This window comes from Dipodomys merriami, unplaced genomic scaffold, assembly GCF_024711535.1.
Source record: "Dipodomys merriami isolate MVZ:Mamm:240054 unplaced genomic scaffold, mDipMer1.0.p SCAF_13, whole genome shotgun sequence".
Lineage (NCBI taxonomy): Eukaryota > Metazoa > Chordata > Mammalia > Rodentia > Heteromyidae > Dipodomys > Dipodomys merriami.
Window position 1 is genome coordinate 38,575,234 of NW_027202604.1, and position 70,882 is coordinate 38,646,115.

General features: G+C 48.8%; 1 protein-coding gene across 4 annotated transcripts; it reads right to left on the reverse strand.

The window, feature by feature from the left end:
* Positions 1 to 3,664: 3,664 nt before the first annotated feature.
* LOC138824816 (phosphatidate cytidylyltransferase, mitochondrial) lies at positions 3,665 to 45,709 on the reverse strand. 4 transcript variants are annotated; one of them, XM_070019141.1, is made up of 8 exons: positions 45,473 to 45,709; positions 43,622 to 43,804; positions 42,057 to 42,149; positions 33,794 to 33,944; positions 19,939 to 20,084; positions 15,707 to 15,812; positions 14,438 to 14,500; positions 3,665 to 3,801 (listed from the first exon to the last, which is right to left on the reverse strand). In XM_070019141.1, the coding sequence occupies exons 1-8, from the start codon at positions 45,605 to 45,607 to the stop codon at positions 3,725 to 3,727; spliced, it is 954 nt and encodes a 317-aa protein (XP_069875242.1). In that variant the 5' UTR covers positions 45,608 to 45,709; the 3' UTR covers positions 3,665 to 3,724. The 4 variants fall into 4 exon arrangements, with proteins under 4 accessions (XP_069875242.1, XP_069875241.1, XP_069875243.1 ...); XM_070019140.1 differs by having other exon boundaries at positions 15,707 to 15,872; positions 45,473 to 45,707; XM_070019142.1 differs by lacking the exon at positions 19,939 to 20,084 and having other exon boundaries at positions 15,707 to 15,868.
* Between the last annotated feature and the right edge of the window lie 25,173 nt (positions 45,710 to 70,882).

A 70,882-nucleotide genomic window follows, 5' to 3' on the forward strand; every position in this document is an offset into this window, starting at 1 on the left:
GTAAGTCTTATTTGTTCTTAAAGCAATAGGCTAGGCTAAAAGCTGGTGATTCATACCTATAATCCTAGCCGCTCAGGAGGCTGAGATCTAAGTTGAGTTGAAAGTCCATGAGATTCCTATTTCCAACTAAGCCCCAGGACTGGTACAAAAAAAAAAAAAAAAAGTAACAGGCTAGACTGCACTTGTTCCTTCTCTTCTAAGCGGGTCCAAGCATTTAGCCAAGCGGTAAGAGAAAGTGCTCTGGAACTGGACGGCCCAGTTCTGAAGCCTAGCTGCCAGGCACCACCTGTGACACTGTATGTAAGACATTACTTCTCTGAGCCTTTGTTGCATCATGCATGAAGCAGAGATCAAAAGTCCCCATTGCATAAGGCTGTGGCGGGGATGGAATAACAAACAGACAGAAGGTCCTCAGAGCGGGACCTGGCACATGGGAATGGTTAGAGCACTGTATGCCATTACTTTGATGTAGCTCCACAGCACCCTGTAATTACCCCTGTAATTTAGTACTTATAGGAAAATATAATCCACAATTTACCTACCTGGCTTCTTGTCTGCACTGAGATCACCAGAGTTGGGACAATTTTCCAGAGCTCCGGTTGCTGACATGTTGTAAGCATTTATTAATTTTTGTGAAATAGTTAATAAATGGATGAGCTGGATTGCTCATCTTGCCTTAGAACATAAGAGTAGATTTTGTCCTCCTTACTTTTTTCTTTGTGTTGGCATTGGACCTTGAATTCAGGACTCATACTCTTGAACTCTAGGCCTAGGTGCTGTCCTTGTGCTCTTCAGCTTAAGGCGAGTGCTCTACCGCTTGAGCCACAGCGCCACTTCTGGTTTTCTGGTGGTTTATTGGAGATAAGAGTCTCATGATGTTCCTGCCTGGGCTGGCTTTGAACCGAGATCCTCAGATCTCAGCCTCCTGAGTAACTAGGATTACAGGTGTGAGCCACCAGCGCCTGGCAACACATCTATTCTTTTGTTTGCCGAGTAACAGCATCTGCTTTTCTGCAGAGGACAGTCACGCGTGGCGTGAGGCAGAAGCAGGCAGGTTGTGTGGAGGAGTCAGTTTAAGCCTCTGCAGTGCTGGGGGCTGAAGTCTGCAAGCTCCACTCCTCCATGCTGCCCACTGGAGGGCACATGGTATTAGCTCAGAAGCTGGAAGAGGGCTAAAGGAGGCTCCAACGGCAGAGCACCTGCTTAGTGGGCACAAGGCCCTGAGTTCAAACTCTGCTACTGCCCAAAACAGAAGGGGAACAGGGAGAAGAGCCAATTCTGACTCCTAAGCAGTAGCAATGACAATAGTTGGCGAGTGTACCCTGGTGGGGGTGGGGGTGGGGAGGCACTCCTAGGTACTCAATGCTGCATACAGTCTCTCCTCAACTGACTGACTTCAAGCAATCACATTCATTTCTAAAATTCTCTTTTAGACGATGGGGTGGAGGCTACATGGGCCAGGCAGCTCCTGCTGGGGTCTCTGCTGTTTCCGGGACTGGGACCACTGCCCTGACAAAGGCTTGCCTTGTGGCCACCTGCAGGGCTTACATGGGTCTCTCCCAGTGGCGCCAGCTCCCTCAACCTGAACTACACGCTAAGAAGGATGCTAAGTGCTTTACATACAGAGTCACAGTTAATTCTGACCCCAATCACAATGGGATACACACAGGTCTTCATTATGGACATAGAATCAGAACTCTGGGGGTTGAGTAACTTGCCTAGGGTGTAGCTGCAGAGGCAGAGCTGGGCTCTGACTCCATGGCCCACTCCATGGTACATTTGTTCCTCAGTCTCTGGACCGAGAAGTGGAGTTCCACTTCCTCCAGGAAGTCTCACCTTCAGCCTTCTCTGCTCCTGCTTGATGAATCCCAACTTAGGCATGTGTCTCCCTTCCAAAATGGGCTGAGGAAGAGAAGAGAAAGGCAAGAACACCCAGAAGAGGAACACCAAGGCTCGGTGTGCTCACCATTTGTGCGAGCTGCAGGGTGGGGTGTTTGGAAAAAGGCATGAGACACAGGTTTGGAGGTGTGAGTTCAAGTCTCAGCTGTTACTTACTTGTGTCATGGCCTCTGGCGATCATTTTTCTCTCCAGAGCCCTCAGTTTCCCCATCTGGAAAATGAACATGATGTTCTCTGCTCTACCAAGTAGCCACTTTGCAAAGTGTCTACTGTGGGGATATAAATAGTTATGTAAGACACAGGGAGCAGAAGGGTAAATCACAGGTAAAATAAAGCCCAGTGACAAAGGGTATTGATTGGGCTGACCAGAGATTTTGACCCATATGCCTTGGGGAATGATTTTAGCCCCCTGAGAAAGAAAACGGTAACAAAATCACACTGCTAATGGTCAATGGAAATGACCACCACTGAATGAACGTAACACACAAAGCACTGCCCTGCTATAAACATGTACTCACGGGCTGGGAAGGTGGCTCAGTGTAGAGCGCTTGCCTTGCATGCAAAAGACCCTGAGTTCAATTCCTCAGCACCACATAAGCAGAAAAAGAAAAAAAAAAAAAAGCCAGAAGTGGCGCTATGGCTCAAGTGGTAGAGCACTAGCCTTGAGCTGAAGAGCTCAGGGACAGCGCCCAGGTCCAGAGTTCAGGCCCACGACCGGACCAAAAAAATAAAACAAAAACATGCACTCACAACATACCACAACTCCAGGGACTTTGTCATTACCAGCTCACTTTTCATACTAAATAACAGTGAGCTCAGAGTTGCACAGCAATGAGTCTGCGCTCAACCCAGCCTGATGGAACACTATGTCTGCACTCTGAGGCTTTGATCTGGATTGCAATGGGTTGAGCCCAAAGGTAGGAAACAATCTGTCAAAGAGTGCTGAGACAATGTACAGCAGGAGCTGGATGGACACAGGCTGAACCTGAGGCTCAATGCTGGTATGAGGTGAGGTGCGTGAGCTGCTCCCGGCACCTACCCCTCCCCAGTTCCCATCTGAGTGCCTCTTCCTACCCTCCAGCACAAGCCTGGCTGGCCCTGGGATTGGGGCAAGTGGCTCGGGCTGAGCTAATGGGCAAGTTTCTATCTCTTGGCTGTGATGAGGGTGTCAGACAATTAGGGCTTGCTTGGGGGCTGTTTGGAAGCCTTCTTTTCTAGGAGAGCTTGTAAACAAACATAGACAGGGTTGAGCGAAAGCCCCGGCCGTCTCCTAATTATGAGGAAAGCAGAGTAAGTAGGAGGCCGACACTCCAAAGGCACAGAAGAGAGATGGAAAGAAAAAGTGCGTGTGCAGTTACCTCAGGAGAGCTGTGAAGAGCTCTCCTCCCGCCCCCCCCTGCATGCCTTGTGGAAAACAAAAGAACATAAAAAGCCTAATTCTGAGACCTGTTTGATACTTGGGAGCCCTGGATAGCAAAACCCAACAGAGCACAGGGGAGGCTGGTGAGGGAAACAGCCTGGCTGGCACATTCCCAGCCTCCAAGCTCAGGGGCATGCGCAGTGCGGACACACCTCCCACCGTGGTGCCCCAGGGTGCAGACCTCAGGGCTCTGTTCAGACAGGATCCTCCCCTTGCCATGTAGCCCCTTTCACATATTTGGGCCCCACTTGGATAAATGCCAATGAAAATGTTCTTTAAAAAAATCAAGTATTACACACACTCTAGCCTCTTCAAATTCATGTAGTAGGTCAAGGTAACAAACTGTTATGTCAAAAAGGACCGAACTTTATTCACTATATATAACATACACAAAAACAAGCAAAATCAGGGTGCTTTCCTCATCCATCCTTTCCACATTTTGTGCAGCTTTAGTGAGCTGTAAATCACTGACTTCTTCATGCCTGAAAGAGAAAGAAGAGCAGGTGACAAAGCTGAGGAGTGTGGAGTGGGCCCAAGGGCTCTGCACCAGACCAGTCTGGAGCAGGTAGGGCAGGGATGGGATGTGGGGACTCCGGAGACCAAGGAGCTGAAGGTGGTAAAGATCACCACAGCCTATGTAGGCATAGGGTATGTATGTGTGTGTTGATCCTGGTGCTTGAACTCAGGGCCTGGGCACTGTCCTGGAGTTTTTTTGCTCAGGTCTAGTCCTCTCTCACTTGAGCCACAGCTCCACTTCCAGCATTCTGGTAGTTAATTGGAGCCAGGTGTCTCATGGACTCTCCTGCCTGGACTAGCTTTGAACTGCAATCCTTAGCTCTCAGCATCCCGAGTAGTGAGGATTATAAGCATGAGTGACCGGCGCCAGCCAACATTTGTTTTCTTTTTTATTAGCATTTGTTATATAGGAGGGGGTTTCATTGTGACATTCCACTCATGCATGAGATGTATCCTGATCAACCTTACCTCCTCTACTGTTCGCTCTTTCCCCCTAACGCAGAGCGATTCTGATTCTGACTGGGCCTCTGCCGAGCAGGGGTATGGACCCCTAGTACCTGAGATCTTTTTTTTTTTTTTTTTTTTTTGGGTCTGGTTGTGGGGTCTGAACTCTGGGCCTGGGCGCTGTCCCTGAGCTCTTCAGCTCAAGGCTAGCGCTCTACCACCTGAGCCACAGCGCCACTTCCAGCTTTTTTCTTTTTTGCTTATGTGGTGCTGAGGAATCGAACCCAGGGCCTCATGCATGCAAGGCAAGCGCTCTACCACTGAGCCACCTTCCCAGCCCCAGTACAATCTTTTGAGTAGCAAGCATGTCATACCAACCTGTGAACTTCATGGTTCTTTTTTTATTTTTGGCCAGTCCTAGGGCTTAAACTCGGCCTGGGCGCTGTCCCTGGGCTTCATCTGCTGGAGGCTGGCGCTCTACCACCTGAGCCACAGCGCCACTTCCGGCTTTTTCTGTTTATGTGGTGGTGAGGAATCGAACCCAGGGCTTCATGCATGCTAGGCAAGCACTCGACCACTAGGTCACATTCCCAGCCCCCTTCATGGCTCTTTTATTTGTTTTTATTTTATTTTTTGTCGGTCATGGGGCCTTAACTCTGGGCCTGGGTGCTGTCCCTCAGCTCTTCAGCTCAAGGCTAGCACTCTACCACTTGAGCCACAGTGCCACTTCCAGCTTTTTTTTCTTTTTGCTTATATGGTGCTAAGGAATCGAACCCAGGGCCTCATGCATGCAAGGCAAACGCTCTACCACTGAGCTACCTTCCCAGCCCCCTTCATGGCTCTTTTAAACAGGAGATAGCACACCAAAGACTGTATGCCCTCCACAGCGTGAGGCTTCCTGCTTCTGTGTCCACCATGCTGCCACCATCTCTCACGCAGTGCTCCCTTCCTGCCCTCTGCAGTGCCTGTCAGCAGACTCACCTGTCTGTGCCTTCAACAAGAGCTCCTGGGTATGGAGCTGCCTCCCCATCACCTGTTACGGCTGAGTATCATGCACATGCTTTTGAAATGTGAGAGCCAACATGCCTTACCTGAACCGCTGGTCCCCTAGTTGTCCACCCGACCACATGCTCCACTGACTGCACCCCACTGCCTGACCACTGTCTAACTTCACCTTCTGCCTGACCACACCGCCAACTAACCACACTAACTTCACCTTCTGGTGGTCTGCCTGACCATGCTGTCCTCTCACCACACTGTCCACCTAACCACAAATATGTAGAAAACCAGAAGAGGCTCTCTGAGGGATCACGGGGAAGGATAAAATGGGAAAAAAACAGACGAGCCAGTAATTGTCTGTGGGATTTGACAGGACCCTAGCATGGACAGGAGGACAGACGTGACTTCCTGTTGAGGGCGGTCGCTCAGCCGGTGTCCTGTGCGCTGTGTGTGGGAATCTGTGGGGCAGGTCCTACAACCCCCTTGGTCAGTGCACTCTGTCAGCATGCTGGGGAGGTGGCTGCATTTGCTGGAGATGCTGGTGCTGGGGTATGAGTGGTCTCTTGGCTTCCCTAAGCTGCCACGAGGAAGGAGCCACTACAGGCAAGGGCAGCAGAACAGCAGGGCACAGGGAAAGTCATTCGTGTGCACACTGGATCTCTGGCCAGGGTTGTCTACCAGCTGACAAACCAGTCTGGCCTAGTGAGGATCTCTGAGCTCTGCCTACAATGCTTTCAATTTTCTTTCTGGGGCAACCACTTGGGCAAGCCTCACCCGCTTGAACATGGAGGCTGAGAACTTATTACGTTAAGGTGCTTTTTAAAATTCCAGCAGAACCAATCAGATTGAGCAGGATGCAGGCAGTTGCACATGGTAAGATGGAAGGCAGCAACCCCAGGGCACTGAGTCATGGCTGTTGGCAGATGTACAGACTGTGACCACCCCCAGCCGCCTTCAGAAAACTTAGGCCCAGACTCCCTGGAGCTTGAGCGTTTAATGAGAACACAGCTGGCATCCCTGGGAGTCATACGCACCGCAGGTGGACGGTGATTTTCCTCGACTCAGACACTCCCGATTCAGCCCTCTGCACTCTTAGAAAGATGACAGCAAGAAGCTGTGCCAGAAAGAACACTGGACAGGAGTTAAGAGACCTGGGTTCAGCTCGCAGTTGGGTCTTGATTTCCTCACCCATCTACCCAGGGCCCAGAGACAGGCTGGATGTCAGTCTGAACTCCCTGAGGCTGCAGGAGGACCTGCAGTGCAGGCATGAATGTATACTTCTGGCAGACTCCAGAGGTTTAGATATCTTTTCATAAATCTTGGGTTTGCAAAAGATGAAGAGCCAGCAGACTAGAAAAAAGGGTCCTTTCTTTAAAAAACAAAAACGAAAAAACAAACTACTGGAGTTGGAACTTAGGGCCTTGTACTTGCTAGTCAAATACTCTACTCCCAGGCCTTTTTGCTTGGATTATTTTTCAGTTAAGGTCTGCCTGTCTATTTCTCCCTTTGCCAGGAGTCAACCTCAGTCTGTGAACTTCCTACCTACACTTCCCAAGTAGCTGGGATTATAGATGTAAACCGTCACACCCAACTTACTATGTGAGGTTTTGGTAGCTTCTTTGGCTCAGGCTTGTCCTGAACTCTATTCTCCCAATCTCTGCCTTCCAAGTAGCTAGGATCACAGGCGTGTGTCACTATCACCACAGCCAGCCCCTCCACACTTCAATTTCAACCAATGTGGAGGACTTTAAAACTCCATAAAACAAGCAAAAATTTCCTAAGCAGAACATAAAAGTGCTAAATAAGAGGAACAAACTGGGTAAAGCACTATGTAAAATTAAAAACTGTGCAGTATAAGACACTATTAAGACGTGAGAGCAGGACACCCTCCAGACTGGGAGATGTTTACATATATACCCAACAAAGGACTCAGTGGAGAACACACACTTGGCAAGCACAAAGGCCTGGGTCTAATCCCAGCTCCAACACAAACAGATGCGTAAGCAAATGACTTTTATGCAGACTGTGAGGAGAATCATGAGAAAGCATGTCAGCACACACCACGTGCAGAGCTGAGAGGCCTCCCTCACCAGGATTCCCAGTCCAGATCTGGGGTGGGGCAGGGGGTGCAGGGGGGGGACGGAGGGGTTGGTGCCCCCAAAGACTCTTGCAATTGGTTTCAACCACAGCGAGGCATGTCTACAAAGAAAGCTCCACTCAAGGTACAAGTACAACTTACTTCAACAATTCCGAGGCTTGGCTGGGCTTGTGGGGGAAGGCCTGTTCTTATTTAAATATGAAGGCGGTAAAAAAAAAAAATGGCTAAGAGACTCTCAGGAGAAGAAGGGGAAGAAGAAAAGAGAAAGAATAATTATGAAATAACATGGCACACATCTAAAAAGCAGCATAAAGAACTTCAATGAAAGCTGTTGATCAATAGTGAGCTGGGGGTGGGCTCTGTGTGTGGGGTGCTCTGGCAAAGGATGATGAAAGAGGATGATTACAGTCCAAGTATACTGTTGACAACTATGAACAATTAAACCAGTTGAAACTGTTTTGGGAGGGGGAGGGGGAGAGGAACAGGGAGTGAGTGACGGGAATACACTGTAATATGTAGAAATGTCACAATGGACTCTTCTCCTATAACTAAAATCAGAACAGGGAAACTAAGAGCCACTCCACTGTGCTTCAGCAAAAGGCTAGAGGGACCCATGGCACGCCAACATCACTTTCCTAACAAGACTAAACCTGTCCTGTTAATTCAGGCGAATCTTTTGAAGTCAGAGAGGCAAACAGGTATCTATCTTCCCCCAGTTAGTTCCTGTTGACCAGCAAGTCAGGTGGGGAAAAATGAAGAAAGATTTCAAAATGGAGCCTCCTCCTCCCCTCAGGGAGTGGCACAAGGCTTCTCCAGGAGGCAGCCCAGCCGTCCCACAGTCCTGCTAGAACCTCTTCCATCTGCGTGGCTGCCATGGCCCGTGCCCAGTTTGCCAGCCCCTTGGCTGGCTGCTGCACGCCTAGCTAGCCCCCTCCCCACTCCACCTGAGTTGTTACAGACTTCCCACAATACTCTAGGGGCTTTTCTCCTGCCCTCAAAGAGACTTCACACTCCTCTCTCTGCCTGGCCTCTGCCTACCCGTCTGGTCACGGAATCTCCATTTCTCCTTTCCTGTTTCCATGCCCAGCATCCTCAAACAGTTCCAATGGTCTCCCATCAGCAGGCTGGGACATGATAATGCCAGCTATTTCCACATGAGGTGGAGAGGTGGGGAAGGATACTACTTTCTTCGTGGCTCCTGGCTGGTGGGCTTCTGCTCATGGGAATCGTGCTGTTGTCATTAACTCTATCTAAGAGAGGCTGCTACTGTTTTCTAATTGAGAAACTCTAGGAAAAGAACAACTGTTTGACGTTGGCAGCATCTCTGTGCCCACGTTCAAGCGTGGGTGTATCTGATGACCAGGATTTCCAAGGAAGTAATGAGAGAATGTCAGACTGCATGAGAACATGCTGCCACGGATTCAAAGCTAGAATGTTAGCTTCACTGTGCACGGAGCTGGGTAGCTGCCTGGATCCCATGTCTTCTAGGCAGAGAGAGATCTGAAGGGGATGCATTCAGGCCAAAGAGTACCCGCTGGGCAACGGCAGATATACTGGTCACCTGCTGAGGCCACAGAGCCTCGTCCTGTGAGTGGAGTGGTGACATCTCCAGCTCTACACATGCTGAAGGAATGACTGACCAGGCCTCTAAGTCATGTCTTCTCACCCCGAGCTTGGCTTCTTCTGTCAGCTACCTGCCTGAGTGTAACTGAGTTTACTTCCAAAGGCATCTGCTGGCGAAGAGGCCTATCTTCCCCGCTACTTGTTCTGGGGAGCCACAGCAGAAGCAACACAAAACCCAGTATAGTGGGGTTTTCTCACCCTGCAGATTAAGAGAAGTCAGCCTGCCGCAAAACCAAACCCAGCCAAGCCGGGCGCTGGTGGCTCTCGCCTGTAATCCTAGCTACTCAGGAGGCTGAGATCTGAGGATCGCGGTTCAAAGCCAGCCCGGGCAGGAGAGACCGTGAGACTCCTATCTCCAATAAACCACCAGAAAACCGGAAGTGGCGCTGTAGTTCAAGTGGTAGAGCGCTCGCCTTGAGCTGAAGAGCTGAAGGACAGCGCCCAGGCCCAGAGTTCAAGCCCCACGACCGACAAAAAAAAACAACAAAAAAACAACAACAACAACAACAACAACAAAAAACAAACCAAACCCAGCCAAGACTTGGGGGATTCCGGGAGGAAGACCAGGCAAAACTGAGGCATTGAGAACTAGGGGCAGGAAGTCAGAGGGGAGGCAAATGGGCCACTGGTGCCCAGCATGGCTGGAGACCCGGGGAGACCTCAGGGGTGAGGGCTACATGAACATTTAAAGATAGCTTAAGTGACTGCCAGGTAATGACGCCTGAGGAAAGAGCAGCCACAGTGCTAGGTGCTTGCTTCAACCTAGAGGGACAGACATAATTATTCTCAGAACTCAGAGCAACCAGGGGACAGGCCAAGCCTCGGTGGTTATAATTTGAACTCCAGTCTCTGGGATCCTAAGCCCCTGCCCTTGGCATGATGCCAGACAGCTTTCCTTACAGCCCTGCTCTTCACAGACAGAATGCCCACAGATCTGGTCTCTGCGGCCGTGGTGCCTGTCGCCCTGGCCTGGGCCTGGCACAGAGCTGCGAGGCACTGCCCCCTGCTGGCAAAGGGAAGAGGGCCAACGGTCCATTTCAGGTACGGGTACAGAGAGGATGAGTGGGTTTTAGAGAAAAACTCAAGCTTATTAAAGAAAAAAAGACAGGAATCCCAGTACTGGAGAGAATGAGGCAGGAGGCCGGAAGATCTTTAATTTGAGGCAAGCCTGTGATACAGTGTAAGACTGTCTCAAAACAAACAAAAACAAACCCAAAACAAACCCCGGCTAGAACAACAGGATCTACCCAGTGTGTCTGTACCCCGTGCGGACCCCATGGACACACAAACGATCAGGTGTCCCGAAGCTCTCTACCACTTCTCCTCCATTTATTTCAAAGCAAATCCCAGACACTGTATCACTTTTCCTGTAATATTTTAGTATGTATCTCCGGAAGAAAAGGATTTTTTGACCCCCTTATCACCACTATAGTAACTAACAATGTATTAATAATTCTATTAATTCCTTCCAGCACGGGTAGCCAGAAATCAGGAAAACCAATCATCAAGCCTCATCAAGAAGAGCAGAGCAAGGGTGTGGCACACAGCTTGAATCAAAATGCACACACCCACAGTCTCAGCAGGATAAACCAGTAGGAGCAGACAGTAAATGCTTATGTTAATCAGAAATGCAAAGCTATGCACCCTCTTCCCCCAAAGGTGGGAAGATCTCTCAGCAGATTTGGCCTAACTCTTGTAGAATCCCCTCCTCCCCCTCCCAATTCTTCAAGAGGGTAACACCAGGTCTTAGGGTCAAGTTGAAGGATAGACCTCTAAGTAGCTAGATTGTAGGACACTAACAGATGTGGCCACACAAGCTCCACGGAAAGCTCACACCTGTGTGTGTGTGTGTGTGTGTGTGTGTGTATGCATGCGCACACACCCGTAGAGTATGGTACCTTGGAGGGCCTCATACCATCTTAAGAAATCAGGATGGTGGGGCTAGGAAGGTGGCTCAGTGGTAGAGTGTTTGCCTTGCATGCATGAATGAGGCCCTGGGTTTGATTCCTCAGCACCACATAAGCAGAAAAAGCCAGAAGTGGTGCTGTGGCTCAAGTGGTAGAGCGCTAGCCTTGAGCTGAAGAGCTGAAGGACAGCGCCCAGGCCCAGAGTTCAGACCCCATGACCGACAAAAAAAAAAAAAAAAAACCAGAAAAAAAAAAAGAAATCAGGGTGGTGCTGTACTCACTTCTGCAACTGAGCACCTCAATGGTTGGCACAGGGAGGAGGCCTGGTCTAGGCAAGCCTTCCTCCCACCTGATGCTGACGAATGCTGGAGAGATGGAAAAGAGCATGCTCACACAGAATCAACACTGACATTTTGGAGGGTAGTAACGGCAATGTGTAAAGACATCCATGTGCTTAAGACTATAAAAGAACTAGGTACAATAAAGGAACATTTAGGTACCAACAAGAAGAAAAGAGCTAGTCATGGAAGTGGCGCTGTGGCTCAAGTGGTAGAGCACTAGCCTTGAGCTGAAGAGCTCAGGGACAGCATTTAGGACCAGAGTTCAAGGCCCATTACTGACAAAAAAAAAAAAAAAAAAAAAAAAAGAGCTAGTCACTTAAAAATAGCAGGAGAAATCAGCACAAGGCTCTAGGTTTGAGCTCCAAGAGGCCGAGATAGGAGGATTGTGGTTCAAAGCCAGACCAGGTGGAAAAGTTCATGAGACTCTTATTAACCATCAGAAGACTGGAAGTAGAGCTATGACTCAAAGTGGTAGAGTGCTAGCCTGGGACAGTGCCCAGGCCCTGAATTCCATGACAAAAACAAACAAACAAATAAACAAAGCAGGGCAGTTATAATCCTGGTTTTACTCGGGAGCCAGAGATCTGGAAGACTATAATGGCGATGAGTTTGTGAGTAAAAGCCCCCATCCTCTCACCCAATAGCTGAGTGTAGTGGTGTTTACCTCTCACCCCAGATATTTAAGAGGATTGTAGTTCCTAGGTAGCCCAAGCAAAAGAGTTTAGGAGACAACATTTCAACCGAAGAAGTTGGGTATGGTGACATGGGGACTGTCCTCCCAGCTACAGCAGAAGTGTACAGAGAAGGATCAGTCCTGGCCAGCCTAAGAAGAGACTCTATCACAAAAATATCTAGCACACATAGGGCTGGAAGCATGGCTCAAGTGTGAGATTACCTGCCCAGCAAGCCTAAGACCCTGAGTCCAAATCCCAGTACCACAAAAAAACCCCAATTAATTAAAAAAAGAAATAGTCGGGCGCCAATGGCTCATGCCTATAATCCTAGCTACTTAGGATGCTGAGATCTGACGTTCAAAGCCAGCCTGGGGAGGAATGTCTGTGAGACTCTAACTCCAGTAAGCCACCAGAAAACTGGAAGTGGCGCTGTGGCTCAAGTGGTAGAGCACTAGCCTTGAGCTTCCTAAAGAGCTGAGGAACAGTGCCCAGGCCTATAGTTCAGGCCCCACAACCTACCAAAAAAAAATAAATAAATAAATAAAAGAAAAGAAAAAAACAGAAAGGAACACTAAAACTGAGTAAAATCTCCCAGAAAGCAGAGCAAAAAGACAAGAAGGTTAACAACTAGGAGACAAAGGAAAGACAAGCCAGGGACTAGTAGGGCTACCTTAGGCGGTCCAACATCTGAATAAAAGAAGTTCCACAAAGAGAATAGAGAAAACAGACTGGAGGAAATCAAAGCTTATGCTGAGTCTCCAAACTGAAAGCACAGTGAGCACCCAGTAAAACAGACCAAAGGGACACAACCAGGAGGCTGCCGAGCCTAGTAAAGTGGAAGGCTCAACAAGCTTCCAGAAAAACGCATGTGAAGGCTAAGAAGGGGATGGCTTTGGATTTTCACAGCGGTCCTCAAGGTGAGAAGTATTTGCAGCAATGATCCCCAAACCCTAGTGGAAAATGGTTCCTACTCTGTCCCCAGCCTAAGCATCAATCATGGGAGCAGAGACTGTCAGACATGCAACCTGGTCTTACAATTTGCATTCCAAATGAGTGGGTCATGTGCTTCACCAAAATGACAACTGTGGCCAAGCAAGTAAAAGAATGAAAAGAATGAAACCATGAAACCAATGTAGGCTGTGAGAACAAGAGCATCACAGGAGAGGAAAGGACTCTGTGCCACAACCGCGGACATTTACCTGAGGAGTGGCAGTGGTGATGGTGGAGCTGGAGAGCCGAATTCTAATCTCCCTTGGGGACATGCTTTAGATGGTTGCCTAAGCTTGAACATCTTAGAAGGATTTTTTTTTTTGGTCAGTCATGGGGTCTGAACTCTGGGCCTGGGCACTGTCCCTCAGCTCTTCAGCTCAAGGCTAGCACTCTACCACTTGAACCATAGTGCCACTTCTGGCTTCTTCTGCTCATGTGGTGCTGAGGAATAGAACCCAGGGCCTCATGCATGCAAGGCAAACACTCTTCCACTGAGCCACCTTCCCAGACCTTGGAAGCATTAAAAAACAACAACAAACTGCAGTAAAGCTAGGTGTTGGCAGTTCAAGCCTAAAATCCTAGATATTTAGGAGGCTGAGATCTAAGGGGCGTGGTTCTAAGCTAGCCTGGCAGGAAAATCTGTAATAATCTTACCTCTAATTAATTAAAAAAAAAAGCTGGAAGTGGAGCTATGGTTCAAGTGGTAGAGTGCTAGCCTTGAGCACAAAAGCTCAGGGACAATGCTCAGGCCCTGAGTTCCAGCCCCAGGACCAGCACACATGAAAGAAAGAAAGAAAGAAAGAAAGAAAGAGAGAGAAAGAGAGAGAGAGAGAAAGAGAGAAAGAAACAAAGAGAGAGAGAAAGAAAGGAGAGAGAGAGAGAGAAAGAAAGGAGAGAGAGAGAGAGAGAAAGAAAGAAAGGAGAGAGAGAGAGAGAAAGAGATGGCAAAATTCCTCACGAGGAGAGACAGAAGTAGTTATCTGCATGGGGGAAGGGAAAGGGAGGGGGTCGGGGGCTGGTGAGCGGGTACAAGGCTCAGTGACATGTGTAACTGGGGCAGCATCAAGGCATGGCAGGGAGGAGCGACTTAAGAATTAAGAGCAGCAGCAAAACCTCCAGCAGCATGCATTGTTCTGATTTTTTAAGCAACCAGGTTTCTGCAGCCATGACGGTTTGTACAGAGCTGCAGTACCCAGCGTATGGCCTCATAGAGAGCACTGCACTGACTTAGTGCTATCTTAAACAAGAACACGGAAGCCTCTCAGTCCAGGGGTCCAACACCAAGCAACTTTTTTTTTTTTTTGGGTCCGGTCGTGGGGCCTGAACTCTGGGCCTGGGCGCTGTCCCTCAGCAATTCAGCTCAAGGCTAGCGCTCTACCACTTGAGCCACAGCACCACTTCCAGCTTTTTTCTTTTTGCTTATGTGGTGCTAAGGAATTGAACCCAGGGCCTCAGGCATGCAAGGCAAGCGCTCTACCACTGAGCCACCTTCCCAGCCCCACTACGCAACTTCTTAAAGTTCTCACCAGCAGTAAAAATGCCTTTGGTGCTCTGTCTGATACTTGAAGGCCTCACAATTGCTGAAAGCCCTAGAGGAAAAAAGAAAAAAGGAAACTAAGAACACAAAAAACAGATGTTAGAAAACCTCATAGCTTTAAAACCTCAACTTACATATTCCTTCCAGTTACCAACAAAACCAATAAATAGAGTTTTGCCCAGTGGTAAGTGACAGTGAGCACGGTGGGCCCGAGCTCCAGGAACCTGGGAAGGTGGCCTACCCCCCACCCACAACAACTCCTCTGTGGCGCTCGCTGGTCAGGACACATTGTAAAGGCGTGCAAACGCAACAATGACATCCCCCTCTGCATAACTAACTTAACAAAGGTCATTTTAGTGATGTAAACCTGCTCGAGGCTTCTGGTTCTCAGTTACAAGATGTAAAAAGATTAAAAATCAAATGTTTTTTTTTTTTTTGGGTCCAGTCGTGGGGCCTGAACTCTGGGCCTGGGCGCTGTCCCTCAGCTCTTCAGCTCAAGGCTAGCACTCTACTACTTGAGCCACAGCGCCACTTCTGGCTTTTTTCTTATGTGGTGCTGAGGAATCGAACCCAGGGCCTCAGGCATGCAAGGCAAGCGCTCTACCACTGAGCCACCTTCCCAGCCTTAGGGTTGACACAATAAAACAAAGGAGGGAGAGAGGATGGGGGGAGAGAGAGAGGGAAGGAGGGAAAAAAGGAGAGAGCAAAGAAAGGAGAAAGGGAAAGAGGAGAGAGAAGGAGGGAGATGGAGAGGAAGAAAGGAGGGAGGGAGAGATTGGGTCTCCATTTCCTTCCTGGAGTCAGGTAGGTCTCTGAAGTCACAAACAGTAGTTAGGCCCTGGGAAACACTGTGGAACCTGGTCAGGTCAGACACTGCTGAGTGGTCTGGGACATGGTGAGGGAGCCGCCCAGAGAAAGCTGTGTCCCTGTGTCACAGGAGCACTGAAGTGCCACCAGCCTCTGCTCTGACCAGAGCACAGGCAGCGCAGCCTTTAAACAGCTTCTAGCAGCTCTGCTCCGAGAATGGAAGCAGATATGAAACCCAGGAATTTGAAAGAATGACCATCCCCGTCACCTTGCTTCTAACCAGTGCACGTTATATTGTCACAGCTTTCTTTTCCAGAGGCAATCTTTCTCCATCTCACCAGGCAAGAGGAGAAGGAAGAAATAACATGTCTCAGTCACAAACAAAGGCTGCTTCTACCCCCTCCTGCCACCTGCAGCCAACACTTCCTCAGTGCCAAGTCCAAGGACATACCTAGCCGGACCACATGGCCGCAGTCGGGGTCATGAGCAAGCTGGAGTAAGGTTTCTTCCACATCTCTGTTTTTCCCAGGAGGGTCCATAATGTGATTTATTCGTTGCTGTAAGGTTTTGGGCAATGTCATTAGCTGAGTGAATTGTCCTTCTGGGCTTTTATCTATCTAAGGAAAAAAAGAGATGGCATTTATGGAAGTGTTTTGAGTTCCATATATATATTCAAGGACATAAGGCTTCTATTTAAAATGACACAAGTAGGGATCTCACATTATGTACAATTCCTAAGCACATGTTTATAATTAAATAGGAGTTTAAAAAAAATTAAATGGATGGGCTGGGAAGGTGGAAGCCTTGCATGCCTGAGGCCCTGGGTTCGATTCCTCAGCACCACATAAGCAGAAAAAAAAGCCGGAAGTGGCCTGTGGCTCAAGTGGTAGAGCGCTAGCCTTGAGCTGAAGAGCTGAGGGACAGCGCCCAGGCCCAGTGTTCAGGCCCCGCAACTGGACCCCCCCAAAAAATTAAATGTAATCACACGAACACCAGCGCCGTGCCTAGGTTAGGTGGAAAGCTAATGTCTGAGTGTTCAGGATCCCAAATTCCTTAGAGAAGTCAATTCTTATCTTTCAGACCTCTTTCTACCTGAGAAAACAAGAGCTGCCTACTTGGAGGAGTAATTTCTCACTGACAGTATAAAATTCTCTATTATCCAGTTGGAGGAGGTGGAGCTGTAGCTACCAAGTACCCTCAAGCCCCTCCAGGCTGGGACACTCAGATCAATGCAGGAATGCTGAGACGCACACCACCTAGTGTGGATCTGGATCTGCCCGTAGGCCCATTTACAAACTGCTGTGCTGCACGAACTGGAGGACATATAGATGACAAAGACAAGTCTCACTATCAATCCCTAGCAAGAAGTAGGCCCCCAATGAGAGAATAGAAACGGAACCTTTGTAGCTTAGGTGTCATTAGTTGTCAGATAGGAGTGATCTATGTGAGAAGTTCTGTTCCCACTGTATCCTAAAGATACTAAATTGTTGAAAGACAAATAAAAAGATAAAACTACTGAACTTTATCCAGAAACCACTGAATTAAAAGTTAGCTCCAGACCTAAGACCAGATTAGCTTACCTAACACAGTATATTTTATTTCATGAATTATTATTACTACTATTATTATTATTGAGACAGGGTCTCACTATCTAGTCCAGGCTAGCCTCAAATCCATGGTCCTCCTATGCCAGCCTCCCCAATGCTGAGATTACAGATGTGTGCCCAGTGGAAACAGGGCAGCCCTCACAGCTTGTCACAGAACTTTCCATGGAAGGACTGCTTTTGCACTCTTTTATCAAATGCTTAAGTTTGAGCTTCAATTAAAAGAGTGATTAAAAATAAAGGGACAGATATATTTAGTTTTAGATTCAGATTTTTCAGACATGGGAAACCTTATTAATAATCATAATTCATCCACTCTACCTATATACCCATGCCTAGATTTTCTAGCTTTGTCTACAACCTAAGCAAAGAAGCAGCAAACTTGGTGGCTTTGTCAAAGGCGGTGGGGCTCACGTAAGCACATGGCACTCATCCCCAGGGGGCTCTCATACCGCACCAAAGCTGTCAGCTCCGAAGAGGACTGACTCTGAAAAGGACCATTTCTGCCTCCCGCAACACAGGATTGAAATGTCAACAGGCTACTGATGCAAAGCTCTGTGACACAGCTCTCTGGAACAGCCAAGGCACCAGCTTAGTGGTGGCACCCTGCAAGGACTCAGGTAAAGGCCATTCCACAGTCCTACATGCCCTGTTGACAGCAGAAGTGAGCTTGCATGACCCTGATGACCCAAAAGGAGGCCAGGTGCTGCCCATTTCCACACCCCCGAGTCTGAAGGTGGACTGCAGCTCCCAGGACCAGGTAAACATTTGGCAGTAGGGAAATGCATTGTCCTCTACCTTGGCTGGAGCAACTGACCCTCAACAGCAGGACACACATCTTAGTACCCCTTGTTAACTCTGATCCAAGTGGGATGGCTTTGTAGGCCACTGGGAAGAGTTTAGATTATGTTTATCTTCATGTTTAAGAAAATTCCCATTCCTTTCCCTTTGCTGAATTTCTAAAAAAGTTGGCAGAGATGGCTACCTCCTTCCCTGTCTCTTAGGCAGGATAAATTCTACAGCTGCCCCTGCCCTCCAATGACAAGTCCTCTAATCACAAAAGATCCTGGTCTGTTTTAATGCCTTGCTTAAAAAAAAAAAAAAAAAAAAAAAAAAAAAGACAGAAAGCCAGATGTTTGAGGAAGAGCTCTAATGTAACAGACAGGAATGAATCGACAAGAGGACAGGAACTTAGAGACAAATGAAGGCAGCAGGAATTTCAAAAAGAATAAATTAAGAAAATACCCACTCAAAATATTAGAAGAAAAATTTCTAAAATTGAAGTTCATCTGTTTCCAGTTGAAAAGGCTAGAGATTTGGAACCCAGATATACACAAAGAAAACTGCAAATCACCACACAATCCAGAGTGCCTGGTCTCAAAAACTTATCGACTTCACAACCAATGTTAGAAAGAGAGTAAAGCACAACCAGAAAACCCAAGACTAACAGAAGAGACAGAGGAGATGTCAGGGAGATGGTAAGAGGAAGTCTGAGCAGCAGGGCTGTGCACGGATTCTAGAAAACAAGCAGCCTGGAAAGGTGCATGCCAGGCACCTCCGGGAAGAACAAAAAACAGAAAACACCCTATGTATTGTCTGAAATGGAAGAATTTTATAGATGGGTCAGGATCTGAGGATGAATTACAAGTAAGTACACAGAAAACCAAGCAAGTGAATAAACCTGAGGACCTGTTAACTTCAGAAAAAACAAAGTTGCACAGGAAAGCAAACGGCCAGGCTGGGAATGTGGCTTAGTGGTAGAGTGCTTGCCTAGAATGCATGAAGCCCTGGGTTCGATTCCTCAGTACCACATAAACAGAAAACGCAGGAAGTGGTGTTGTAGCTCAAGTGGTAGAGCAAAAGAAGCTTGGGGACAGTGCCCAGGCCTTGAGTTCAAGCCCTAGGGCTGGCAAAAAAAAAAAAAAAAAAAAGGAAAGCAAACTGCATAATACTATATGTCAGCAATAAACAAAAGTTGTCATAGGGCTAGGTTATTTATTACTCAGTGGCAAGGACCTAGGTCATAACAAAGTAAATAATGAATGTTAAGTAATATTTACAAAATAATTGCAAGTGGAGCATGAGAAGTCAGAGGGGGAAAGTGAGGGAGAGAAAGGGAGAGGAAGTGTGCACGCATGTAGGGTAAAGGAGTGGTAACAAACTCATTTCCACCGGAGGATTATGAGGTATAGAACAGAATCAAGAAATAACAGGCGAATCTTACTACTTAGACTCCAGAGATGAGTATCACAGGAATCAGCTATAGTGGGACCACACCAGGCTGCCTACAGGAAGTAGGGGAGAAAGCAAGGAAGAGTGGTGCAGGCACCTGTTCTACTTTGAAAACTTGAGGTACCACCTGGCTTCCAAACCACGTGTGGGCATTACTCTGATAGAAGTAAAAGCTAACCTTCCCACCCCACACCTGAAGTGCACGGGTAAACTGTGGGACTGAGGCTGCGCATCTCTTCTCAGGTCTGGGAATCCCACTGTGCTGAGCTCAGCACAGTGCTGGCCGCCCCAGGACCTGGCTGCAGAACATACATCAGAAAAGAACTAAAACACCGCATTCAGAGATCCTCAGGTCTCAGCCTCCTGAGTAGTTAGGATTACAGGCGTGAGCCACTGACACCCCCCACTGGATTTTATTTTGAATAATTTAAATATTTTTTCAAATACCTCAATAAGAAAGCGTCATAAAAGTTCCAGACAGAGTTAACACAGCAAGTGGGGAAACAGTTCAGCATGGTGCATGTGTGAGCACATTTCTGTAAGACACAGTCCTCTTCATACCATGTTATGTTCAGACACAAAGGAGTGTGCACACACATGGAAGAAAGTCCCCGAGGGCTGAGCACACCACTGCTAGGGAAGCAGAGGGCAAACTCAGAGTTGACCTTCACTCCTTTGACAGGTGGCAGAAAAGACGCCTAGTGTCCCTCTGGCTGTGGCTGGCTCTCTTCTCCAGAGGCACCCTTTCCCTGTTACCCCACACAGAGGCACAACTGAATTTTCAAATACAAATGTGATGGTGCTGCTCACTGTCCTCACGGCTCTGGCTGTTTTCCACAGCATTTACCTCTAGTCTGCCTTGCTGGGTTTTATACACCACTTGGGGGTTGTCCTGCAGTATGCTGCCGTAGAGCTCACGGAAGTGGGCCACGTTGGGCTTCACAATATTAAATATTTTTGACTTTTCCTCTCCGACTACCATCCGAAAGTCACCTAGTTGAAACAAACAGAACAATTAATCTTCTGTTAAGCATACAGGCTCTGCTCTATGAACAACAGTGTCTCCCCCCACCCCCCAAGTATGCTGGCTCACGCCAGCAGGATTCCTCCAGATGAACAGGTTATGCAGGGAATTCAAGTGCCTCTCAAAGTGCAGGGCCAGTAAGCCAGATAGAGCAGTTACTTAATCACAGTAGGCAGCTCAGTTCTGTTTTTTCCAGTACAGAAGCTTCCATACTGATAAAACCTTATCTTATGGAGGAAACTGTGCTCCAGGCAGTAGTTGATGAGAGCTATGCACAGTATTTTAAACCTCACCCTCCTCTGGCTTGGCCCAGGCCTACACAAGGCTAAACAGTTTCAGGAAGGCTTTTATAGTGTGTACAAACAGAATTAACCTTGTTAAACAATTGACAAGGGCAAGAACAGGGATGCTCAAAGTCTCAGTAAGAAAAGGATTACACCTATGACAAGACAGAAAGCAGACGTTTAAAAACTGCGAGTGGTGAAAAATGCCTGCACAAGCCAGAGCTGCAGAACTAGAATTTCTGAAGGACCAAGAGCGGCTTTGCGACAAATAAAGTGTCTACCTCCACCACATGGAGGTAAGACATGGAAGAAAGTGGTAAAACTAGACAGCTCGTGGGCTGGTAGGGAGAGATTCAGTGGTTGAACACTTCCTACCATGCATGAGGCCCTGAGTTCCACCTCACTACTGCAAGGATTAAAAAAAAAAAAAAAAGTTTAGACACATACAGGGAACTACAGGTTATGCATGTGCCAGCCATGTTGCTTTGCTGGGCAGACAGCAAGCTGCCAGAGGAGTCCGGAGGTGGCAAGTGCAGGCACAGGCTTCAGCTTCTTAGGAAACCATCACACTCGTATTTGACAATTTATCCTCCAAACTATCCATGCTAGAGGGTGAAGAGAGCACGACGGTGATTCACAGCAGGACAGCAACATGAAACCTGGAGAGTCCAGGGCACATGTGACACTTGCCAGTCTTTTCCTATGGAGGAGGAAGACATCGGAAGAGGTCACTGCCTGCCAAAATGAATTTCCCTGGAGCACACTGTCTTGCTTTGGAAAAAGTAAAAGTACAAAGAGATCTGTGCTGATCTGAGTATGATTTGCTCTCTGCAGTGAGGTACTAAGAGGGAGGAGTAACCTGACTATGGAGCTTAGTGGGGCCTTAGGGAGGTGACCATGGCTAGGTAAGATCATCTACGTGTAGCCCCAAGACACTGAGAAGACAGATGCACACTTGTCTACCACCATGTGATATCCTGTGTTACCTTAGGACTCAGCAGGAAGCCAAAAATGTAGGTCCTCCACCTCAAGCCAGAACTGAACCAAAATAATCTTCATTCTTTGTAACTACCCAGTCTATGGTACTGTGTAATCTGCAACAGCAGACAGACTAAGACCACATCTAAGAGTATGCACTTCAGTAAGGAATATAGTATCCTGGCTTTTTTAAGCATCAAAAGACAAATTTAGATAGTGGCAGAATGCATCCTGAGATTGATTACTCCTGAATGGTCTTGGACCAAGGTAGAGATGAGGTCTGTGTTGAGGTGGGTGAGCAGCAGGAAGATCCAGTCCTGACATGATCTGTAAAAGTACCAAATGATCTTGTTTTTGCTCTACTAATTTTACTCAGAGTCACATGGTTCAAATGAAGACTCACTGCGAATGAAGCTGTGAAGAAGTTGATCCTTTTACTTATTGTTGTTGATACCATAAGCTGCTAAAACCCTTCTTGAAAGCAGTGACTTAAGAAGCCCCATCCCTGGAGAACAAGCAAGGCAGAGACCAGGAGGCAATGTCTACTGAGTGTCTGGGGAGCGCCAGGCACTGCTCCGAGGGCTGTCATGTAGTCCACATGGCCATCTTCTCAGCCAGTGGTCAGTTCTTGTTTGCCATGTGTGGCAACGAGGACACAGTGATGAAATAACTTGCCTAAGATTTCCCAGGAAGTAAGCTAACAAATTACATATAAAATCTGTTCATCAGGCTGAGGATATAGCTCAGTGACCATATGCTTGCCTAGCATGTGCTACCATGTGGATCATATGTGGTCATCTTACCGCCCCTCCCTCCCAACCCCCGCTGGTGGTGGCTGGATCACCAGGGTGCCAGCTTCATCCATGGGCAATCTACTGATAGTTCATAGTTGAATTCGGAGGTAGGGCCAGCTGGGGGAAGTGGGCCACTGGAGGTGTGCTGTTCATGGGTATGTCTTGTATGTCTTTTCTCCAGATCCTCCTCTTTTCCTCTCTCTGCTTCCTGACTACTTTTATCTATCATGACCCTCTACAATGATGTTTCTGCCTCACCACAGGCCTAAAAGCAATGAAGTCAGTTGGCCATAAACTGAAGCCCCTGAAGCTGTGAGGCCCTGTAAGAGACTCTTTTTAAGTTCATTTTATCACAGCAGGGAAAAGTCTAGCCCACCTGTGTCTGTTCCACCCCATCCTCAACTGTTTATCCGGAAGCGGCTCAAATGTCCAAGAGGAAAATGGAACAGCTGAGAGGGTGTCGACATATCCTATTACGGAGTAGGGGGCCACTGAAAATTACAGTCACCAAACACAGCAAGATGGGAAACAATTATACAGAAAGGAGTAGGCAACAGAGCAAAAAACCTTATGAAAATATGGAAAATGAGACAAAGGGATTATATGTAAAAAGAAATTTGGAGGTGTGGTGGGTAGTACCATGGGTAAGGCCCAGCGTTCAATCCTCAATCCTCAGAAACACACACACACACACACACACCACACACACACACACACACACACACACACACACACACACACACACACACACACACACACACACACACACACACACACACACACACACACACACAATTTTATTTTTATTTTTTGCTAGTCCTGGGGCTTGAACTCAAGGCCTGGGCACTGTCCCTGAGCTTCTTTTGCTCAAGGGCTAGCACCCTACCATTGAATCACAGGGCCACTTCCAGCTTTTTCTGTTTATGTGGTAGTGAGAAATTGAACCCAGGGCTTCATGCATGCTAGGCAAGCACTCTACCACTGAGCCACATTCCCAGCCCGACACAGATTATTATTATTTTTTTTAATTTTTGGGTCCGGTCGTGGGGCCTGAACTCTGGGCCTGGGTGCTGTCCCTCAGCTCTTCAGCTCAAGGCTAGCACTCTACCACTTGAGCCACAGCACCACTTCCAGCTTTTTTCTTTTTGCTTATGTGGTGCTGAGGAATCGAACCCAGGGCCTCATGCATGCAAGGCAAGCGCTCTACCACTGAGCTACCTACCCAGCCCCCAGATTATTTTTGATCTAATAGGATATGCAGATGTTGGAGGTCTGTGTGTGTGCTTAACATTTGCTCTTTTAGTCCTGGAAAAGCTCCATAAGGAAGGCTTTTTTTTTTTTTTTTTTTTTTTTTTTTTTTTTTTTTTAAGGAAGGCACTATTATTCCAAGATTAGGATGCAGAGATAATTGACGCAAGGTCCATCTGCCTCTTCGTATCAGGGCAGTGGCACATAAGCAATCATTTGACTCTGTTTTTAAAATTTCCCCCACCTCTTATGTCTAACGACTTCAGATGAATTTATACAAAGCCTGGATGTGATCACTTGACAAGTGTGGAGGGAGGTAGCTAACTTGCAATTGTGCAAATAACTTGCTTTTATCAAGATGTTATAAATGCACTGTTTATCTTGGAAGAGATGAAGGGTTGGCCCTGAAGTGGAAGATCAGTGGACTTGTGGATATTTGTGTCATTCCTTCCCTTTCTATACTCCCTGAAAACAAAGAGTTCTACTGTTCTAGATGGAACTTTCTGAGAAGAGGTCTGTGTTTAGCCAAAATGTAAAAAGAAATTGATGCAAATCCTCCTAGCTGCTCACAAAGGACCCAGAAAACATGTGAAACTCTAAAAACAAGACCTGGGCCTGCTGGGCCCAAGACCCTCAGTTCTTTGTGGGGCCCTGGACACTCAGTTCTCATGCACGGACAGGCACAGGGAAGGCATACCAATAAACGTCTGTTGAATTAAATTTCTGCAACCAGTGGGCAGCAGAAGTAGCTCAGCCACAGGGAACAGTAGAGAATTGGTAGTTACTCATTTCTTCAGAACAAAGGGAATAAAATCATGGGCACAGCATGAACCAGCATCTCGTCAAAAGAATCCATTTTTCTCACCTTCGGAGATCTATTTGCAACAAAGCTCAGTGACTGAAATTGATTGCTGCTTTTATTTTGTATCCCTCCTGATGGTTTTATTCTTGACTGCACTACCCAGAGAACTAACTACCAGGTAATGCAATGGGTAATTGATTTCTCTTGGACTCTGACATGGGACAAACTCAGAGGTTTGAAAGCCACCTGTAATTGGCTTGCAATCAATGGCCAGAACTTTGTTGTAAATGTGGGCATGGGAGGGCTGCAAAACCTACTGGAAAGCTCTGGTGTTCAAGACTGGCAATGTGTCAGGGCAATGTGAGTCAAGTTACTTAACCTTTCTGAGATGGGATGATCTGGAGTCACAGGCCAGCATGGGTTACATAGTATGCATAGCACACACGCACTCCCGAACACACCACCTCCAGCTGAGTCAGTCAGTCTTTTCTTTTGCAAAGGGTTTAACAACCGCACTAATCTCACAATCTTTTTTTTTTTTTTTGTCCATCATGGGGCTTGAACTCTGGGCCTGGGCGCTGTCCCTCAGCTCTTCAGCTCAAGGCGAGTGCTCTACCACTTGAGCTACAGCACCACTTCCGGTTTTCTAGTGGTTTATTGGAGATAGGAGTCTCACGGTCTTTCCTGCCCAGGCTGGCTTTGAACCGTGATTCTCAGATCTCAGCCTCCTGAGTAGCTAGGATTACAGGCGTGAGCCACCAGCGCCCGGCTAATCTCACAATCTGATAGTTGCTTTTGGACTTAAATGAGTTAAAGGATTAGATAATGTTAAGTTCATGGAATGGCAGAGGACAGCCAGAGCCCGGAGCTTAAGCCACTGCTAACTTTTCCCTTTTAAAACAAGTCACACAGCCGGGGATGTGACTTAGTGGTAGTGCTTGTCTAGCATGCATGAAGCCCTGGGTTCAATTCCTCAGTACCCCATACACAGAAAAAGCCAGAAGTGGTGCTGCAGCTCAAGTGGTAGAGTGCTAGCCTTGAGCACAAAGAAGCTCAGTGACAGTGCCCAGGCCCTGAGCTCAAACCACAGGACTGGCAAAAAACAAAACAAAAAAACAGGGGCTAGGAAGGTGGCTCAGTGGTAGAGTGCTTGCCTCACATTCATGAGGCCCTGGGTTCGATTCCTCAGTACCAGTACCACATAAGCAGAAAAAGCCAGAAGTGGGGCTGTGGCTCAAGTGGTACAGTGCTACCCTTGAGATGAAGAGCTGAGGGACAGCGCCCAGGCCCAGAGTTCAAAACACAGAAAAACCAAAACAAGTCACACATTGCTATTATTTCAGTTCTGTTCTGTGCCTCCTTAGGTGCTTTATACTAAACACCAGCAACTACACTAGACCCTAGAATATAGATGTAGGCCTATGTGAGGTTATGAGACAGAGCATTTCAGAGCAGTTCTCATGGGGCAGTATATAAAGTCTGCAGCTCAAACTAGATACCGATCGCAAGGTAAAATAACCCACGCCAGTTCACAAACCACACCATTCACCCACCTAGAACAGGGAAAAAGCTCAGCATCCCTGCCTTAATTTTGTTTGAGTCTTTGCTCTCGGCCACTCTCTCAGTGGTCACCTTGCAATCACCTTGGAAGCCAGGACCCATAAGACTTCTTGATAGGGGGTGTTTACTAGGAGGGATGGAAAAAATTCCCCCAAGGAAGAAAAAGTGGGAGACCCACAGGACCACCAGAATTCCTCTCCACGCAAAGACTAGGACAGTAATCCACCGAAGAAAACACTGACGTACACTTCCCTGCCGCCTCCTCTCCTAGTCTATTCCACATTCTGAAGATGGCTGTTTACTTCTCCTCCCACAGGCATGTTTGCTGCCGTCTAATAAACCTTTGCCATCACTATTGTTTTATATGTGGCACAATGGAGTGGCCTGACCTGACACTAGTTTAGGTCTAGCGCCTAAGACTGATTTTATGTACAGAGTAGAACCGCCACACCTACCCAAGATGTACATGCTGGCCTGCCCACGGAAACCCTGCACCGGCTGGGGGCCACTCACCGTCTCCCGGCCTCCACAGGTCCTAGGCAAAGGCTCCCACACTTACTGTCTCTTCTGGACATTATTTATTTACTGCCTTTCTTTTCTTTGCCCTTTGAGACTTTTCCTTTGAGACAGGTCTCACATTGTAGCCCAGACTGGCCTTCTACTTTGATCCTTCTGTGTCTCAGTCCCGTAAGTGGCAGGAAGTCAGGTGTGTTCTACTTCAGTGGACCTTCTCCCCCCAGAGCCTCATGCTCACTAGGCAAGCACTCTATGACTGAGCTACACCTTAGGCCTAGGATATTTGATGAAAATGTAATCATAAAATATGTGGGTCTTTAGGGGCTGGGAAGGTGGCTCGATGGAAGAGTGCTTGCCTTGCATGCATCAGGACTGTCCTGCCTGAGCTGGCTTTGAACTATGATCCTCAGAGCTCAGCCTCCTGAGTAGCTGGGATTACAGGTATGAGCCACCGGCGCCTGGCTTACATTTAACTCTTACAGCCACCATCCATTTGGATTACATTTTGTGTATGGCATGAGCTAGGAAGTTAGTTTCATTCTTTTAAGTAGGTAAAATCCTGTGCATTTTAATGAAAGTGACCAAGGCAGCATCTGTAGGAGGTAGCTTGAGCTACTATCCAGATGCATTCTTAAAAGTATCTCCTGGGAAATGGAAAGACCTCCCATGCTCTTGGATAGGCCAACTTAATATAGTAAAGATGGTAATACTTCCAAAACTAATATACAAATTCAATGCAATTCCTATTAAAATCCCAATGATGTACATCATTGAAATACAGAAAACAGTCCAAAGATTCATATGGAACAACAAAAGACCTAGAATAGCCAAAGCAATTCTAGGGGATAAAGACAATATGGGAGGGCTATCCATGCCGAACTTCAAACTCTACTACAGAGCTATAATAACAAAGACAGCATGGTACTGGCACAAAAACAGACCCGAAGACCAATGGAACAGAAGATCCAGAAATAAATCCACAGGCCTACAGCCAGCTGATATTCGACAAAGGAGCCAAAGACATACAATGGAAGAAACACAGCCTCTTCAACCGCTGGTGCTGGGAAAACTGGGCAGCCACATGCAGAAAACTAAAAGTGGACCCCAGCCTATCACCATGCACCAACATCAACTCAAAATGGATTAAAGACCTTAACATTAAACCTGAATCTCTGAAACTACTGCAGGACAGAGTAGGAGAGACACTTGAACTAATAGGCACAGGAAGGAACTTCCTGAACAGAGTCCCAGGGTCACAACAAATTGGAGAGAGACTCGACAAATGGGACTACCTTAAAATAAAAAGCTTCTGTACAGCTAAATCTATCGCAACCAAGCTAGAAAGACAACCAACTAAATGGGAAAAAATATTTACCAGCAATATATCAGACAAGGGGTTAACATCCTGTATATACAGGGAACTCAAGAAACTAATCCCTCCCAAACCAATTACTAAATGGGCAAGGGAACTAAAGAGGGACTTCTCAAATGAAGAAATAAAAATGGCAAAGAAACACATGAGGAAATGTTCATCATCCCTGGTGGTGAAGGAAATGCAAATAAAGACAACCCTGAGATACCACCTTACTCCAGTCAGAATGTCCCACATCCACAAATCAGCCAACGACAAAGGGGATGTGGAGAAAGAGGAACCCTATTACACTGCTGGTGGGAATGTACACTTATACAACCACTTTGGAAAGCAGTCTGGAGGGTCCTTAGAAAGCTAAAGATTGACCTCCCTTACGACCCAGTCATACCACTTCTAGGCATCTACCCTGAACAACAGGAACCAATATACAAGGACACGTGCACCTCCATGTTTATTGCAGCACTGTTCACAATAGCTAGGATATGGAAACAACCCAGATGCCCCACCACAGATGAATGGATCCAAAAATTGTGGTATCTATACACAATGGAATATTATGCAGCCATTAGAAATGACAAAATAATGGCATTTGCAGGGAAATGGATGGAGCCAGAAGGAATCATGTTGAGCAAGGTAAGCCAAGAGCAAAGAGACAAATGGTACATGGTCTCCCTGATAAGTGGATGCTAAATCCAAAATGTTAGGTGATACGACAAAACTAACAGGACTTAAGAAACAAAGAACTCCCACTCATCTGGTCGAACCACTACTAAATATCCCCATGCTGCTGATCACATGTATGGTGTATAACATGTGTACACTGTTATATGTTATAGACTGTGATAGACAATTTGCTCCAGGAAAGTTAGAATGAACTTGTGACTTTAAATGAGCATCATTATTCCACAATACTGTGAAATTCGGGAAATTATGTAATCACTTAATCACAATAAAAAAAAAAAAAGAACCTCGGGGAAGGTAGGGAGGGAAGGGATGGTAGGGGGAAAACAATGGAGGGGGTAACAATGCTCAATAGGAAGTGTACTCATTACCTTATTCATGTAACTGTAACCCTCTGTATAGTATCTTTACAATTAAAAAAAAAAAAAGTATCTCCTGGGCTGGGAAGGTGGCTCAGTGGTAGAGTGCTTGCCTTGCATGCATGAGGCCCTGGGTTCGATTCCTCAGCACCACATAAGCAGAAAAAAGCTCAAAGTGGTGCTGTGGCTCAAGTGGTAGAGCACTAGCCTTGAGCTGAAGAGCTGAGGGACAGCGCCCAGGCCCAGAGTCCAGCCCCCACGACCAACCAAAAAAAAAAAAAAAAAAAAAGAATCTCCTTAGCTGCATAAAGACAGTACACTGATTACCTCCCATGCAGGAAAAAAGAGAATGAACCATCTAGGTGACGGTGACACAGCCTGAGCCCGTCCCCCGTTTCCACACTTGAGAAGAGCTTATGAGGCATAAGGAAGAGGCAGGCACAGCAAACTGGCCCAGGAAGAAGCCCGCATAATCACCATCAATCCAATGATCTAATATTAACTGAGCACCTAGTAAACAGGTGTCAGACATGGTTTGTATGCATAGGTGGAGTGAGCCAAACAAAAAATGTTGGCCAGGGCTGTAGCTCACTGGTAGAGCACATGCTCAGAATGCACAAGGTCTTGGGTTCAATCCTGAGCATACGTGCCTACTCCCACACAGACGATGAAAACACCCCAAAATTCTTTCTTCCGTATTCTAGTGTTGTGAGGAAGACCAAGAAAATCATCAATGTGCCAGTGATGGACTATAAGGGAGGGAAAACAACAGCCAGGGAAGGCTGTGACAGCCAGGCAGGAGCAGGGTGCAGTTGGGGGAAGAGGAATGCTGTGGGGACAGGGGGAAGCAGCATGTCTCTAGGATGACAACCACCACCAAGAACCCCTGAAGGCCTCCAGGACCCCTCACTAAGACACACAGTGAGAAACCCTGTACACGAGACATTATTCATAATGAATCCATCGGGAGTGCTGTTCTCAGAAATCAGCAAGCAACTGTCAAGAACACAGAGCTCCAGCTGTGTCTTCAGCGGCAGCTCAGCAGAGAGTAGGTAGAGGTTTTCAAATTCCTCAGTATGCACACCACCAATAAACACTGCTTCAAGGCTTCTGATGGCATGGCTATCACTAAGAAAGCTGAGCTTTCATTCCAGAGAAGTGCCCATCCTGGGTTTCCCAGAAAGCAGGTGTGGTGATGCCTCTTCACATGGGAGAGCTGGCACCCACAGCCCGTTTCCGTCCCACACTCACTCACTGCACGCCACTGGCCACTTCCCCTTGCTTTGTTTGATTCCTAGAATTAGCTCTGCCTGGGTTCAGACAACCTGGCATTACACAAGGGAACCTGGATGTTTTGTTCTTCTTCTTCTTCTTCTTCTTCTTTTTGGTCAGTTGTGGGCCTTGACTCAGGGCCTGAGAGCCATGCCTAAGCCTCCTTTGTGCTCAAGGCTAGCTCTGTACCACTTGAGCCACAGCGACACTTCCAGTTTTTGAGTAGCTTACTGGAGATAAAAGTCTCCTGGGGACTTTTCTGTCCAGGCTGGCTTTAAACTGTGACCCTTAGATCTCAGCCTCCTGAGTAGCTAGGCGTGAGCCACTGGCACCCAGACTTATTTTTAAAGGGACAGATGAGCGGACACTCATCAATCCACCCAATTTACATATTCCGCCAATCTGACAAGCATTTTTTTGTTGATTTGTATAAATTGTCTTTTTTTCTTTTAATTGGGGGGGGGTGAACTTAGGACCCCGCTTGTTAGACAGATGGTCTGCTACTTGAGCCTTTTCTGCTTTAGTGTTTTCAGATAGTGATTCCTATTTATGCCTAGGCCTACCTGGACAGTGAACCTTCTGTTTACATGTCCCACAAAGGTAGAATGCTAGGAATGCACCACCACACCCAGGTTTTTTTAATTGGTTGAGATGAGCCTCACTAACTTGTTGCCTAGGGTGGCCTGGAACCATGAGAACTATTAGCCTACAAGACTCTTACCTCCAATTAAATAGCAAAAAGCCAAAGTAGAGATGTAACTCAGGTGGCAGAATGTTGGCCTTGAGCCCTAGTACTGTATATATCAAGTATGTATATATAAAATCTCATTGGAAACATCCATGTTAGATATCTAATTCCATTTTTTGGGGGGAGGGGTGTCACTCATGGGGCTTGAACTCAGGGCTGCCCTTGAGCTCTTTTTGCTCAAGGCTACTGCTCTACAACTTTAAGCCATAGTGCCACTTCCATTTTTGAGTGGCTAATTGGAGATAAGAATCTCACAGGGACTTTTCTGCCATGGCTGGCTTTGAACTGTGATTCTTAGATCTCAGACTCTTGAGTAGTTAGGATTACAGGAGTGACCCACCAGTACCCAGCCTTAATTCTGTATAAATAAGAAAACTGAGGACTTGGAGGGAGTCAAGCACCTTAGAAAGTTGAACAGGCTTCAGTATGCTTATTTGCAAAAGGGTGCCATAATATAGCTCCCAAGGGAAAAAGATATCGTTACGTAAGTTACCACACTTTCTGTAAGTATGGAGAGATTCCTGGCACTTAATAAGAAATGGTATTTTCTCCTGCCATAAGCCATTCACTTCAGTCATAACAGTGTACTGCTTTTAGGGCCAGGTGGGTCATGCCTGTAATCCCAGCTATTTGGGAAGATCACAGTTTGAGTATAGCTCAGGCAAAAGCTGTGAAACCCTAAAAAAAAAAAGGGGGGGAGGGGGGAGAGGCGGACAAAAGGCATAGCTCAGGTGTAAAGGGCCTGCCTAGAAAGTGCTGGCCCCTGAGTTCAAATCCCAGTACAATAAAAATGAAAAAACAGATGGGAACCAGTGGCTCACGCCTGTAATCCTAGTCATCAGGTGGCTGGGAGCTAAAGATCACAGTTCATAGCCAGCTCCAGGCAGGGAAGTCTGTGAGACTCTCATCTCCAATTAACCACCAAAAAAGCCAGAAGTGGAGCTGTGGCTCAAGTGGTGGAGCCCTAGCCTGAGCAAAAAAACTCAGGGACAGTGCCCAGACCCTGAGTTCACATCCTAGGACCAGCACAAAAACAAAAATCAAGACCACCATAGCTGCTGCTTCCCTAAACAACTCCTAGTGCTTTCCACATGTGTTATTTTGAGTACACCTCTGACTCACTGTAACTGTGCAGGCTCTCCACAGTGATGCCCCTCACAGAAGGAAGTCTAGCTTCAACGCTGTAGCAGATGGGATGCTGATTCATTTGATGAATGTTAAGCCAGGATCATTACCTAAACTTAGTCATGTGAATAGTATATACTCATACTTACATAACAAGTTCAGGGTCACTCCCAACAATTTATTAGTGTTCCCTTTCAGCTTATTTACATCCTGACTTCTAAGAGTAACTGGAGAGCTGTCTCCTCCTCCCCAGCTTTGCAAGACTCTCACCTTCCCCCCCAAGTCCTTTCTTTCTTGATAACAATGTTGCTATCAATATGAGGCCCCAGGGCAAAGGGGTCCTGAGCACCACACTGTGAAGTTACCTGGTAGTCAGAACTGATAGTCTCACAGCAAGGAGGAAGTACTGGCAGGAATTTGCCCGAGGATGAGGAAAGATCCTTTTCCTCCCCTTTCCATGTCCTATCCTCACTGGCCCTCACTGGAGAAACAGAGGTTAGGGATCATATAATTGTGTTAAAGCTGTAACTAAAAATGAGGTTGTAACTTAAATGTTGCAATATTCAAGGGCTAAATTTGCTCAATTCAAGGATACTGGGTTCTAAGAAGCCTAGGAAAGTCAGGAGGACTTTCAACCCATTACCTGCAGGAGACAGAGATCTAGATCTTCCTCTGCTGTTCCAGTGAAAATCAGCTAAAGGTCATGTAAGGCGAGGCTGAAGAAGTGCTCTAGATTAAAATGTCTGAGGGCTGGGAAGGTGGCTCAGTGCTTGCCCCTCATGCATGAGGCCCTGGGTTCGATTCCTCAGTACCACATAAACAGAAAAAGCGGGAAGTGGGAGCTGTGGCTCAAGTGGTAGCTCAGGGACAGTGCCTAGGCCCAGAGTTCAAGCCTCACAACCAACCAAAAAAAATTCAACCAAAAAAACAAACAAACCCCTAAAATGTCTGAGAGCTTAGAGAGCACCAGGCCCAGGTTCAATCTCCAACACCAAAATAACTAAATCATTGGTAAAAATAAGAGTCATAATAACTAAATACACAATTAGTCCTTAACTGGTCATGTACTTGAGGAGAAAAGCCCCAAAAAGCATACAACGGGAATGTCAGATGTCTGGAATGTGTATTGTCAGTCTGATCTGAACAATGTGCCAGTGTGTTAAATGTCCTCTATTTGACAACTGCACTGTGAATATGTGAGAACATCTTTATTCTTAGGAAACACAAACAGAAGTGCGTGTCCTAAAGGAGACATGGCATGTGCAACCCTCAAAGAGTCCAGAAAGTGAAAGAGTAAAAGAGCAAAAATAACTCTAGCAAAAACAACTCCATCTCACTCAGGTGACACTCAGGCGACGTTTTATGATTAACTTTTTACTTTTGTGCGGCGAGCTTCTCTACCCTTACAAAAGAAGTACACATCATGTACACAGAGTGGTTTTTCTAAGGTGGGGTTCCTGGAGGAGCACCAGCACCCAGGATCAGGTCAACAACACAAGCCCTTGGGCCATATGGCACACTACTAAAGCAGCTGTCTCGGGATGGAGTCAGGTATCTTTTCACAAGTCGTCCAGGCTATTTAGAGGCACTGAGCAGGAAAACTCTCCACTGACTGATAGAAAATGAGAAAGCAAATGTGTGATGTGTAAAAACTAATGAAGGGCTTATGGGAATTCCTGTATTCTTCTAGAAAGTTCCTATAGCTTTGCAGTTATTTCAAAAGGAAAATGAACAACCACAAAATTACCTGGGACAATATCTATAGACAGAGACCTTGGAAATATTGATACTTATCAGGATGTTGCCTCAGTAGGTTACGAAGTTATGTCTGGGATTTAGACATAACATAAAGAGCAGATGCCTGCATAGTTATTAAAACAAACAAACAAACAAAAAACCTACCTCCTTCTTGGAAGCTCTGGGCATGCACTGCACTAACCTGAGTAGGAGAGTCCAGCAATCTCCATGAAGAGGTCCTCCTCAGAGAAGCTCTCGGGGAGCATGAGGAAAGCAGCGGTCACTGCGCTCTTCAGATTCTTTTCCAGGGCTGATCTAAGAGTGACATTCTCATTCATCGCCACAATTTTCACCTGGAAAAAGAGGAACTTTAAGAAGGAAAACCCCAAAAGTGGAAAGCTGCTTAAGCCATGGGTTGATGCACACACTGGAATTGTCCCAAGTATCTATGAATGTAGGTCTAGGAATCTTAGCTCAATACATGAAATAGTCATTATTCTAATAAGCAATCTCAGAATCTCCAGTTGCATGCCAGTCAGAGAACTGTGGCACAACAAAGTATCACAATGCCAAGGAAAACCAAATGAGTGTTCTTTCAAAATAAGGAAAGCTGTCACAGACTTAGAAAAACAGTAAACATACTTTGGGAAATGTCATGTTTTAAAGTCTTATAATTTCACTATTCTTCTTCTAATGGAGAAGGCATTATATGTCTTCATTTCAATTTCACCTCTGCACCTGTACGTGCATCTATTACCTGGGCAGCTTATAAGCTAGCTACTTCATGAGTGTTACACACTGATTGTGAACTTGACAAAGGAAAGAAGAATAAAAATTAGTTGTAAACAGGAAAATTTTGCAGTTTAAAGACAGGTCTAGACTCAAGTCTAGATACTGACCGCTTATATGAGTTTGGGCAAATTAAAATTTAAGTCTTCATCTATAAAATAAGGGAAATGGACTCATATCAAAAAATTGTCATGACAACAGAATACATTAATAAAGTGCCATGTGCAAGTGACTGTCATGCTCAAGTAAAAGTAATTTTTCCAAAATCTCCAGCTGAAGCAGAAAAAAACTGTGACCGTCCCCTAATGCGTTAAAACACAAAGAGATGCAGTCTGTACTGAGATCCTTCATTTTGAAGCTTGCACTGTACTTAAAAAGTGTTTAAGTCCCAGCTCCATTTCTGATTAGCTTTGTGAAGATGGGTCTAATTCCTCAACAACAAAATAAGGTTGATGGGGGAAGTTCACAGGTTTGCTGGGAAAATGAGCTGAGTTATGACACACAGGCCCTGGCTGGAGCAAGCTTCCCTGGGTGTCTGTGCCCGGTGTGAGGCTTTGGCCAGCATCACCCTTGCTGGGATGGCTGTTAGAGCATTATTGTCCAACTCTGAATTCCTGAAAATGGCCACTTCCATCAAGTTCCCAGGAACCACACTGTGAGGTGACTAAGGCATTACAGAATTACCAAATTGCTTTCCAGAATGGTTAAATCAAAACCTGTTGCTCCTGCCTTTCTACACAAGGGTCAAGAAATCATAAAGGCTCCCACACTTCAAGTATATCTGCCATCTCTAAAGCATTTGGTTCTCTTCCTGTTTTAGAAAAAAGGGCATTGGTTGCCTAATACAGACTACTTAGAACAAATTAAGATGGCACATAAAAGAAACTCCAAAATAGGGCTGGAAAGGTGGCTCATTGGTAGAGCGCTTGCCTTGCATGCATGAGGTCCTGGGTTCAATTCCTCAGTACCACATAAGCAGAAAAGTCTGAAAGTGGCACTATGGCTCAAGTGGTAGAGCACTAGCCTTGAGCTGAAAAGCTGAGGGACAGCACCCAAGCCCAGAGTTCAGGCCCTACAACCACCCCCCCCCCAAAAAAAGAAACTCCAAAATAAAATTGTAATAGAAAGGAAAGAGGAAGGTGCTATTCTCAAGATGCAGTTTTTATCCCTCTTTTTAATAGTGAAAAGCAGTAGTGCTATAAAACAGAGCTATTGGGGCTGGGAAGGTGGCTCAGTGGTAGAGCGCTTGCCTTGCATGCATGGGGCCCTGGGTTTGATTCCTTAGCACCACATAAGCAAAAAGAAAAAAGCCAAAGCCGGGCGCTAGTGGCTCACGCCTGTAATCCTAGCTACTCAGGAGGCTGAGATCTGAGGATCGCGGTTCAAAGCCAGCCCGGGCAGGAGAGACCGTGAGACTCCTATCTCCAATAAACCACCAGAAAACCGGAAGTGGCGCTGTAGCTCAAGTGGTAGAGCGCTCGCCTTGAGCTGAAGAGCTGAGGGACAGCGCCCAGGCCCAGAGTTCAAGCCCCACGACCGACAAAAAAAAAAAAAAAAAAAAAAAAAAAAAGAAAAGAAAAGAAAAAAGCCAGAAGTGGTGCTGTGGCTCAAGTGGTAGAGTGCTAGCCTTGAGCTGAAGAGCTCAGGGACAGCGCCCAGGCCCAGAGTTCAGGCCCCATGACCGGGCCTCCCCCCCCCCCAAAAAAAATAAAACAGAGCTACTTATAAATCAAGGTACTGTATCTTTTACTTCAGGCTCTCTGCTCTTTCCAAAGGAATAGCTGTAACACACAAACCTCACCTGTTGGCAAGTAAGCTTACTAGTCCTGCAGGGAGACTTTCAGCACTTTGGTGAGTTCACTATTACCATAACCACCTGCTAGAGAAGAACCAAGCAACACTTAAAGAGCATAGTGTGCCTAAGGTATTTAAAAAATCCTGCCAGCACAGGTACACAGTGCAAATCAAGTGATAAGCATCTCAGTGATTCTCCAGCATTGTTAGAGATGCATTCTGGTTAATCTTTTCTTTCTTTCTTCTCCTTCCTTTTTGTTTGTTTCTTTTTTTCTTTCTTCCTTCTCTCTCCCCATCTTCCTCTCCCTCTCCCTCTCTGTTTTTTTTGGTGGAGGGAAGAGGTTGAGACAAGAGTCTATGGAGCCTTACTGGCCCTGAACTTGCTATATAGACTAGGCTGTCCTTGAACTCAGGATCTTTCTGCCTCAGCATTTTGAGCGCTATGACTACAAGCTTATACCACCATGTTCTGCAATCTGATTTAACTTCTTAACAGACAATAAGAACAATTTTTTGTAGTTGTTGCTAAGTTTCTTCAGTGCTAGAAATTAAACCCAGGCCTTGCACAAGCCAGGCAAGATTTTTACAACTGAGCTAGATCCCTAGTTCCCAACTCAGTCCTCTAAGAACCCCTTATATTTATTCTCAAACCTGGTTTCCCACATGGAATCAGGCCTAGAGGGAAATTCCTTTCCCTACTGATAGGGAAGCTTGGGTCAGAGCAGTTGAAAGGCTCCCTGGTCTTCAGCCTCTGTGTGTATATGCATGTACATGGACGTATGTGTGCAGATATGCATACATGCTATTTGAGATGCTTACAATCCAAAACGCATAGAGAAGCTTAAGTCTGGAAGTCTTTTCCTTGGTTAACAAAATATCACTTGTTCTCCAAGAAAGTTAAGAAAGCTACCTGCTTGCTACTGAAGGTTACGAGTGAAAATAAAAGCATCCTTACTCAAAGGGCTCTGCTACTGTGCAGATCTGGTTCTTCAGCGAAAGGTGAACTAGGAACGTGTCTCAGCAGCACTGTTATTTGTTGCTCAGTGAAAAGCCAGTGAAGCTTGGGGCACTGCCAGAGAGGCCTGGGAAAAGAAGACAGTCCTCAGAATTGTGAATACTGGGAATGCCCGACCTGAACGGCATGTTTAACGCGAGCGCCATTGCCCGCAGACACCCTTTCCTGCACAGAGGAAGGGCAATGCTTGAAGGACTCTCTAAGGAGAGACTTGGGAGTACCTTTCAAGATAGAAAAATAGTCCCACAGACTCTGGTATAACACAGTGGGCCCAGAGAGTCTGCTTGAATTGCACAGTGAGGTTTTAATTGCAAAGAATACCACTCTACCTGGCCCGAAAGCTGTAACACCCAACCATATTTTTCCATTCCAAAGGACCAGGAAGGGGGACAGGTCTAGGCGGTCAGACTTGAAGAGGAAGACCACAGACCTCTGGGGTGGGATGAAAGCCCTGCTGGATTGGATACCAGCAGGACTAGCAATGGAGGGTTTTTTTTTTTCTTCCTTTAAAAAAAATTCCTTTGGCATGCAAAGGGGAAGAAACTTAGTTGTCTTTTGACTAACTAAATGAATAACTCTCTTTGCATTTCAAAGGTGAGAGGCCCAAAGCTGGCTCCCAGTAGGCATGGCCAAGCTTTGAGGGATCTTTACTAGCAGTGTGATCTTTCTATCCACAAAATATAAATCAAAGAGCTACAATACTGTGATAGTGCCAGCTCCCATGGCTCACACCTGTAATCCTAGTCCCTCAGGAGGCTGTGAGATCCGAGGATTGTGGTTCAAAGCCAGCCTGGGCAGGCAGTAACATCTATGAGACTCTTATCTCCAATCAACCACCAGAAAACTGGAAGTGGTGTTGTGGCTCAAGTGGTAGAGCACTAACCTTGAGTGTAAGAGCTCAGAGACAGTGTGCAGGCCCAGAGTTCAAGCCCTACGACGATCACTACTACCACCAACAAAATTGTGATAGTTACACAACTACAAATATAGCAAAACTCACTGAATTTGTTTCAAATAGTTGTATCAAATGGGCATAAAAATAAAGCTTATTTCTAGCAAACAAACAAAAAAAGACATTGGAATGAATACATTACATCTCTTAAGGTGACCAAAATGACTTTGTGTGTCAATGCCAATGCTTTAAAATTTTAAGCTAGTCTGCAATCCCAGCACTTGGGAGGCGGAGGCAATGGGACCATTTGAGCCTAGGAACTGGATAACAGCCTGGGTAAAATAGTGCAGTAGCTCTCACCTCTAATCCTAACTACTTAGGAGGCTGAGATCTGAGAATTGTGGTTTGAGCCAGTCTGGCAGGAAAGTCTGTGAGACTTTTATTTCCAATTAATCACCAAAAAAATTCCAGAATTAGAGCTGTGACTTATGTTGTAGAGCACTAGCTTTGAGCAAAAAAAACAAAAAAGCTCAGGGATGGCTTCCAGGCCCTAAATTCAAGCCCAGGACCAGCACATAAACAAAACAAGAGTCAAACAAACAAAAATTTCAAGCAAAAGTACCTATTCACTAAAAACAATGTAAAGTACAGAAATACAGTGTTAAATTAATCATAAAACTGATTTATAGGGCTGGGAAGGTGATTCAGTGGTAGCTTGCCTTGCATGCATGAGGCCCTGGGTTCGATTCCTCAGCACCACATAAGCAGAAAAAGCCGAAAGGGGCATTGTGGCTCAAGTGGTGGAGCGCTAGCCTTGAGCTGAAGAGCTGAGGGACAGCACCCAGGCCCAGAGTTCAGGCCCCATGACCGACAAGAAAACCCAACAAAAACAAAAAACTGATTCATATTGCTGCAGAGCTTTAAAAATTTTTACATTTTAAAAGGACCGCTACAATCTATCAAATACTTCTACAGACTATTCGTAGGGCTTAGAGGAGAGCTCAGTTTGGCTACTTAGCATGCCCAATGCTCTAGGTTCCAGACCAGCAAAACACACACACACACACACACACACACACACACACACACACACACACACACACACACACACACACACACACACACACACACACACACACACACACACACACACACACACACACAAAAGGACTCTAAATTGAAGGCTATACTAGAAATAAAAATGGATATCTCATTTCTAAGTGATAGAAAAGTGTGATAGAATTTTAATTTACACCCATCTTTTTATCATGTGTATTTCTTTCTTTTCTTTTCTTTTTTTTTTTTTGGGTATGGTTGTGGGGCCTGAACTCTGGGCCTGGGCGCTGTCCCTCAGCTCTTCAACTCAAGGCTAGCGCTCTACCACTTGAGCCACAGCACCACTTCCAGCTTTTTTCTTTTTGCTTATGTGGTACTAAGGAATTGAACCCAGGGCCTCATGCATGCAAGGCAAGCGCTCTACCACTGAGCCATCTTCCCAGACCCTGTGTATTTCTTTCAAAGACTCAACAGTGATTGAGAAATTATATTTCAACCTGCAAGTTGCTTTTAAAACATAAAATCATAAAATCAGTACTCAGGTTCTCATAGTTTTTTCTTGAGGCATCTATCATTGTTCCAGAAGAAGATGCTACCTGGTTTTTAATCAGCCTTGTCCTTTTTGGTTAATATTTGCTGCCACCTACAGGTCTGATTCCCAGAGGAGAGTCTGTTGGGGCAGCAGTTAGATTGTTACTCATCACACTTTTGCTTTTTTTTTTTTTTGGGTCCGGTCGTGGGGCCTGAACTCTGGGCCTGGGCGCTGTCCCTCAGCTCTTCAGCTCAAGGCTAGCGCTCTACCACTTGAGCCACAGCGCCACTTCCGGCTTTTTTCTTTTTACTTATGTGGTGCTGAGGAATCGAACCCAGGGCCTCATGCATGCAAGCCAAGCGCTCTAACACTGAGCCAACTTCCCAGCTCCTTTTTTTTTTTTTTTTTTTTTGGGGGTCCGTTCGTGGGGCCTGAACTCTGGGCCTGGGCGCCGTCCCTCAGCTCTTCAGCTCAAGGCTAGTGCTCTACCGCTTGAGCCACAGTGCCACTTCCGGCTTTTTTCTTTTTGCTTATGTGGTGCTGAGGAATCGAACCCAGGGCCTCAGGCATGCAAGGCAAGCGCTCTACCACTGAGCCACCTTCCCAGCCCCCACTTTTGCTTTTTAAAGGAAGCTTAGTTTTCTTTTTTTTTCCTTGGTGCTGGAGATTGCAGCCAGGGCCCTGGATGAAGGTGTCATCCCCTCACCTAACTTTCTGAGTAAGAAACTAAGAAGCATGAGTGTAACTCACTAAGAATAGCACCTTCCTCTCTATATAAAATAAAGAGTTAGGAAGTGCAGCTGTAGCCAAACTCATAGAGTGCTAGCGTTGAGCACAATGAGGCTCAAGGACAATGCTCAGGCCCTGAGTTCAAGTCCCAGGACAGGCAAAAAATAAAATAAAGAGTTACAACATCTGAGGTCATTAATAGTGCTTGTATTCTGAGACTTTATGACATTTTGGGGTTTCAAAAACCTAGTCTTAAATCATTCCAGACAGTTCCTATACATAGAAAAATTCATTTTCAATTCGACCTCATTTTTATCTCACAATGCCTAAGACTGTGGAGGATGGGAAAGGAGAACTACCGCTGAGTGCCTACTATGTGCCAGGAAGTTCAAAAAGCCATCCACAGATGAGGTCACCTGGAGGTGTATGCGGGAAATTCGTAGCAGACAGGGTCAGAGCTGGGATCTGAGTGCTGTATCTCTCAGACTCTAAAATGCCTGTGCTCTTTTGGGAGCTTCTAAAAGCTGGCTGGCACAGCTGCACCACCCTGCTCCCTTGTAGACATGGGCTATGAGGCCCAGCTCTGAGGATTGTTAAGTGCTGGAAAAATGTGTAGGGATTTGTTTGGCTTTTATTTTCCTCCTCTCCAACTTTCCTGACACCAGCTGTGTGGTTTACAGTCCAATTCATTTCACACACTACCCACCTGGAGTTTCATACAGACCTCACAACCTGTATGACTGTACCCACTTGACAGAGTGTGGGAAGTGAGGGTATGCGTCTCCCATTCTACCCGCCCCCCCCACAAATGCTCGTAGTAGAATGGTTCATGGATAGTGTTGGGAAGTGAGGATATGCGTCCCCCATCCTACCTGCCCCCCCCGCCCCCGACGCTTGTAGTAGAATGGTTCATGGAATTCAGCAAGGCACCTCATGGTTGCCACTATCAGTTTGTGATAAAGAACCTGACTAAGGGACAGCTAAACAGAAGAGGGGTGGGGGGTGTAGCTCTCTGGTAGAGTACACGCTTGCCAATCACAGGGCCCTGGTAGGATCCTCAGCGCTGAGAAGAACGTGAAGGGATGTACAAGGTATTGAGGTACTTGGGCGGGGGGGGGGGTACACACTGATCTCCTATGCCCATTCCAGGGCACCACCTCACTAAGCGCCACAATGTGGCCACCACATGAAAATTCCCTTTAGGGGTTTACTGGGGTCCCTTGTTTATGGCTTTGTGGTATCTGAGCATGACGATTTCACTGCCTTCGGTGAGTGACTCAGTCTCCAGCCCCTCTCTGCACCCCACAGGGGCTGGAGAAGGGGACACAAAACCACAACATAGACAATCAGTTAGTATCCTGAAGCTATGTGGGAGCCCATCAAAAGTCACCAGGCCTAGAGGTGTGGCTCAGCAGTGTAGCTCTTCCCACATGAAGCACACAGGGTTCCATCCCCAGCACTACAGGATAAAAAGGGCCAGTCACCTCGTTAGTATCAACTCAGGGGTGGTTGAGAGGGACTGGTTACCCTTACCCCTCATGAATTCTCCTTTCCAGGAGTCTATGCATACTTTTCATTCGTACAGTATCACAGTGACACTGTGGATATGTTGGGTGAAGAGTGTGCAGTTCTATCTCACCGCAACCGCAGGCACTTACCGGTTTTTGCAGGCGTCCAGCAATGTATAAGTTATTCCAGTTGAGGAGATCTTCGATTAGAATACTTGTGCTAATAACCCCATATTTAATGATCTGAAAAAGCAAAGAAGTGGGCATGACAAAGAGCAAGACACCAGACTGTTACTTAGGCGAGTATAAAAGATAAGGAAACAGCAAATTCTTGACCAGAGTAGGACCCTGACTCCCAAAGCTACTCAAAATGTCTACCCTGTGAAAGTCTCTTCAATCATAAGTTTTCACTGACATCCTTGCAGTTGTGAATCACCCTGCTGCTGTTGACTCTTTTAAAGCAACATCCAAATATATAACCCTGTTGTTCAAATATACAACATCCACATATACAACCTTGTTATTAGTGTTAAACATGTGGAATGTCTAAGCCTGTAACAATGTGTATAAATCTTAGCCTAAACCCTGAATGTAGATTTCCAAGGATACAACTATCTCCAGATTTATTTTCCTGAATTTCAGTACTCAAATTGCTGTCTTAGGCTGCAAATACCTAAAAAGCAGCTCAAGAATTGTAATGAAAAAGTGCAGCCGTTTTGGCATACAAACATTTGGTTACTGGAGCTTGTAATACTGTTTGAAAATTACTAATGAGATGAAGCCTAGGCATAATCTTAGTGGGGGCTGCAGTGGAAGTGGAATACTAGACTGCGTGATCTCCCGGCTGGGCTGCAGCCAGCAGTGGCAGCCTGTGTGTATGTGGGGGTGGGAGTGGGGGTGATGAGACCACTGCAGTCCAGGTCGCTAGGAAGCTGAGCCACCTGTAGAAGCCAGTTCACCTCTGAACCTTTCAAAATGCAGGCACAGCAGCAAAGGACCTTGAGCAGAAAAAAGGCAAATATCTGATCCTAGAGGAGTACAGATATCACTAGTCAACTAGAGTACTCATCATGTATCCAAATAAGAGGGGTCTTCACAGTCTCAAGTCAGTACCCAACTCCTAACTTCTCCCTCCTTAATCCCCCTCCCCCCAAAACTCTGAATGAAGCCCAGTACCTTGTGCGTGCTAAGCACGTGCTCTACCACAGAGCCGCATTCTCAATTCACTTCCTCATTCGGGACTCACCTGCTCACTGGTGATCCCGCCCACCTCTGACAAGAGGATCCTGTCCATCACTTGTACCTCATCTCCAACTCCCTTTCCACTCTCAACCTCTTCCTGGGGTGTCTGCTCTCACATTCCTCCTGCTGGCCATGCCAGTAGTTCTCAAAACTTGACCCCCACATCCATAACTTCAGCATCATTTGTAAACTTGTTAGAAAAGCAAATTTTCCTACCCTACCCCAGACTTAGTAAATCATAATGTCTGGGGGTGGAGCTCAGCAACGGTGTGTCCAACAGGGTAATGCTCCCCACTAAAACTTGACGGTGACTGGCCAACTGCAAAAATAAAGTCAGCTGCATTCAACCATCTTCTCACACCATAATCAATCACACGGAGACAACTCTAGGTCCTGTCCTGTCCCTGTCTTACTGATGTTCTATTGACAAAGGTTAAAGCCAAAAGGCAAGGCAAAGGCTACAAGTCACCTACCCTGCCATCACACATAATCAACGGGTTGTAGTAAACTCCGGCTCCATAGTTGTTCTGGACAGATGTGATAAACCTGGGCCCCAAAATTTTGAGGAAAGAGTAGTGGCTCCAATTCTTCTTCAGATTCTTGGTGTGCCATGTGACAGGGTCATCCACTGTGAACACCAGGTCCAGCATGGCCCTCTGGAATGTGAAGGAATGAGAATGAATTCACCATTCAGTGCTGAAATAGGCAACCAGATGGAGTAGAGACCATGTTCAGCTGTCAGCCAACCCATAGGACCTGTTTTCAGCAAAACACAAGTAATGAGCAAACAGTGCTAGTTACTTATTTCACTGGTGAACCAGTGCTCTTCCACACCCTTCTTTTCTCTAATCCGCAAAGCAATCATTTATCTTCAGCACAATGCAAGGTAAGTATGCTCTCTCCTCTCAATCTTATTCCAAAAGCAGCCCAGGCCCTGGGTACACTTTGCCCCAGGGAAGAGTCAGTAAGATGGTGTGTCAGAACAAAGCCTGTGTGCTAAGCCACCGCGGCACCAACTTCCTTGAAGAGAAACGAGGCTCCTCTCTCCTTCCAGCTCATGCGAACAAGCTCCATAAAACAGTCAGTGGGTTATTCCAATGCTCACTGGCTCAACTACACACAGTGTATCTACAAAGTCTGAGAGGATGCAGAGAAGAGTGTACTTTATTGGGGATAAACTACCACTATGAACAAACTGCTGCTAAATTCATTGATGGATGAATGTAGAAATATAAAACTTCACCCAGAATGGGGTTGGACAAAAAAAACAAGAGGGAGAAACTTTCTTAGAGATGACAAGTGTGAGTCTTAACAGCTAGGTGCTGTGGCTCTCATCTATAATCCCAGCTACTCAGGAGGCAGCGATCAAAAGGATCACAGTTCAAGACCAGCCCAGGTGAAAAGGACGGTTGTTTAAAGGGAATGAGATGGAGAAGTCTGTTTTGGGAGGAGATGGGAGGTGAAGCTCAGAGGAAGACTCACTGAAACATGAGAAGGTGGTATGCAGAGATGAGGGTCCCAGCTTGGCCCCCAGACCACTCCTTACATGGAAGACTTGGAGGAAACAAGGGTAATCATGTTCCTGAAGTATCTGTAATCATGATAGCGTATATTAGGCGACACTGAGACAGTGACCCCTCACTTCCTGGATGCTGCTTAGAGAACCCTGTCCATGACAGCAAACTGGATCGGAGCCACAGCGCGGCTGGGCTCCCCAGGCAGCGGGAAGACGAGGCCCCGCGGCAGGCTGTGTGCGTGCGCACAGAACGCTGCCCCCCCCACGAAGCCGGCTCTGCCACGGCTGCCCAGCCAGGACAGGATGGGGCCGGGTTGGCACCGGACACACGGCCACCCACGGGGCCGCCAGAGGTCTGCCCGGGGCCGGCCCAGCCTTGGCGTGCATGGGACGCACTTGAGCACTGCCCGGGACTAGGAAGGTTTAATTCTCAAAGCTGACTTCCCGTTCTGGGGCAGTTAGATCGGAATGTCCCCCAGTGGGGCCCGTTAATAGATGCATGAACATGTACACATAAACGGACACATACCAATACACACACCCCCCTCCCTGGAGGGAAGCCCACGGCCGGACTCTAGAATCCAGAATCCCGCAACCCCTCAGCTTCCCGCCGCCTACTGCACCGGGGCCGCGGGGCCGCCGAGGGTCACGGGGGAGGCCACGGGGGACACCGGGGACCACGGGGGGGGGGGCTGACGGGGTCCCGGCGGGGCTGACGGGGTCGCGGGGGGGGAGACGGCGCCGGGGTCCCGGCGGGGCTGACGGGGTCGCGGGGGGGGGGGGGGGACGGCGCCGGGCCCGGCCTCACCTTCTGGTCCCAGCCGCGCCCCGCCTGGCGGAACACCCCCGAGCCGTAGGCGAAGGCCAGGCTCAGCTCCCCGGGGAAGTGCGCCAGGACCCTGCGGAAGGCCACCCCCGAGCCGGGCAGCGCCGGCAGCGCCATGGGCCGAGGAGGGGCGGGCGCGGAGCGCCCGGAGGCCGGCTGGGCCCGGAAGGCCGGCGACGACGGGGGCCGCGGCTCGTCAGGGCCGGCGGTGAAGGGAGGACGCCGAGGAGCGCGGTCCCGCCGGCCGCACTTCCGCCTCTGGCCCCGCCCCGCACGCGCAGGCGCGGGGAAGAGCGGCGCCGGCCGGCGTGCGCGACGCGAGGACGCCCTTCGCGGCGCCCCTTGGTGGTCGGAGGAGCGCACTGCAGGCCCAGCCCGAGAGCGTGAGCGCCCAGGGAGAAAGGTCAGCCGGGAAGGGGTAGGATCTGCTGTCCAGGCCCAAGAATCCGGGTTTCCAGTTTAAGAAATAAAGAGAAAGCACGCGTGCGTATTGCACTGTCCTTTAATAAGGCCAGCTCCACAGGACAGAACCGTTCTAAAATGTGGCGCCTGCCTGGGATCCCAAAGGATGGCTGTTAGAGGCCAGGCCTGGGCAAGAAAGTTAGCAAGACCCCCCTCTTCACAGACAAGGGGCTCATGCCTGAAGTCACGGCGTATCCCAGCGGGAGGCAAGCCATGGGGTTAGGCTCTCCCTTGCACACTGTCCTGGGGGCTCGCCCGGGCAATGCCAGCTCTCAGGAGGCTGGGGTTGGGAGGATTGCAGCGTGAGGCCCACGGGGACAGAAAAGGCCGAGAGACCCCTTCTGAACCATTGCTAGCTGCAGTGACATGCACCTGTCATCCCAGACTGCAGACACAACGAAGAAAAGCCTGAGACAGGCAGGTCACAGCTCAGGCACAAGCCCAGGGGGAAGCCAGGCTCTTTCCTGAAAAACAACTGGTGAGGACTGTACTGGAGGTGTGATTGCCTCCAGGGTGCGGTCCTGAGTTCAAGCTTCAGTATCAACAACACACAAACCAGCCAACCCTTCCTTCTCCCCTTCCACAGACGGCCTTGATGCATGCTTTATTTTCCTGGGAGGTGAACCAACCTGTATCTCATTTTCTCTAAGCCACTCCTGTAGTTCCAATTAACAACACTGAGCTCAGGGAACCAAAGTTCCAGGAACAGGAGGTTGGCTTGAGCCCAGGCAACATAAAATGAGACCCTCTCAAATAAAACACCCCCTGCAAAGAATTAGGGCTAGGGGTGCAGCTCAATGCTAGAATGACTGTTTAGGACGCTAAAGGCTCTGGGTTCCATCCAAGCATGGTAAGGAGGAGAAGGAGGGGGAGGGTAGGAGGAGGAGGGCCAGGAGGAGGAAGGGGAGAGGGAGGAAGGAAGAAAGAAGGAAAGAGGGAAGAGGAAGGGAAGGGCGAAGAAGAAGAAAGAAAGAAGGAAAAGAAGACAAACACAAGTACAGTAACCGACATTCAGGTTCTCACCGGCGTTTTCCTCACAAGCTCCCTCTAGCGCCCGTTACAGGTGACTGCCTCTGGCTTATGGAGGAGCTCAGGCCCAGGACATACATACCGCCTGCCTGTTGCAAAGCCCAGCTAACACTGAGGTCCCAGAGCAGGGAGGGACTGAGGGCCAGGTTAGCCTGGGCAGAGAGGAGGCAGGGAAACCCGCCAAGAGCCAATTCCCACAGTGCCCACCACAAACAGGGTGGCAGAGGCCAGGACAGCTGAGTTCCTTCAGCTGGACAGGTGATGATTGAATTCCCACGACACTGGCTGTGAAGCAGGTGACGCTCAGGACCCCAGGGCCACGGAGAAGCAGGGAGTGAGGCGGAACAAACGCACAGGCACACCTGGGTACCCGGTGCGGTCCGACGTCCCTCTAGTTAAGAGAGTCTGTTCTAGGGGTTCAGGGATCATCAGAGGAGGAAGTGGGGACCCCAGAGCTGGCCTCAGAGCGAGGCTGTGAGTGTGAGAGTGAAGCCGGACATAGCCCAACAGCCGCAGGGACATCGGGGGACAGGGTCAGCAAGGGAGAGGGGCCGCAGCCACCGGTGCTCAGATTGCTGGGGTCTGAAACGCAGCTCACCAAGCGCGGCTTCCACTGGAAGCTGAATGAAGCGCATTACCCGCCGTTTCTTTTTGATTTTCCCTCTCTTGAGGGAACAATTCAACTCTCCCCCCCCCTCGTTTGCAGAAGTAATCCATGTTCATAAAAACACACACATTACAAAATGCACCTATCCCCCCCCCACCCCCCGCAGTAATCCATACTGATGCTTCAGGTAGTTTTCACACTTACATCCACATTAAAACATTTGTAAATGTAGCTGTGCAATCCATAGGATTTCGCAATTTGCTTTTCTTCCATTTTCCCTGCCAGGGGTATCTTTCAGGGTCGGTAGCAAGACCTAAACTCATTCCCTTTAGTAGCGGTAAATTCTTCTGAACTCTGTGATGTGATAATGAGCTTCCACAGTGTCTTTCCTTTCCCTCCCCCGCCCCCTTTTCTTGTTGGTTGTGGGCTTCAACTCAGAGCCTGGTGCTGTCGCTGAGCTTTTTTGCTCAAGCTCTCTATCCCTGTGAGCCATAGCTTCCCTTCTGGTTTTCTGGTAGTTAATGGGAGATAAGAGTCTCATTGGCTTTCCTGCCGAGTCTGGCTTTGAATCGGATCCTCAGCCTCCTGAGTAGCTAGGATTACAGGCGTGAGCCACCAGCACTGGGCTTATTCCCATTTCTTAACACATGCAAAAGTTGCTACAGAGAACCCCTACAAAGTCTGTACTGATAGAAGACAGGTTTCTCCTGGTGAAATTGGTGCATCAAAGGATGAGCGCAGGGCTGGGAAGGTGGCTCAATGGTAGAGTGCTTGCCTAGCATGCATGAAGCCCTGGGCTTGATTCCTCAGTGCCACATGCACAGAAAAAGCTGGAAGTGGTGCTGTGGCTCAAGTGGTAGAGCGCTAGCCTTGAGCTAGGGAGGCTCAGGGACAGTGCCCAGGCCCTGAGTTCAAGCCTCAGGACTGGTAGAAAAAAAAGAAGAAGAAAAAAAGAATGAGTGCATTGCTTAATCCACCCCTCCCCTTGGACACATCCACCAACAGTGCTCAGCCCCTGATATAAATAAAGATTCCGCAGTGATTCTCCATTCCTCTCCCTCACAGGCTTTCACGCCTAATTATCGGTAATTTTCATTTGCACAAACACATTCCCTCCTGCAAATGCAAAACCACCAGCTGGAAAGTTCCAGCCCTTTGCTGCCTGCGTTTTGCCTCTGCTCAGAAAGAGGCACGCGCACGCATGTGTGTGTGTGTGTGTGTGTGTGTGACATTTGTATTCCTGTACTGTTCGAGGCCCCTGCTCCTTCCCAGTGGCCTCGCTCTCTTAAATTACCATGGCTCATGAAATTTGGGCTATTAGAAAGAGCCCCAGTGTTTGCTGTAACTGCTTTAGGGTGCTGGGGAGGAAAATCTCAGCTGAGGGAAATAGGAAGGCTAGGGAGCCATTTCCAAAGAAACGCCACTTGATTTGGGGAATTCTAGGCCTCCTCTAACAGCTCTCCCTGTTTCTTTAACGATGTTTTGCCCAGGTCGGGATTTGCGTGGGAGAACTTTCACCTGGTCTGTGTTGAAAGGCCTTGAAAAGCTGCCTGCAGCTGGTATGCTGAGTTTTCTCTTCCCTCCCCCCACCTTTTCTTTTCTCATCAGGGTTTTAAAAGGATGGGAAAAACGTGTGTGTGTGTGTGTGTGTGTGTGTGTGTGTGTGTGTGTGTGTGTGTGTGTGTGTGTTTGGTGGGGCTGCGGTGCATGTGAGGTAAAAGCCTTACCTCTGAGCTGTGTCCCAGACCCGAAGAGGGAATTTTCCGTCTGTCGACGTTAGCAAGCCGTGACTGGCGCCGGCAGAGCCATTTCCACCTAACACTCCCCCATGTACTTCCGCAGAGGAAAGAGTATTTTTCCTTTGTGACACTGGGGATTTGAATTCAGTACCTTATGCCCGCTACACAGGTGTTCTTACCCTGTGCCACACCCCCGCTGTTCCTTACTGCTTATTTCTGAGATAAGGTAACTAGAATAACAGGTGCACACCACCATCTTCACTTCTTTATTGAGGAGGGTGGGCAGGTCTCGATTTTATGCCCGAGCTGGCCTTGAATCAAGAGCCTCCTGTTCTCAGCCTCCTAAGTAACTATGATTACAGGAGTGAGCCTGGCAAGGACAGGTATGTTCACAGGAAGAAGAGCTGGAGGGCGTGACACGGAGGACAAGTGTGAGATGACTGGAAGTCACCTGGGTGACATCGCTCATATAAAAAGATGGTCCTTGGGCTGGGGCTGGAGCTCAGGGTGTGAGCAGCTTGCTTAGGACTTGTGAGGCCCTGGGTTCCCTCTCTGCATGCAGGGATGCACGCACACTCACGTGTGTGCATACACACACACACTTTTGCCTCTGTGTCTCTTGTCTCCCCAGCCCTCCATTGTCTGTGGCATCTCCCCCGTTCCTGACCCTCAGATCTCAGACTCCTCAGTTGCTAGGATATAGCTGAGTATACTATGGCATCAATTTAGGGAATATTGGTTGCAAGTCCCTCCTTGTCCCCAGATTGTCTCAGTATCCCAAACTAGTCAAGGCCAGCTTATACCAGAGACCAGAGAATCTCATGGCTGAAGAGAGACGCCATGTAGCTTTCCCACACCAGCTGCCGCCACCAAAGGACACAGGACCTCTTTGCAGTGGAAAGATCTTAATTGGTTTTATTTCTGATTCCGAATTGGGCAACACTTCACTGTGTGAAACGGGATGAGGGTGACGATGAGAGGAGCAGGGAGGCTGGCTGCAGACGCTGCGCAGGGTTTGCAGAAAGCAACGCAAAGACCAAAAGCAGACCCACGGCCGCGGCCGCGGTATTCCTCTCCTAAGACAGGGGCAGGGCAGGCAGACAAGACAGGCAGAAGATTCTTCATTACCACGGACTGTCTGGGAAATGTTGCTGTTTTTTTTCTCTCTCTCTCTCTCTCTCTCCCCCCTCTCCCCTCTCCCTTCCCCTCTCTCTCTCTCTCTCCCTCTCTCTTTCTCTCCCTCTCCCTCCCTCCCTCCCTTCCCCCCCCTCTCTCTCTTCCTCTTTCACAATCAGCTTAGTTTCTATGTCACATGGAACTTTAGTGTGAGTGATTTTTTAGCCCTTGTTCTGTTTAGGAACTTAGTCCAAAACAATGGTCTCCTGTCTGTGTCTGTCTGTCTGTCTGCAATCTTAGAATCTGTGTCTGTCAACCCCCCCAGTAATTCCATGGTTTTGATTCTAAGATATCCTGGGTGAACATAGGAGACTCTGTATCTGGAAAAAAAAAAAAAAAAAAGGCCAAAAAAAGCAGGCCAGGGAATGGCAGAGCCCCCAAGCGAGGTGCGGCGCTGAGTTCACACCCAGGGGACAGCCCCCTTCCTGAACAGCGTCGTGGGGGAGTAAACACAGGAAGGTTCTAGAAGAGCGGCATGGCCACGCGGGGCTCTTGCTCAGCTCTGCACGCAGCTGACATTGCTTTTTGCTGTGCATTTCAGCATGGCTGCTTCTCCTCCCGAGAGCTGGAGGACGGCAGCTCTGAGCCGGGCAGCGTGCCTCTCCTGCAGCCGCGGTGTCTTACCCGGCATCTGCTTTTCCTGGCGAACGTTCCCCATCGTCCTGCCATTGCCCCCGCCCCCCACCGGCCAGCTTCCGGTTCCGTTAACGAGATAGTATTCTAATCACAACAAATTAAATTCCCTGTTTGATAATTGCACTATCGGTGTCATATCCAAGTCTGGTTTTAATGCTTGTTCTACACACTCCGCATGAGCGTTGCTTGCATGTGTGCCTCTGTGTGTATATGTGTGTGTGTGAGAGAGAGAGTTTCTTTTTCTTTTTTGTCGGCCGTGGGGCCTGAACTCGGGGCCTGGGCGCTGTCCCTCAGCTCTTCAGCTCAAGGTTAGAGCTCTACCACTGGAGCCACCGCGCCACTTCTGGCTTTTTTTGCTTATGTGGTGCTGAGGAATCGAATCCAGGGCCTCATGCATGCAAGGCAAGCGCTCTACCACTGAGCCACCTTCCCAGCCCTGAGAGAGAGTTTCTTACTTCTGGTCCCAGTGAATCTGGGGTGAGAGTGATGTGGAGCCATTCCAGCCGTCTGCCTCATCGTCTGCTCCAGCTCTGCTGTGTCCTCTCCTTCCCTCTCACAGTTAGGGTGAGCATGATGGGGGAGGATCTCCCAGCCTGCTTTGGGACTGAGGAGCGAGCCAGGAACAAGCCCTCAGGGTGCGAGGCTGCTCACTCCTGGGCTCCCTGCTGCCACGGACCCCGTCCGTCCATCTGGGCTGGGGCAGACCAGCGGCCGTCTTCACATGTGGTCCTCAGGCATCAGCAGTAACAGGACTCAGGGCCCTGCAGGCCGGAAATCACCTCGAGCCTCCTGATCCTGGGAAGCAGCATTTCCAGGGGCCGAGAGCTCCTAAGTCCTCCAGGTGATGATGGTTTGGCCATCACAGGTTCTTGTTGCGCTTCCCTTCTTTGTCAGCCAAAGCTGCTGTGGCCCCGGCTCACACGGCTCTGTCCCGGGTTAGCTTGCAGGCTCCTTGTCCTCCCCTGCAGTTACACAAGCAGCTCAGACTCCTCCACAAATGGGGGCTAATAACTTGTGGGTCCCCCCCATCCCCATGCTCCCTGCCTTCTATAATTCCAGTCCACTGGGGTTCTTTATTGCTCTGGGCAGGATTGGAGAAGATAAGAGAATGATCTTATTAGATTTTATTTGGAAATCTTGAAAGCTATCAGAGGATGGTTTGAAATTACATTTGAAGGCTACCGTTTCCCTGAGAGTCCAAGCCAGGACCATTCTACCCTCCCTTCTACCCTCCTTCCTCCCTCCCTCCTCCCTCCCTCTGGGTACAAAGCCACTGTGGGCAGGAGGTGTGTGGGTCAAGTTTATTATGAGTGACGTTCCTGGCGCTTGACCATCAGTGATCAGCATGCCAAGTGTGTGTGTGTGTGTGTGTGTGTGTGTGTGTGTGTGTGTGTGTGTGTGTGTGTGTGTGTGTTGTGTATGCACACAGCTAGGGATGGGGAGGGCTCTCTCATGGAGCTGTACCTAGCCCTTCTTTTATTAATGATATGGAGGTGATTTAGGCAACTATCATCAACATTATTCCATTTCTTATTGTGATAAAAACATACAGAACAAATCCGCAGTGGCTGCCCCCAGCCCCGGGGAGGAAGTTTGCTGTCAGGGGCCGGAGCCTGCAGCTCTGCACAGAGTTATTCTTCTGTTTTGTTCCGTTTGGTTTTGAGGTGGGGAGTCTCACTATGGTAGCCCAGGCTGGCTCTGAACTTCTTGATTTCAATGGTCCTCCTGCCTCAGCCTCCCAAGTAGCTGGGACCACAGGGGCTAATAGCATTACTCAACAGGTTGAATGAATTGCGGCTCCCAAAACAGATGGCTGGCTGCCCTTGACCTCAGAACGTGGCCCTTACTTGGGAATAGGATCTTTGTGGATGTCATTTCGGACCCCGGGATGGGACTTTCCTGGCTTTGGACTACTCCTTACCTAAGGACAGGCGTCCTTAAAAGAGAAAGGAGGAGGCGAAGCTGAGAGGCAGAGGCATGGGGTCGGGACAGCACAGGAAGGCGGAGTCAGGGCTGGGTTTGGGGCCCTGTGAGGAGAGAGGCACAGAACAAATCCTTTCCTCGGCCTCTAAAAGGTGCCAGTCCTGGTGACACTCTGGACTTGTGGCCTCCAGAGTGTATTGGTCTCCATTCTTTGAGGCTCCAATGTCGTGGCCAATGGTAAGGGCAGCAGTAGCCAATCCTCTGTCCAAGTCTGCTGTCTCTATGGCAACAGCGGGTCCACACATCTCAGGTGCCCCTGCCCTGCCCAGCCCATCCCTTCTCCCACCTGCCCCAGTCCAGGGCACCACAGGTGAGCGTAGAACAACCCAGTTAGCATCACCTTGGGCCAGGGCTGTCTGAGATGGAGTTCACAGACAGGATATCCACCGGGGATCAATGGCTGTGGGAGGGAGAGGGAGGAAGACGGCTGGGCAGAGATGACAAAGTGTTGGCCCATCCCCAGCAGAGCCGCAGGGCAGTGAGTCAGAAGGAGCTGGCCTGTGGGCCCCACTGAGATTGGACTTTGGATGAGGCTGCGTCCTGAAGAAGCACGCAGAAGGACCAGCCCCCTCTGGCAGGGCATCTGGGCCGTCTGTCTGGGTGACTATTACTTCAACATGGAGACAAATGCAGGACCTATGCTCAGAGGAGGTCACTAGCTCAGAGTTAGTGCTTAGCAGGATTAAAGAGGCGGGTCTCGGAGAGAAAGAAGCTCATTTTGACACTAATCATGTGTCAGTGTCAGGCCCATTAGGACATTTCCTAAATAGCTTCTTGTTGACTCTTCATCACAACCACTCTGAAAGACATTTGTTACTTTTCCTCTCTCTCTTTTTTTTTTTGATGGTGCTAGGGATGGAACCCAAGGCCTCCCACATCTGGGCAAACAATCTACAACTGTCTGTCTGGCCTGAGCAGCCAGGATCTGAACTTCAAATTCAGGGTCTTGGTGATCTCACAGTCTTTGAAGAAGCCAGGATCACTGCCTCTCATGAACATGTATTCAATAATTCAGAGAGCAGAGAATCATAAATTAATAAGAGCTTAGCTATTATCTAAGAAAGGTAAATGTGTTTCCAGTCTTTTTACAACAACACAATTGCAGGCAAAAGCTAAACCAGTGATCACCTGGCAGCTGAGCAGAAAGCCCCTTGCTAAAAGGTTTCATTCTTCCCAGGGTGACATGGAGTGGGATAAGTAGTTGATCACAAATGTGTGACAGGAAAACAAAGCTGGCTTATTGGGGGGGGGGACACCTAGGAAAAAAGGCTTAACAAACACTGGCTGTTTGCTGTGGGAGAATCCCAGAGCTGGAGTCAGAAAGCCACAGATTATTAAAATAATATTCTTTGTGTATAATTGCTAAAGTAAGACATGCTCATTTTACAAGAATACCAAACAGAAAATAGAAGAAAATGACAATTCTTTAGAGCACTACCACAGGGCTAACATTCTGGTACCCAACCTTCTAGTCACCTTGCCCTCCCTCCCTCCGTCCTTCTATCCCTCCCTCCCTCCCTCCCCTCCTCTCTCGTGCCAGTCCCGGGGCTTGAACTCAGGGCTTAGGTACTGCCCTTGAGCTTTTCTGCTCAAGGCTGGTGTTCTACCACTTGAGCCACAACTCCACCTCCAGCTTTTTGATAGGTTATTAGAAATAAGAGTATGACTCTTGGGGCTGGGAAGTTGGCTCAGTGGTAGAGCGCTTGCCTTGCATGCCTGAGGCCCTGGGTTCGATTCCTCAGCACCACATAAGCAAAAAGAAAAAAGCCGGAAGTGGCGCTGTGGCTCAAGTGGTAGAGCACTAGCCTTGAGCTGAAGAGCTGAGGGACAGTGCTCAGGCCCAGAGTTCAGGCCCCACAACCGGACCAAAAAAAAAAAAAAAAAAAAAGAGTATGACTCTTGGATGGTGAGTCACTCTTGCTGGCCTAATCCTTCTCTTTTGGATAAATAACTGTTGATATTTCTGCTCTGCTTATGTGAAATATGTTTTATATGCATCTATGTATAATTATATGCTTCATAGATTTCATTTTACCAATATGGACTATAAGATGCAGATTGGCTTTTGAAGAAATTGCAATGTTTTCTTTCTGATTAAGAAGCAACACATGTTCATGGGGAGACTTGGAAAAATAGAGAAAAATAGAAAAGAAGAAAATAAAAGTCTCATGCAAGGCAGTTTTCCATAATATTGACTATTTTATAATTTGATGTTTAAAATGTTATTGCTAAAAACTCTTGAGTCAGAACCAGGCATTGGTGGCTCATGCCTGTAAACCTACCTACTCAGAAGCTGAGATCTGAGGATCAAGGTTCAAAGCCAACCTGGGCAGGAACGTCCATGAGACTCTTATCTTCAATAAACCATTCAAGAAGTGGTGCTATAGCTCAAAGGAGTAGAATGCTAGCCTTGAGCAAAAAAGCTCAGAGACAGCACCCAGGCCCTGAGTTCAAGTCCTACAACCGACAAAACAAACAGCAACAACTTCTTGAATAGACTCATGAGATTCCAGTTCTTGTTTGACAGTGCTGAGGACCAAACCCAGGACCTGTGCATGCTAAATAGATGCTCTACCTCTGAACCACATCCTATTCCTACATCGGATCGGACACTTCTCTTTCTTTCTTTCTTTCTTTCTTTCTTTCTTTCTTTCTTTCTTTCTTTCTTTCTCTTTCTTTCTTTCTTTCTTTCTTTCTTTCTTTCTTTCTTTCTCTTTCTTTCTTTCTTTCTTTCTTTCTTTCTTTCTTTCTTTCTTCTTTCTCTTTCTTTCTATTTCTCCCTCCCCACCCTCCCTGAGATCAGGGATATACAACCAATTATCAGACAGGAAGGTAGATTTGGAATGAGGCTTCCTGGAAGCCTGTGGAGAAACAGGAATTAGCCAGGTGAAGATGTAGGTAGGAGTTCCAAGTGGAGGACATGGCTGGAGGTGGGAGGAAGCTTGGGGTTTTCACACAGCTGTGTGGAGGGAGCACGATGTGGACTAATGCAGACTACAGATAAGTCCAGAAAAGCAGCCCCACAGGGGGTTTGCAGGCTCTGCGGAGATCTCACCCTGAGCCCAGCGAAAGCAGGCAAAGGATCTTCGACGTGTCGTGGCTGGCACTGTTCTTCAGGTAGATCAGCCTGGCTGCTGTGTAGATGTGGGGTAGGAGAGGACCAGATGGAAAGCATTTGCTTCGTTGGCAGGCTGGAGCCATGATTCAGGGCAAGACAGAGCGGCCCAGAGCAAGGTGTGGCAGGGTTTGGAAAGGAGTTGGACGTAAAATCTATTAAAATGTGGAAGTGTGGCGATTCGGTGACTGGTTAGATGCTAGGTGGCAGAGAGGCTAGGAACGCAGGCTGAGCCCCAGGCCCCACAGCTGGATTCTGAGCTGAGCAAGGCAGGCGAGGCTGTGCCCACAAGCAAGGCCATGGGCTCTATTTGGGAGGAACAAGGGGAAAAGAAGTCCAGGAGAGGGACTCCAGGGAGCACTCCATGCAAGGGACGAGGAGCCCAGGGGGAGAGCGCCATCGTAGCCTTCCTCTTCCTGGGCTGGCCGGCGAGCTGTGGGCACAGAAGAGGAGGAGGGCCAGGTTGGCCTGTGAGCTCGTGGAGTGTTCGTCTAGGTGTCTCCAGAGGAGGGGAAGAGCCTGGCAGACAGAGGCACCCATCCAAGACTGCAGATTCCACGAATAAATATATACCTCCATAAATATAAATGTGTTTTATATATTTATAAAGATAAATAATATTTATAAATAAAATATAATATATGTGTAAGTGAATACCTAGAAGGGACTAAGGCCTTTCACAGCCATGGATTGAGCAGGCAGGTGGCGGTGACTACACCTCTAATCCTAGCTCCTCAAGAGGCTGAGGATCAGGGTTCAAAGCCTGGCACAAAAGTCTGTGACATTTCTATCTCCAGTTAACCACCCCAAAGCTGGAAATGGTGCTGTGGCTCCGGTGGTAGAACGCTAGCCTTAAACGAAAATGATAAAGCACAGAGCCCAGGCTTTTTAGTTCAAGCCCCAGAACCAGCCCAAAAAACAAAACCAAAGAATGTTAACTATCAACAGCCCTGTGGTTCCCTGCAAAGTGGTTGCCTGAGTGGCTATGTAGCTTCATGTAGGAAAGGTCTTTTAAGTATCCAAGCAAGGACAGATACCATACAAGGCAAGATCTGAAGAACCAAGTACCTGCAAGTAAAAGATTTTTTTTGTCAGTTGTGGGGCCTGAACTCTGGGCCTGGGCGCTGTCCCTCAGCTCTTCAGCTCAAGGCTAGCGCTCTACCACTTTAGCCACAGCGCCACTTCTGGCTTTTTCTGCTTATGTGGTGCTGAGGAATCGAACCCAGGGGCTCATGCATAGGAGGCAAGTGCTCTACCACTGAGCCACCTTCCTAGCCCCCCCAAAATGTAACTTTATTTAAACATTTAGGGCTGAGCTTGTGCCTTTCAGTGGTATAGTGCTTGCCTAGCATGCTCAGGGCCTAGGGTTTGATATTCTTCCTCCTCCTCTTCCTCTTCCTCCTCCTTCTCCTCAACAACAAAACTCACTGAACATCAAATAACAAATTAGGGAAAACAAAGCATTCAAAAGGTCAGTTTCTTAAGTATATAACTGATCATCAAGAAACAAACCTATCAATTAAAAGGATAACAGTTTCAATATGAAAACAAGCTGAAGCCAGGAACCAGCAGCCTACAGAACAAATTAAAAAATATTTAAGAATGTCATAGGTCATTAATAATCACAACATTCACCTTAAAATGAGGTAACACCTTTCACTTACCAACTTGGTAATGAGTTTTGAAAGCTTTTAGAACACACTCCCCCTTGACCCAGAAATTCTATTTCTGGAGGTTTATATTGAAATAACCCAGGATGTACAAGACAGTTATAAATGCAAAAATGTTTATGGCAGTCTAACTTTAATAGCAATGAAATTGAAAACAAAAATGATTACAGGAGCCAATAGAGAACAAATGTTTTCGTTCTTTTCGATTTTCTTCTTTCAAAGATAAATAGCCTTTGCAATTGAGAAAACAACAAAAATGTTGCTTTTTTTTGGGGGGGGGGAGTCTGGTCGTGGGGCCTGAACTCTAGGCCTGGGCGCTGTCCCTCAGCATTTTAGCGCAAGGCTAGCGCTCTACCACTTGAGCCACAGCACCACTTCCAGCTTTTTTCTTTTTGCTTATGTGGTGCTGAGGAATTGAACCCAGGGCCTCATGCATGCAAAGCAAGCGCTCTACCACTGAGCCACCTTCCCAGCCCCAATGTTGCTTTTTTTGAAAAGGGAAAAAAATCACCTTAACTACAAACATTCTTTTGGGGGGTTGCTATTGTTCAGAATTTTCCAGGGTTGCTGCTTTCCTCCTCCTCCTCCTCCTCCTCCTCCTCCTCCTCCTCCTCCTCCTCCTCCTCCTCCTCCTCCTCCTTTTCCTCCTCCTCCTCCTCCTCCTCCTCCTGCTCCTCCTGCTCCTCTTCCTCCTCCTCCTTTTCCTCCTCCTCCTCCTCCTCCTCCTCTTCCTCCTCCTCCTCCCCCTCCTCTTCCTCCTCCTCCTCCTCCTCTTCCTCCTCCTCCTCCTCTTCCTCCTCCTCCTCCTCCTCCTCTCCCTCCTCCTCCTCCTCCTCCTCCCTCTCCTCCTCCCGCTCCTCCTCCCGCTCCTCCTCCTCCTCCTCCTCCTCCTCCTCCTCCTCCTCCTCCCCCCTCCTCCTCCCCCTCCTCTTCCTCCCCCTCCTCCTCCTCCTGCTCCTCTTCCTCCTCCCCCTCCTCCTCCTCCTCCTCTTCCTCCTCCTCCTCCTCCTCCTCCTCCTCCTCCTCCTCCTCCTTTTCTTCTTTCTCAGGTCTGTCACCTATCATTTTCTTCTGCCTTTACCAAAAATGTCCTTTGGATCTCTCTCAAGGAATGAACTCGTCCCTTCTCTGAAGCAATGTCCTTTAGACCTTCGGCATATGTAGCTTATCATGGCGCTGAGCACACGGAGGTGAATAAATAGTAGCAGTTGTTATTCTCATTTTCCTATTTGGTTTTATTTATTTCTGCAGTTGTCTGGCCAGATTGTTGAGACCAGATGGGTAAATTCTTGGACCAATGCTTTTGATTAAATACTAGCTCATTATTTCTAGGTAGGCAGTTTCTAGCCTCCCACTTTAAAATGCCAAGATTCCAGAACCCCCCAGAGGCACAGGAACACTGAGGGTGCAGGTGCTTCAGCAACACCCTGCCTGTGGGGTGGGCACCGCCCTCATTCCCCCCCAAACCCTACAGCGCCTGATCTTTCAGGTCAATGCCTTGGGGCTGAGCTCTGTCCTGTCCTCTACCACCACCTAGGGGCAGGAGGGGGAAGTGTGGCCTCTCTCACCTCATGGATAGAGAGGAGTGGATGACCACCAGTCTTGCTGGTGTGCAGCCTGGTCTGTCCTGGACAGCTGCAGTCCCCTCCCTTCTCTTGTAGGATTCCCCCGAGGAACCAGAGGCAACTAAAATAATCAGCTGAGCGAAAGCCTAGTTCCTTTCTAAAAGGTCTAGACCATATTGCTAGGGGTGGGGGTGGGGAGGGAAAATAGAACTGGGGAGAGAAGGAGGAAGGGAGGGAGGACTCTCTTGGGCTTTTCTCAAAGCCTCCAGTGAAGCCCTGTGGTGTGGCTGCCCTCCCCACAGGCAGACTCTGGTCCTTGGGAAGGAAGATCCAGGTTGGAGAAAGCAGAGCGGTGGGGTGTGTGCCGGGTCAGGACAGTAGCTATTTGCTGGAGGGCGCATGGTCTCCACTTTGAACACCCAGGCGGATTTTTGGGAGCCCATGGACGTGTAGAATCTGGGGCTGCATTGAAGAGAGGGTATGGTGATTGATTAGTGATGTCTGCTGTGGTTATGGGCTGGGGTGGGGGTGGGGGCTTGTGGTCATGTCCACCACAAATTTGCCCTCGGTAGCCTGGCAGTGTTCTTGAGTTGAGGTCTGTGAGTCAGAGCTGGTCTGGAAATTGTTTGAAATTGGTCTGCAACAAGGTAAGAATTAAAACAGGGAGTGCTTAGAATTTTTTTTTTAAATTGCAGTTTGACAGAGTAATTTTCCATCTGTTGAATCTGATAGAACACTTGGGCTTTGATTTCACATGTTTTCTGTATTTTTCCTAGTAATTTGGTTTTTATTGTGCTTTATAAAGGCATCAATCCATGACAGATTGGGGGGGGTAAATGGTCTTTCACTTGAGGTTTCAAGGAGCTCTTAGCCAAGACTGTAGGGAAGAGAGGAGAAAGGGACGTCTTCTGCTCCCACACAGATCACCGAAGCTCGCTAGAATACCAAACAACAAGGTGGTGAGGTAGGTGTAGCTTCGATTTCTGCAAATATTTCCCAGGAAACAACAGCAGTGGGTGGCAGGTGAGGGGATTTAGAATGTAGGACCCTGGTTGCCTGCCTTTGCTTCAGAAAATGGTCAATAAATGAAACGATCCCCTTTGTGTTGTTTTGCCTTTTATCCTCGGAAGAAAGGCTGCTCGATGAGACGCAGGTTTCCACAAAAGGGTTCAGAGTTGGAATCGTTTGGCTGCGCCTGTAGCTTCCCTTGGAGACAATGAAGAGAAAGCACACACCTGTTCCGTGGGGGCGGACTTGACAAAACCCAGGCTGGCCGGGCGCAGGCTTCACACGGGGCAGAGGTATAAGCCCCCCTCCCACCGCCCCGGCGCCCTTCTGCTGTCCGATTCCATTGTAGACCTGGGCAATTTGGTTTCCACAGCAGACTGAAAAGTCTGGGGCATGACAATTCCCAGTGAATTATTTATATCCAAGTCATAAAATAAAACGCTGGGACAGGGAAACGCAGAGGAAAGCTGAGGGCTCAGCATTAGACTGTAATGGCGCAGGCAGACGATCCACAGGCCGTGGGGGGGGGGGCGCCGCAGCCCTCCGCTCACCTGGGGGCTCTTTTGGCTTCATCACAAGCAGGAACTGGCAGCTCTGCAGCAGGAATGTGCACAGCTGCTTCTGGCAGCTGGTTCTTCAGTGCAGTGGTGTGGGGCGAGGCCTGGCGGGAGCCACAGGTGCGGGCAGTAATGCGATCAGACGAACCTGGGTTCAAATCCTAGATCCAGGGCTGGGGATGCGGCTCCGTGGTGGAGCATTTGCCTGGAGTGTGTGAGGGCCTGAGTTCTACTCCTACCACTTCTCCTGTTTCCCCAAACAACACCACCACCACCACAGCAACACAAACAAGTAAAGCCCTCGAGCCATTGCTTGTAAACCGTGGCCGTTGGGGGAAGTTACCACCCTGTTCTGCCTCAAAGTGTCTTTATTTTTAGCAAGGGGGTATTAAGAGTCTTCTAGCCTACACAGAGTCTAAGGCGATGAATCCTGCGTCTCCTGGGCCATCCCATGGCTCCAAAGGTGGCTGAGCTGTGTCAGCCATGAGAGGCCCGTCTGGCCAGCTCTCCTGTGCTCATTTTTTTTGTAGCATCAGGGATGGAACCCAGGGCCTCATGCCTGCTAGGCAAATGCTCTGCTTCTTGAGCCATGTTCCCAGTGCGCTCTCTCTCTTTCTCTCTCTCTCTCATTTTTAGATGGGAAAACTGAAGGCCAGGAAGTAAGCAAAAATCCTCTGATTTTTGGCAGGTTTCTTGGTCTGCCAGCAAGCTAATAAACAAACAAACAAACAAACAACCATAATCCCAAAGCTGTTTGTCACCCAAGTTTAAAAGCCCTCCGAAGCAAGCGTGGTCTTGGCTGACTTCCAAGCGGGGGGTGAGGGAGGATGGCTCCATTTCGGCCACAAATCATTGACATACAGGAAGAAAAGGTTCACGCTGGCTCCGGGCGTGGGAGGTGTCTCCTGGGCTTGGGAACTTGGCCTGCCTGCTGTCTGGGGTGCGAAGAGGCAGCACATGATGGTAGGTGCATGTGGAGACGACAGTGCTTGCCTCAGGTCAGCCAGAAATGGGAGAGAAGAAGGGGTCAGGCCAGGGGCCAGGCACCCCTTCCAGGACTTGCCCCATGACCTCACTTCCTCCCGCGAGGCCCCGCCCCCTAAGGATGGCACCACCTCCCAACCCAGCCAGCGGGACTCCGCGAGGAGCCTGGCCTTCCAGAAAGTCCCACGCGGTGCTTGGGGCCTGATCAGCAAAGGACAGGGCTATGGGCCAGTGTTTGACCACACGTCTACAGCGTTTTGGGCCCGGGTGACACTCCCATGTGACCGCTCCAACAAAGGCGTGAGCCGCATTTCTTACCGTGAGGGCAGCAGCGTGGCAGGGCCTGGCTCCCCGGGGCTTCTCCAGCTGTGGCGGGGTGAGGCCGTCCAGAGCTGAGGCAGGGATGCTCAGCCTATGTAAGAGAGAGAATGGACGGCTGTTGTGCTGGGGGGGGGTGCGTTGTCTGGGCACTCCCTGTCCGCTGCTGTCCCGTCCTGCTAACTGAGTCCAGCATGCGGCCCAGACTACGGATGTCGGAGTGACCCAGATCCTTCTGTGCTTCACATTCCTGACCTTGTGGTTAGGAGAGGTCGTGTGATCTACTTCATGAGACTAGTTCTGGTCACGTGGCCTTGTAGACTGGTGGGGCAGTGTTCTCGGTCTGAACGCCAGGGTCCTTGCCCCCTTCCTTGGCCTTTCTGCCTGGAATGCACCTTCCACCCAGGACGCTTGCTATTATTCCCAGCGTGAGACCGCTTTACAACCCAGGCCTGGCGAGATGCAAAGCGCACACCTGAAAGCTGGGGAAGGATGATGCCTGAGTTTCATACACAAAGTGATTTGAGTGTGCGTGTGTGTCTGTGCCAGGACTGGGACTTGAACTCAGGGCCTCACACTCTCACTTTGGCTTTCCCACTCAAGGTTGGTGCTTTACCAGCTGGGCCACAGCTCCATTTCAACTTTTTGCTGGTAAATTGGAGATAAGAGTCTCCCAGAATTTTCTCCTCAGGGTTGGCTCAGAACAATGAGCCTCAGATCTCAGCCTCTTGAAGAAAGCTTGGATTATAGGCATGAACCACCAGCACCTGGCTCATAAAAGAATATGAAAGATGAAATCTAGGTGGTCTCTTAAAGGACTGGCTTACTCTCTCTCTTTCTCCCTCTCTCTCTCTCTCTCTTTCTCTCCCTCTCTCTCTCCCTATCTCTTTCTTTTTGTTGGTCGTGGAGCTTGAACTCTGGGCCTGGTCGCTGTCCCTCAGCTCTTCAGCTCAATGCTCTACTACTTGAGCTACAGTGCCACTTCTGGTTTTCTGGTGGTTCATTGGAGATAAGGGTCTCATGGACTTTCCTGCCTGGGCTGGCTTTGCACTGTGATCCTCAGATCTCAGCCTCCTGAGTAGCTAAGATTACAGGCGTGAGCCACCAGCACCCGGCTCTTTTTTTCTTTTTTTTAAAATTTGGTGTTGGACATCCAACCCAGAGCCTCATGTACCCTAGGCAAGTGCTGTCCCCCTCGGCTGCATTCCGGGACCAAAGCCTTGCCTGTCAGCCTGCTAGCTGGCTAGTTCCCGACCAAACAAGCCCACGGGGCCACCATGAGCTAGAAACCCGCCACAGCATCCTGCTGCGCACTAGTCACTTCTCTAGCTCTGAACCCGAGGGGAGGCATCTTGTTAGTTGGCAGGGTGAGAAGGAACTTGCGATCCTTCGTCATCAGCGTGTTTGTTAGTGAAAGGCTGGGCACCGAAGCCGCTCCTGGCGTTTCGCTGTACTCTGGGGCGGTGCTCACTCAGCGGGCAGCCCTCCCGGCCTGCGAGCGGCCTGGAAAGTGCTTGCCTTGTCTTCCTGGCGGGCTGGGCCTAAGTCGTTCCTGTCCTCTCATGATGGAAAGAGACCTCTTGTCCTCCCGACCTGGCTTCAGAGGCTGGGAGATCAGACGGGGAGGAGGGCAGTGCGGGTCTCTGGGAGTCTGTTGATGGAGGACAGGAGCTCTGTTATGCCCCGAGGTGGAGGATAAAATAAGAACTAGCAACAATAGCGCTCTTTAGAACGAAGGCCTGCCAGCTGGTTCAAATGGCACCAGGGTTCTTTTTGTTTTTGTAAGGGTAGGAAATGAAAGGGCCGCACTTGTAAGTCATTTCTGCATGAATCCTTTGCAACAGAAGGTTGATCTCCGCTGATTCCCCGGGGCAAATTAAAACCGCAGAAAGCTCTGGCGACCAACCAAAGTCAGGACAACCTCTGGCTCAGGGCGCCCTTCAGAGCTGAGCGTGTTCATTAGTGGCTCTGTGGCCGGGCGGCCGCTTCCAGGCCTGTCCCTTTCACGGCGGCAGAGCGGGAACCTGCGGTGACGGATGTGAGGCCGTCCATGTCCCCTGGGCTCGGCGGGGAGCGTGCTTACAGCCATAAGCAGAGGGAGAAGTTTTCTTTCTTTCTTGAAAAGCTAAAGTAGGTAGCGACAGAGGAGGCTCAGCTGCACAAAACAGACCGAGGTTAGATGCTAGAGATGAGTTCAGACTCCAGCTGCGCCGCTGGCCAGCGGCGTGACCTCGGGACTTGTCTGGTCAATTTGAGAGGTCCAGAGTACCACCGGCTCGTGGTGAGGACGAGATGGAGATAAGACACGCTCCTCCATCATGGCACCTTTATGTGGGGAGGGTGGAATCAGGGCCTCGATTTACTAACGGAGCCACAACGTGCTCCATCCTGGAGCTACATCCCCGTTTCCAATTGCTCCCCACCTTGACTCTTCCAAGTGAACTTGGTGTTTGGCGGGGGCCCGCCTGTCTCCTGAGGTCAGGATGTTCCGTCAACCGGGCCACAGACCCTGCGTCCTGGGAGGCGGTTCTCTGGGGTCATGGTAAGGAACCGAGCTAAGGGCGGCTGTCGGGTCCTCAAGGCCGTCCTGTGGGCCTCTCGTGCTGGGGTCAGGGCGGCCTGGCTTTCGTCGGCAGCGCTGAGAAGCTGCAGGCGTGGGCCCAGGCGCGCTCAGCCCTTGGCAGCTGCTTTGGAGAGCAGCAGCAGGAGAGGGAAGCGTCTGCTTTTGTCTGCCCACAGCCGGGTGGCTGGGAGCGGGGTGCTATCCTGAGGACACCCTGTGTGTCCTGGTGGTGTCCCCGCCCCCTTGGGCTGGCAATCCAGAGTCTATTCTAGCTCTAGCTTTATCCCCTGCCCCTTCCCGTCCGTGATGACATGGGTCATTTGAGTACCTGCCATTGTTTCGTATCTTGGCCATGGGGTTGAAGGTACCTAGCTTTGCATCCAAGGACACCCGCTTATTCGCTTGAGCTACACGACTTCGACCCAAAGCAGGCATCTCCAAATGTGCTGTCTCCCAGTGTTTGTATGGGGTCGGCTCTGAGACACCCCTGGACACCCACCTCCACAGCTGCAGGTACCAGCTCATCACCAGATGATGGCTCCTACCTCTTACCATAGACATGCTCTGCTACAGGGTCTTGCACGGTGCTGTTTAGGGAACAGCCACTATCCGGTTAAGTCCCAGCGTGTTCAGCCCAGGCGATGCTGGTCTGCAGGCCGTCTTCTGCCTGTCCTTGGCTCAGCACAGGCACAGAACCCGTGGCCAGAGGGCCAGCTGTCTCACAGCCAGGGTGAGTTTGAATTGCTCAGCGTCCAGGCCGCGCCCTCCCGTGAACACGCTGGGGGATGGGCAGCCCTGGCATCGCAGGGGGATCTGCCCACTCACCCACCCGTCAGCTGGGTTCGCTCACCACATTTCTATCGAGGACCTGCCACAGGCTGCACCAGTGCCAGGCAGCGGGAGCCGGCCTGGAACAACACAATCCCATCACCAGGAGACCAGCCAGGACACCGGGATTCCGCTGGCCAATGACAGGACGCCTTGAGGTGTTTGTGGTGTAAAAGCCACAGCCGGCAGACCCTAACCATTGGCACACAGTGTCCTGAATCTGCGGAAGACCTGCTCCAAGATCCCTCCTCATTCCAGAACATGTGGTGTCAGAACCCGAGAGAGTCTACACATGCACACTCACACACATGCACACACACACACATACGTACGCACACACATGCACGCACACTTATGATAGTTTAATTCACAAACTGGGCACAGGATGAGTTAAGCAAGAGCCATACAAATGCAATTATTATTATTATTTTTTACAATATACTCTAATGAAGTAGTTACTGGCTTCCATTTAATACATACTTTTCAGACCATGGCTTTGACTGCAAGAGCTAGGGAGTCTGGAGGATGGGGAGCACTGTGATCTCAACCAAGAGAGGAGCGGGAAGCACGGAGCGCTCTAAGTGAGGGTCCCTCTTCCTCACCTGAGGGACCAGGCCGGTGTCTGCGGTGCTGAGGTTGGAGGGGCGAGCGAGGTGTGCCCCAGGCAGCCAGGAGCAGGTGTATTCATGCAGTGATCTGAGCGCAGTCCAGCCATCCTCTGAGCCAGTGTGGTCTCCACCCAGTGGCAGTGTGATCTGAAGCACGCACAGCCATTCCCACTTGGCCCTCCGTCAACAGTCCTTCCAAAGCCACCTCTCCCTGCTTGGATCTACCGACACCTCGCCCGGCACCTCGCCCAGGAACTCAGAGGCTTTGGCTGTCTCGCTAGCCTCCTGGGTGCTGGCGATCGATCTCATACCGTGCTCACGTCCTGCCAGGTCTTCTTTAGTGCGTCCGTGTCCCCTCTGGGGCTATTCTTGGTCTATCCATCCATCCATCTGTCTGTCTGTCTGTCCCTCCTTCCCTTTCTGGGTTGGAGAGAGCTATTGTACTCATCACTGATGACAAATGCCACTGCCTCTCCCGCCCACTCTCACCCTGATCTATGCTCCCGAGCGACCTCGTTTCTATTTCAGTTAGCGAAGGCGGCCAGCTGCACGGGCACTTGGTGTGATTTCCCCAGGACAGGCAGCACGATGCGGCGGCGGTGACAAGTTTCAGTGTGCTGAAGATTTCTCTTCACTTGTTACTTATTTTTACTTTTTGTCAGTCGTGGGGCTTGAACTCAGGGCCTGGGTGCTGTCCCTGAGTTCTTCTTCTTCTTTTTTTTTTTCCCCTGCCCTGTCCCTGAATTCTTCAGCTCAAACCTACTGCTCCATTACTTTGAGCCACAGCACCACTTCCCGTTTGCTGGTGGTTAATTGGAGATAAGAGTCTCATGGCAACTTTCCTGCCTGGGGCTGGCTTCCAACCGCGATCCTCAGATCTCAGCCTCCAGAAGTAGCCAGGATGACAGGTGTGAGCCACTGGCGCACGGCTCTCTTTACTTTTTATATAACAATGTCCCACGAACTTCATCTATCCTGTAGTTACCCAGTTATAGGGTATGGTTCAGTCGCAGTATTGTCTTCACCGAGTTTTGCAGCCGTCTCCACTCTCTAATTCTGGAACATTTTTATATCATCATGAAAAGAAACCTGTGCCCTTGCTGTTTCCTGTCTGGTGCAGCCGCTGCCCAACTTTCTGTCCTCCTTGGTCTTTTCTGGGCATCTCACACAAATAGACTCATACATGCGGCCTTTTGTATTTGGATTCTTTCATTTAGTATAATATTTTCAGGGTTTATAGGGATGTGTTGGAGGGTGGATAGTAGTTCTTTTTTTAATTGCTGAATAATATTCCCTTGTATGGATATGCCACATTTTTATTTATACATGTGCCAGCTAATGAACATTTGGTTGGTCTTTCTTACTTTTGGGTGATTGTAGATTTCATTATCTTCTTCCTCCTCCTCCTTCTCTTTTTGTTTCTTTTCTTTCTTTTGTTGGTAGTAATGGGGTTTGAACTCCGGGCCTTGTGCTTGCTAGGCAGGTGCTCTACCACTTAACCACGCCCCCAGCTCCATGTTCCCCTCCGCAGGACCTAGGCTGCCTTAGTTCTATGGCTCCACCTCCTCCACACAGACTGGGTCTTCACCACGGCCGGGGAAGAGGGAGGTGGGAATCACATGTGCACCGGCATGCTCAGGCTTGGAGCGTGGCCTCTGCCTGTCACCTGCCAGCCAGCGCCAGCCACAGCCTTGTCACCAGGAGCCATACAGCCCTGCATCACCAGGAGAGACAGTGTGTGTGGCTTCTCCACATATGCTCAGAGGAGGAAAAGGAGAGCCAGATACAGTGCCATACTCAAGCCAATCTTCCCGGGCGGGTCGATCGCTGGCAGCCCTGTAAGCCATTATTCAAATATTTGTTTGTTAGATGAGCACTTGGAGGAGAGCATGAATTTGTTGGGTATTAGGAATGCAAACAAACAGGACTCTTGGCGGTGCTGTGTCTTTCTGCTGTCCAAGCAGAACAGCTCTGGACTCAAACCTCATCTCCACATTAGCAGGGAGGAGTCCTGGGCTCGTGGAGCACTCCTCTCTCACGAGAGTCAGAGAGCACGCCTCTCGGGTGTCTTCCATGCCACCGGAGCAGGTCCCCAAACCGCCCTTTGCGGCCAAGGAATTCTGAGCACAGTGCGGGAGAGGTGGCCAGCGGCCCGCCCGGGTCTGTTCTCCACGGCATGTGGTGTGTGGTGGCCAGGCCGCCAGGCCAGTCCCTCCCCTCCCCCACATGGGGCCCCAGTGTTAGTTGGGAATAACAAGGCTCACCATGGAAAAGCATGTGTGTGCCAGTCATCCTTGAAGAATGGCCAAAGGAAGATGCCCGTGCGCACCGGCCTCTCCCTTCCCTTCTACCTGGAATGTGGACGTGATGGCTGGACAGGGTGTCAGGAGGGAGGGTGGGGTGTAGGGGTGGGAGGGACATGGGGGGCAGGGGCGGCCGGCCAGGCCTGCTGAGCCCACTCCGTGCTGTGTGACCTGCGGGAGTTAGGACTTGTGTGCCCATCCTTGGTTCACCTTTACGAGGTATGTACCAGCACGAACATGGCCATCCTTTTCCAAGGCTCCTGCTACCAACAGCAAGGTGGGGGGACAGGGACGCGGGGGGACTTGGTGTCCCAAAAACCTCATGCTTCGTTCACCCTTGTCATTTGCTGTGGCTCCTTGGAAAAGTCATCTGACTTCTGAGTTTTAGTTCCTCTTAGGGGTAAAATGACCCAGGGCAAGCTGAAGATCGGGTAAGGCTGTGTGTTCAAGTTGTACATCTTATTTAGCTGTATTTAATGAAATAAAACACAAGTATTTGCTAATAGTAGAAAAACTGGAAGGCACTGAGATATAAGAAGAAGAGTGAACATCCATTGCGGTGGAGACACCTTGGCTGGCTAACCCGATGCCTGCCCGCCTCCCGATTTTCCCCGCCTCCCTTGCAGCTAAGGGGGTCATGGGATTGGCCAATGGGGTGACAGAATAAGGCCTTTGCTTTTGCAGCTCACTGGAGCAGGCAAAGGAGATCCCATCTCTTCTCTGACTTGCTGGAGAGGCAGAGCCCACCCAAGAGGATGCCAGGGGACACTGGCCGGAGGGATGTCCCTGAGTGGAGTCCTTGTGGGGCTGGGCCGATGCCAGCAGCTGCCCTCCACAGAGGCCTCCTTTGGTGAACAGCATGGCGCCTGGTTATTTTCACTGGAAGGATTCTCTGCGCCTTGCACACAGTCACTGCGTTAACACACTCTGTCATCCCCAGACCCCCAGTGCCAACACCTCTGCCGATCTTTTCAGAGCTTTCCCAAGAGGCACGCAGGCAGGAAAGTAGTTTGAATTATTAAGAGGTTATTTCCTCTTAACACCCATTTATCTTGTGTCTGTTGTTGTTTTTTCACTCAGAACTTTTATAGGAACTATCCAGAAGGGAAAAAAAGGGGGAGAAAGAGAAGCCACATTCTCACCTGCTCCACGGAGAAATCTATTGCACAAAGCTTGGAAGCCGTTATGGTTTGGATCTGAACTGTCCCTGCAGGCTCGTGTGTGAGGGCTTGATCCCCAGTTGGAGGCACCACTGTGGGAGGTGCTGGAAATGCCTCCTTGGAAGAAGGAAGCCTCTGGAGGCCAGGCCTCAGGGGCTAAATTACACCTTGGCCCCTTTGTACCTTGTGCTCTCCGCATCCTGGCCACCATGAGAGGAACAGCTCCACATCCCTGACAGGGCCCTGCCCGGCCTTAGACCCACAGCGAAGGAGCCAGCTGACTGCGGTCTGAAATTCCAAAGCTGTTCTTCAAGTCTCTCAAGTGCTGGCTGTGGACAAGTGTTTGTCTGAGTAATGCAGAAGACACAGTCATCTTGATCTCCCCCCACCCCCAGCTGGGAGGTTCTGGCTGGATTTGCCACAATCTGACTTTGAAGATTCAAAGATAAACCTCCAAGGGAAGACGAAGAAAACGGAAGAAGAAAAGGGAGTCGGAATGTGGAGAGGAGAGTGGGGTTTGAAGTGGCGAGGCCCAAGCCAGCGTGTGGCCGGGTTCCCGGAGGGCTTGGGTCTCCGTTCCCAGCGCACGCTGGGGGTGGGGGGGTGGGGGGGCGGTGCCCTTCAGAAATAGGTTTGTGGGGAATGTAAGAGCAAGGGCAAGCATGTTTACATTACTCCATCTAAAACCCAGTACCTCAAAGGGCAGGGTAGGCATTTCTTGTGTCGGTCACGAGAGAGCATCTAAAGAGTTTCCCATGCTCCTTTGCAGCAGGCCCACAGAGGAATGACATGCACAGTGACCTGGTCACCAATGCACCCACAGGGACTGGAGGACATCGACTAAGTCAGGAACTGTCTGACTTGCGAGAACTTTGACCTTCAAGGATGCTGGACACGGTTGCCCAAGATAAATTCCCTTGTTGTTGTTTTTTAAATGCTGGGGTTTGGGCTGAGGGTGTTCCAAGTGCTCTGTCCAGAGCCACACTTGTGACCCCTTCAAAATGATTGTTTTCGCCAGGCGCCAGTGGCTCACGCCTGTCATCCTAGCTACTCAGGAGTCTGAGATCTAAGGATCCCAGTT

What these genes read in the sequence shown, in the direction of transcription:
- LOC138824816 (XM_070019140.1), bottom strand. Translation starts at nt 45,607, where the DNA reads ATGGCGCTGCCGGCGCTGCCCGGCTCGGGGGTGGCCTTCCGCAGGGTC. An exon ending in TGATTATGTGTGATGGCAGG is followed by an intron (nt 42,150 to 43,621) that starts GTAGGTGACTTG and finishes TTGCTTTTTCAG; the next exon opens with ATCATTAAATATGGGGTTAT. An exon ending in TGCTGGACTCTCCTACTCAG is followed by an intron (nt 20,085 to 33,793) that starts GTTAGTGCAGTG and finishes TGTTTCAACTAG; the next exon opens with GTGACTTTCGGATGGTAGTC.